Source organism: Saccostrea cucullata, unplaced genomic scaffold, assembly GCF_032062105.1.
Source record: "Saccostrea cucullata isolate Sc308-1 unplaced genomic scaffold, CSIRO_AGI_Scuc_v1 ctg383, whole genome shotgun sequence".
Classification (NCBI taxonomy): domain Eukaryota; kingdom Metazoa; phylum Mollusca; class Bivalvia; order Ostreida; family Ostreidae; genus Saccostrea; species Saccostrea cuccullata.
The window spans coordinates 150,168-222,256 of NW_026933671.1; the positions used below are offsets into that span (position 1 = coordinate 150,168).

Sequence of the window (72,089 nt, forward strand, 5' to 3'; positions counted from 1 at the left end):
GAAAAAATCACATAACTTGCTTACGCGGCAAATTAAAAAAAAAAAATTAAGTCAAGGGCATGAGAAATCTTATTTTTCTTTGTTTGATTGAAGCAAATTCGTATGAATACAAAAATTAACAGTTTCAAAAGTTTGAGCTGTCCATTTCAGGGGTCATGGATACAGGAAACAATGTATTGTTTTATGATGAATTTACTACATCAAGAGAAACATTTCCTACCATTATACTCCCAAAACATAGAAATGTGTTATAAAAATATACCCAGAAATAATCTTCTACATTTCCTTTTGTTCCACTCCTTGATTTATACATATATATGATTTACAAACACAATTTTATATTCCAAAAAAAAAAATCTTGTATAATATTGTAGCAAATAAAATTTATCGCCTTTAAAATAGAGGTTGTGTGCTTGAAAATATCGATAATGTACCTTTTAAACAGAATGAAACAACAAGAGTAGGCGTGAGAAATCATATTCGTAGCTCGACTTGTTCGATTTGTAGGAAAGTTTACTTGGATAATCCTTTAGATGTTGGCAAACATACAAAATGCCAGAAAGAAATCCATGAACTTGCAAATATGCCTTGCATGGAACTAAGAATAGAGTTGTATGGACAGGTATTACTAGTAATTCTTTTTTAGTTCTGTAGGTTTCAGTAAGTTCAGTTTAATTGTTTAATCTTGGTACTCAGACAAGGAAGAATTTATTAAATAGAGAAATCATGACAACGACCCGGAGAAGCTCTTTAATTTCTAAGCATTACGAAAACAAATGTAAACAATGACGAAGAAAACTGAATGAAATCTAATAATCATGTCACAAAACAATATCGAATTTCAGTTGGTCAATATAATTATGCAGCTCTAAGCTCAAAGAACAATATTCAACCCACCCTATGCGTGTCTTGAATATTCTGTGGTTATTAAATTATGACGTTGACTATATCAATGTGTTGTGATCATTGAAGTTGTTTCAATAGGAAGAAATTTGAAAGGTTTTATGTTAATCCTAATATTTGGTATCTTTATCTTACTATGAAAGTGTTTTCTTAATCCCAAATTATCATGCAAATATAAATTACAATCCAAAAAGCTATTTTATCTTGTACTTATAACATTTATATTTTTTAAGTTAAAATTTTAAAATAAATATTCAAGAACCATTACTTTGAATTTTGAGTACAGAAATTGAAGATCGCTAAATTAAGACGGATTTGATCAAGGATACAGGTATCATTCAATAATTCAAAGACATCTTAAACACATAAAATTAGTAGGTGTTTCTTTTCTTTTAAGAGATAATTATACACATGTATCATGTACAAATGAAACGTATCTATTCAATTGCACTGTGTTAAGATTGAAATTATTTTGGAGCCTGAAAGAGATTTTAGCCCACACAAATGAAAAAAGAATTCAGGATCACACATTACTAAAAATATATCTTTTTTCAAAAACAGTTTTTTAATACGCTAGTCATTAGTGCGATATGTGACATGAATTCTTATGCCGCTGCTATATGAAATTCTATGGATATATGTTATCACGAGCTGTGTAAAATGAGAGCTGTACTTCTATGTGTCTGGTTAACAAATTGGTTTGGAATTATATTTTAGTCAAGACATTAACAAGTATTAAACCCTAAGGCATAATGTTTAAGAGAATGAGACATTTTTAGCTTCTAAAACGAAACATTCAAACATCAGTATGACGAAGGATTTAACCGACATACTAGGAATTTGAAAACAAATACATTTTTACCTGGCAACATATTATCTACTTAACACTTAGAGGTACGAGGGGGTATCAAAAAGTTCGTGGACTAGCGTTATAAAATTAAAACCGTTTTAGATACATCAATGTATTTTAAAATATCTAGTTAGCATCATCTTTTCTATCTATAGAATAAACCACAAATCATTATTATTATTTTCTAATAAATTACTAATGTTTTTGTAAGCAATGGTATGTCCAGGCGGCGCAACCTCGAACACGACGTTTTTCCGACCTAAGTGTAACTGAGAAAAATTCTTTTGGTATGAAGATTTGACATCCAAAAAATCCCGTAAATTCAGATATGTGTTGGAACGCAATTGTTCCTTAAAATATTAAATTTTTAGCTTATTTTGGAAGTTTTATAAAAATTGATCGTAAATTTCACTTGGAGTGTCCAAACAAATAAGGCCTTGAAAATGACGTCAAATAGGGAGAGTGGTTTTCTTTTCCAACATTCTATAAAGTTTTGCCCCTGAAAAAACTAAAAAAGCCCTAGGGAAACTGGGATATGTTTAAACTGGATACAGTGAAATAAAATGCATCCATAGCTCTTTTTTTTAGATGTCAAAAGATTCAGAGAGAATTAAATTGATGCAAAGTTAATGTCGATATGTACTCAAGGTGTGAAAAATAAATCACGTCAAAAATGACGTTGATCATGTGTTGTACATATTAAATTCCACAAAGCAAAATATGTTGGCAAAATCAAGCGAGGATCCCTCCAAATGTATAAATCCTTTTGCAATATTATATGTATTGAAAGCCACTGTTCCTGACATTGTAAAGTCATATAAACAAGATACTTACTCTGCTCCAGGGAATCTTATCAAAATAAGTGTATGAGGTAGAAGAAGCGGACATAGTAAACAATGACGTACGTTATCGGACGTCACGAAACTAAACGGCGACGGCGCCAGGTGACCATATAATGCCGTTTTTATTTTATAATAATTTGGCAAATAATGAACGTATCAAGCTAGAATTTTTAACATATCTTTATTTTTTGTCGTTTTATGTTCCTTATAAATGTTGAAAGCACAGATCCGCGACTACATAGTACTTATTTTATAGCCTCAGTCCACTTTTTGATAACCCCTCGTACTTTCTTCACTTTCATGTCTCAGCAATCCTTTTTGTGTACTCTGTATACTTTGCCCGAACTTTGGTCGTTTATCCTTATGATATGAAATCCAAGGGCGTATGCACTCATGACCTGGGAATGACCATTTTTGAATAATCGAGACATAGAAAACACTGTCAGAGACAGGGAAATTTTGAAGATATCGGACCCTTTATGCTTTATTTATGCATATATATTTTATGTTTTACACGGCAGTTATCTAAAAGGTGATGTTTATTGTTATAAATATACCAAATTCAAAAAGTAAATCCACTGATGCAGAGTGTAATGTTTTTCTTTCAGTCAACATTTTTGCATTGTATTCCATCATAGTTAAAAAAGTACTTAACACCGAAAACAATCATTTGCGATTGCAAAACATATATTAAAAATATTTGTGAAACTATGATTAACAAGCCCGTTAATGCTATGTTTCCCACTATCGTTAATACTATACTAATAGACAGTGATTCCTTATGTAGATTTAGACTTTAAAAATGTAGATATGGACATTTACATTCCGGCAGAATTATCAAGAAATAAACTCCGACAACTTTCAAAGAGTTATCACAGAGAACAAAATTAGAAATGGAAATATTTAATTTCATTTTGCATAGAGAATAAAGAACATTTGAGTGATATAAATTGAATTAAATTGAATAATTGAAAACCACACAGCTTTAAACGAATGTGGAAGTGACGAATGTTGGTCAAGTAAGTTAAATTTAAAGAAGTATTTCAACTTGAGAGCGGAGTAAATCTGACACGTGTACACACATCAGAGACAGGATCGGGTGGCATGAACGAGAAAGCGTCCCCTGTCGACTGGTCAAACCCGCAGTGATTATTCTATCTCTATCAGGCAAAATGGAGCAGTCTGTGTACAAATCATCGTGGAAGCAATGACATTACAATTTTAATTGAAAATGTCAGGTAAAAATTCAACGCAATGAATTGACCATAGAATTTGCAATTGTTTTGTAGAATATTGATAACCATATAACATCCACATAATTGACAGTAACCTGTATTGTACAAAATTGATAATACATGTATTAGTACATGTATGTAGAATTATAATCATAGTATATGAAAATCTTTCAAAATTGCATTTATATTTTTTTTTATAGTTTACTTCTTTAAAATGTTTCTTTTTTTTTTGTTCTAGTGTGTTTGTGTATTAAGGATATGGATCTAACGAACAGTATTCAATATCAATGTCCATAAAACAATACAAAATAGGAGCAGAGCAAACGCAGACCTCTAAAACAGAGGCAGGATCAGGTGCCATCGATGAGTGAGCATCCACTGCTGACCGGTCACACCCGCTGTGTGCTCCTTGTCATGATCGGGAAATATCGGAAGGATCCGTTATGAATAAAATCATAGACGTAAAAAAATCTTAATGTTATCTCCTCAAGCTTACAAGTACAATAAAATTTACAAAGCATTTCTTTGAAATCAAATGAACATGCAAAAGTATGATTCTAAATTGCGAAACAAATAATAAGCATAACAGAAACTATTGTACACTTGTTTAATATGGATGCTTATTATTTTCCCATCGTTTTATTGGCTTGTATCTTGCGGATTCCCTATTGCTATAGGATTGATCGCGTCATCAGGGGGCGTTCATTTGGGGGCGCGTCATTATAAAGTTACTCCACGGTACAAGATTACAAGACTTCACATTCGGAGAGTTGTAATTAGGGAACTCACAGCCCCAAACTACCAAATTTATCCCCAGGAATTGGACTCTGTTACTATGGATCTCAGTCCTTCCGCTGTTGTGTTCAAATTATTTTCAACTTTATTTTTCGTTTTAATTGTTGCAGAAGTTCATGCACAGCCTCAGAATTTTAACTCCGAAGTCCAACAGGTGAGTGGCATATATTTATAAGAAAGATTTTAAACTTGCATTTTTAATATAAATCAGATGAGGTTACATTTTTTTATGAACCATCTTGAATTGTACTGGATATGTAGATATACAAATAACTGAGGAGTTTCATTTTATTTTTCCCACCTACCAATCCTATCAAATGTTAACATGGACTAGTGATTTTTAATCAAGTATTTTTAACTAATGTATATTGAACACCATTCTACTCCTCCCGCGATAAAATGTAATTAATCACCTTTTTGAGCCTATAAGTGATAGAGACCAGATTGCAGGGTTTCGAGGTCTTGATTAACTGCATAACCCGTAATTCAGATTTGTACGGCTCATTAATGAAATACAATTATACACAATCCTCTGGGATGAAAATCTTACTTTTCTATCAATATTTGCCGATAAAAAGGGACATGACGGTGTCTTTTCACGCTATTTCCTTTCATAGAAAACTTGCAGGAGATCAAATAAAATATTGTTTCATCATCTATAGTCTCTTCTTTTTCCAATATTTAATGAAAAAGTTTTCTTTGATCTATCTTAATCTGTAACAAAAAGGAATATTTATTCAACTTTGGTCAAAACAATAACACTTTAATCCTTTGCATTTTTTTTTTTTTTTTTTTTTTTTTTTGTAAGTTGAGTTCTTTATCATTAAACACCTAAAATAGTTTCAAATTAATTCAGGGAATTTCATCATCATTTCTATATTGATTTTTATTCTGATGCTCCTTTCGTATGTATATACAAACGATAAACTATAATATATAAATACATTTTTAAATGCCAGTGTTGCATCTATCATGAAGAATCATGAAGAAGATACGGAGAAATCTATACATATAGAAGAGAATTGAAATATAAAATGTTAAAATAGATGTATTAAACAAAAATTCTCCTACAATTTAATTATGAACTATTGACTTAGACGTCAAAGCAATGAATACAGCGAGGAAGTTATTCAAATAGTCATAATGCAAAATTTTCACTAAGTCATAATACATGTACTATATTTTCTTTTTAAATAAATATTTCTGTGAAAACAAAATAAAGAGTAATGTGATTTTGTTATTTACTTTTTAATGTTTTATGTCTAAATTGCTTAAATATTCTGTAGATATATATATTTTGTTCGAGTCGAGAAAATTTTATGATTTCTAGACTTGCTGCCTTTTTGTGGGTAAAAATAGTAAGAATATTCTTTGATATTCATATATTGTTTTAAAAAGCAAAAATAACGAACATTTATCGATAAAAAAAATCTATATACAATACAATTCTTTGATTAGGACATAAAACACAAACCCAAGGAACTTCCAGAGATGGGATCAGGTGCCTATAAGACTTTAAGCATCCCACTGATTGGACACACCTGCCATGAGCCCTATATATTGATCAGGTTTTCAGAACAATCCATAATTAAATTCAGTATAGTAATAAAAGCTTAACAATACAGCTGTAGGTCTGAAACAAATCAGCGTAACGACGAGCTTATTGCTAACTAATTTAATATACAGACCATATAGAATTTACGAATGCCGACTTTAAAAGAAGTTGATGAAATCCTAGTAACATCAACTTATTATTGAAAAGTATGCTCCGTTTTAAAAATCGATCGTACTCATAGCAAGCTCTGGAGTAGTGAAAAAAAAGTTTGAAGGCATAGCAGGTGAAATAGCTACATGAATTAGGAAAGTTTACAATGAAAAGTTCGAAAAAAATCTGCTTCATAAGATTATAAAACAAGTCAGCTAATAAAGGGGCACAATAAGTACCCATCGGAATTACAACACTAATAATTTCAAGTTCACGGGAATAGTCCATATTTTGTGTTGATAAATATATTATATTAATTGATAAAATGTCCTTAATATATCAGAATGAATTTCAAATAAATGGTATTCCTTATGTAAAAGTTTGAATAAATTCTGCTTCATAAGATTATAAAACAAGTCAACTAATAAAGGGGCACAATAAGTACCCATCGGAATTACAACACTAATAATTTCAACTCCGGTTCCAATTTATTACAATATACCCGGATACCATATAAAAGTACTATATATATGTTAAAAGATCTTTTTTTACTGGTTTAGGGATATTCTGCTAGTATGTCAGAGATGATGTATGTAGATATTGGGTTATTTTGCCTGACCCCACTTCTGGTTTTTCCAGGGGTTCATGTTTTATGTTTTATTTTAGAATTGATTTGGAGATATTTGCACTACGTCAGGGGTATATCTGGAATGTTTTGTCACGCAGGATATGGATAGATACATATACATGTTTTGAATTTTTTTGTTTAAAGATGCTCTGTTACTATTTTATGACGACTGTTGAGATATAGGGTTATTTTGTCAAATTGATGTTTATGGATGTTGGGTCTTCCGATGTGGTATGGTTGTTAGCTGCGTTAAAATGTTATAAATACTGTTTTAAACGTACTGTCACTAAACAGACATGGTGATAGTAGAATGCCCTCTTTCATAGTTTTCTGGTAACAATGCAAAGATTAAGGAAGCCGACTTGGGTTTTATTGTGTGAAAACTACACTAGAGAAACTCTTTATTTTTATACCATATATAACTTACATTGACTTCAGTGTACTAAACAAGTTTGGGGGAAATCGACCATCTAGGTATTTTCAAGGGACCGTTTCAAAATACAGGTACATTTACTATAGAATTATTTAGGAAAGTGTCAATTTTTTACACTTTAAAGCAAATAATACAAATACTACAACATACTTTTTGTTCAAACTATAATATATGATGAGTAATAGTACATTGTACATTATATGTAAGAAACAAAAAAATCTACCGTCTTGTTTCCAGATGGGGGCATCTCAAAATACCAAAATTTAACTAATTTTCTAGAGCACTATATAAAATATGATGGATATGATTTAAACATATTTTTTAAACAGTTATGCCAACTTAGAATTCCTCTCCAACACAAACAAAACTAGAGGTAACATAATCAATCCCCGCCTCCCATATGGTTATAACTGATGACAAAGTCCATGTTTTGCTGTGGCCGGGAAACCCAAAATATGTGTCGGATCAAAAAGTAAAATACATGTAAGAGGTGCACAATGTCAATATGTTATGAAAGTTTCATTAAATTTCACTCAGGAGTTGTTAGAATGTAACAGACTCTCCACAGTATACCCTGCCACTTTTTAACAAAAAAGCAAATTTATATATGGATGGATACAAAGGATTTATACAGATAATAATTAAATATTGGAGAGATTCTCAAATTTCTATGTTTTAACTTTAAAGAGCATATATTTATATTGAAAAGTATTACTGTAATTGGTATTCTTTTATACAATTTTTATTCCGCAACTCCTCTTATACCACTGAGTGAAATTTAATGAAACTTTCACAGAATCTTTATTACATATGTTTCTATTTTACTTTTTGATCTCACACATATTTTGGGTTTCCCGGCCACAGCAAAACACGGGCTTTGTCATCAGTTATAACCATGTGGGGGACGGGGGTATCATTTAGTGAGCTCATTGTTCACAGTACCTCTAGTTATTACTAATTCTTTAATACAGTTTTTATTACCCCTTCTTTAAGAGCTTCATATTCTCATAACGTCAAAAACACACTTTTCCGACGTCAATTAAATTTCTTTGATGCGCGAGTTATTACGAAATGGAAACCCCAGTCGGCCCCCTTAAGAAGTTTTCATATTACATTAAAGTTTTTGGCGCCGTTTGATTTAAACGTATAAAATATGTTTTAAAAATTGTAGTTTTTTCATTAATTTTAAAGTTGTAAAGAGAGAATTTCATTTTTTTAAGTTTGGTTAAAATGAAATTTGATTTGAAACAAATAAAATATTTCTTATTTATCGCCCTCCAGTCCACTGTATGAGCTGAAGAGAAAGGGGGTGAGACTTCAAGGAAGAAAAAAGAACATGCTTCAATACCCCTGTTCAGATCAAGAAAACTATCAAATAACAAATGTTGACTCAATTATAAACCGTTGCAATCGGAAGCTATAAGATATTACCCCAAGCAAAATTATGTATCTGAAGCTTGTTTTTGTGTAAGTCAAAGTGTGAATTTGGCAAAATACTTCAGTCATAAAAAGGATCAGAACATTTCACTCATCTGTCTGGATTTTCGCCGTGTTTGGATAATCCAAGAAAGAATTAAGAGCCTACAGTAACATCATGAAAATATTACAAATGAGAAAATGATGGGGCTTTCAAACTTTTGCTGAATTTATTCAGGACTGTTTATGTTCAGTATGTGACACAAAACTATTCAAAAAATTATTTTTTTATTGCTTTTACTTTTGAAAATTATTGATCAAAGACATAAAGTTTAAATAAAAGCAATCGAACTGGAATCACTTTTAACTTCCGAGCAAATAAATCTCAAATAATTCACACATATGCAGTCATGCAGATGTGTCTATTGTAGGGTACTGGAGCCAATGATACTTAATGAAAGATCACAAGAGAAACATTGATTTTATTGATTTTAAATTTTCATAAGAATAGAGTATTAATAAATACTATTTGAATAAAGTGTTTGATCGACCACTACAATGAGATTAATTTTAATAAATCAATTAATCAGAGCCCTTAAAACAAAGTTTAAAGTTGTTAGCACAATTTTGCAGGCTTTTCGCTTGTAAAAAAAATATATCCATTCAATGTTTTTTTAAACATTTTCAGCAGATTAACACACATAAAAAAGACAGAAAAAAACAGGGAAATATTTGTGCTGTGTTTTTTTTCCTTAGAGTATTTTCTTAATTACATTTTGGATTTCTTTCGACCTTTTCAACTGTAGAACGTGATTTAGCGGCGTTGTTTGATTTGGAATACCATTCTATTATTAAAGTTGGTTTTGATGTAAATAGCATTGTTAAAATTCTGACTCTCATATAAAAGAACAAACATTGAATTTTGTGGTACGTTTCGGTTTCCAGGCAACCATTCTCTTGCTAAATTATATCGGGTATATTTGATTAACTTTGCAATAGTCATGAAAAAAGTCCTTTTACAGCGCGAATACTTCTCATATAACAGAACTATTTCATTTACTTAATAAGCAAGTATTGACAAATGGAACAAATCTGAATAGACAAACACAGGAATCAGATCAAACGCGTGTGTTCTAATCATATCGTAATTTCAAGCTCTGTATCTTGTGAATTGCTAAGCACTCTCTGTAGGTTTTTCTGATAACTATATTTTTCTCATAATTATTGAAATCATAATTTTATATGAATATCTACTAGTAAAAGGGTAACGCACGTGTATGAGCAGAGGAAAAACACTTAATAAATAACATTTTAGAAATGTTAACAAGTAGAAGCAATGCCCTCTCAAATCAATTACAGTCTTTTATTCCAAGTGTTTAGACGAAATTACCTTTATCTAAATAAAAACCTCGATGTCCTTATTCATTGAAAAATGTTTTAAGATTGGCGTATTTATTTCATTTGGCAACAAACGTCAATTCTTACGATGTACATTTTCTTTTAAAAAGTAATATACACTTTTTTTTATTTTTGATACAGTTAAATTATTAAAGTAATTTAATGTGACAATGCACAATACAAACCATTCTTATGTCTAATAGATATATTCAAAATGTCTTGAAATAAAAGATATCACAGAGTCCGTCACATCTGTAACATATCTGCGGATTTTCTAGGAAAACAGATCTTTAATGATAACCTACAAGCAAAACTTTAAAATAACCATGTCTTTAGCTTTTCTATCGTCAAACTCCCTTCGTTATGTAGAAATATACCCATATCACCTGCATTTGAAGTTTACGTCTCCCAGTTGATTACTTAAAATCATATTCTACGTACGAAGAATTTTTGAAACAAAGCAAGAAACTGACAAACTAGTTGAGGAAACAAGGTTATAAACAGTTTTGTTAAAGTTATCATTTTGTAAGTTTTGTGATTGATACAATGACCTGTCAACATTTATTTAAATTTGAATGCTGATTGATACAAAAACCTTGTCAGTTAAACAAACTTATATTGAGTTGAATGCTGATTCACGTTATTGATAAGCCATTTATTACACCATCAAATTGTTTAAAAACTTTTGCTTACTGATCCATGACACCTGATCCTACCTCTGACATTTTACAATTAGAGGTACTTGTTTGCTCTTATCCCTATTTTTACTATTTTAATGTGTAAATTATTGAATAGCACTAAGAAAAATGTATATTGTATCATTTATTATCTTCATCTGAAATTTCTCGGTCATTGAATTAATAAAATTTTCTCTCATCAATTAGTTATAATTGAAGCAGGTGTTTTATATCACTTTTTATTTATAACATTTTTTTTTACAAATGAAAGTGAATGGGATAGGGTAGCAGGCAAAGCCTATTTTAGCCCTATTCTTTTTATTTATTTTATTTAGAGAGAATTCCATGAGGTTGGACAAAAGATGCTTAAAAAACCGATGTTTGTAAAACAGTTTGCAAATGCTTTAACATTATTAAAACCCACATAATTATAGCATGTGTTTTATATACTTTTTATTATATTAGTTTTCATTTTTTTACAAATAAAAGTCATACTCTCTAGCCCTATTCCTATTATTTATATTATCTCTCCATGAGGTTGGACCTAAAAAATCGATGTTTGTAAAACAAAAAAAAAAAAATCTGAATTTAAACATATTGCAAGATGATTTGAATGTTAGAATAGAATACTTTAAGCTATGATAAATATCCATTTTTTCGGAATTTTTGTTTTCAATCTTGTGATATTTATATTTGTATTTGATGTCGGTTGTATCATTAGAGATAGACAACAAAATTAATATATTTTTATTATATCACAAAAAATTTATCACAAAACATATACTCTTCCCTTCTTCCTTGCTAGTAGCAACAACTCTTAAGAGGTATATTTGCCAGTGCTTTGACAAGATGTTTTTTTATCATTACATTGTTCTTAAAGGTATTTACAGATATCATCTGACATAAAACTGCACCATCAGGCTATATGGAGTATAGATACTTCATTAAGTAACAAAATGGTACTTTTTTAAAGACAATCTTACATTTGTACTATTTATGAATAAAAATATTTTTGATCTCGTAAGGAATGTAAGCTTAATTAGATACGAACTAACTTGTGTAATTAAAATTATTCATTTATTCCTTCTTTCAAGAATCAGCCACCTTAGCATGCATTGAGACCAGGAAGAAATATCATGTATTCTCTGTAATTTATAAAAATATTCCTGATAAGACTTGAATAACAGTTTCATTAATGTCGATTTCCGTCTTCAATATTCTCACAACGGTAGTTGGAAGTACCATAGGAGAATCTGATCTAACCTGATGTTCAGTTTCATCATAATCACAGATCATTTTCCCTCGATTATGCCAGATGGATATAGAATGTCATAACCAATTGGCGTTTCCCACGAATGTCCTCTTTAAGAAGAAATTAAAGTCGAACACGTCCGTAATTTTCTACCGTCCGTGTTGGACTTGGAAGCCTCTGACCGGCTTCACAGTGTATTATTTTACCATAACCGTATCCTTCACATCAACACTCACGGTCTCTTAAGGAGGCTAGCCAATCAATATCACGTACAGAGGATATCACGTCTTAATTCAAGTGTAATGAGAAGTCATGTTAGGAGGTCAGCAAAAGATGGATTCCGGACGATATTATCATTAACAGATCTTCCTGGATTTTAGACATATTCAAAAGGAAAATTTAAGAAATGAGCTTATTTGTGTAAAGGGAACATAGGGAATATAAAAACAACTATATTCAGAAGACATGATCACTTCCCTCTTCTGTATTCATATTTTTGACTATACATATTTATAATATCATTAAAAAAAAAAGAAACCTGCAATGCTTTTCAAATCAAGATAGAGGCAAATACATGGGCCACCTTTCACCTGAGAGAATAAAATAGTAAATTCTGTATTTTCAAAACGTATGTCAAGCCATACTAGAGCTACAATATACATGTAGTTAAGATATATTTCTCCGAAACCTTATGGTCGCTGTTCTGAGATATCAATATGGAGGACAGGGTGCGGAATTGCTAACTTTCTTTGACGTTTTACGGTCTTACTTTATAAAATCTTACAGTGAGTGACTAAGATATTTTTTGTGTATTATGGAATTATTTAATTTTAAGTTTAAAGGTTAAAAAGTTATGTCAACAGCAATTAGAATAACAGATTTTGTTGATTGAACAGCCTTTTTGAAAGAGATTTCTAAAGACGAAATTTCTTTTAAACATATTACATAAGAAGGATCTGATTAAAAAAATTAAAAATTAAATAAAAATGAAAACAACTCTCATAAAATTTATAAAGTATGTACACTTTTTAAAAGAAATCAAACATAAACCTGTTTTTTCCCTACAATTTTCTTAATATTTTTTAACGCACAAATTCGAGTGAACGCGCATAGCATCTTTATACCGAGTCATGTAGCAAAGAGTTGTTGAATGACAACCTTATATTTCATTCATACCAGACATTATTACTTTCAACAGTTGTATGTATTGTGTGAATGTAATTCCTTGAATCTTGAGTTGTCTGTGTCTCAAGATTTCACTTTAATGAGCATAAGTTCTATTTAATTACATTATCAAATGCAAACAACTGAAAAAAATCATTGAAAAGATGATGAATAAGCAATAAATTGAATATAATAATTGCCTATTGCTGGATGCAGGTGATTAAATCCCATTAAATAACTGTCTCGTTTAGAACAAAAGACGATTGTTCTACAAGGTTTCCTTAGAATGGCACTACTAAGAATGGGAGCTTCAGGTTTTTATTATCGGCCTTTACTTGGTTTAAGTTTCTTTCTTTTGTTTATCTCGACATTTATATACCCAGACCAGACGTTTTATACACGGATTGAAAGCCAAGCTGTAGGAGTGAATCCCTTGAAAAGCATTATTTCACTTCCAAGAGGTGCTCCAGAGATATTTTATTTCTACGTTTTTATATGGAAATTCTGTACATAAATATATATATTTTTTATTTTGATGATTAATTTAACATTGTAACTTTTAAGACCTTTTATCTTTTTTTAGGACTTCAGACGAGGTCAATCTATTTGGCTCTGTACATAAGGATATAAAAGGAAATTGTGATTTACTGACCCCTTATAAACAGCAATGATTTCTAATTGAAATTGTACAAAGAAAAACCAGTAAAGTTAAAACCATTAACTGGCCATTTATTAATTGAAGTTATCTAGTTTTAAAAATCTTCAATTGATAGTGTATCAAATTTTAAAATTTGAATGTTTGTATGATGAAGCATTCTGTTTATATCAATGAAATTATTTTTTATTTATTTTGTATTTAATAAATAATGACCTTACATGTACAATTATTATGAAAAACGTCAGTCAGCAATTTTCTTAATTATAGATTTTATTTGCCGACAAGTTCATTGTATCGACCATAATTTTTTTTAGAAATCATGACTTTAAACCAAACTGTGATATTCTTGTTTAATCAACTTGTTTGTCAATAACTTACCTCGTTTTAGAAATTCTTTATACGCAGAGCATGCTCTTGCATATCGAAATATGATTTTAAAATATCTTAGTCAAAAAGAAAATTGAAGAAGTTAAAAACCGCCCTGACAGGTAGCAGAGGCATTTTTTTGGCATAGTTACGTCATTGTGACATAAACGGCAAAGGGACTTTTGATGACTAAGCATAGTTTTGAGATCAAGAACAACTGTGGGTAAAAATACTGTGGGTAAAAATTAATTTATCTGCAATAATAAAATATACTAAAATGTGTTTGAAGTATAACAGATTTAACCGATAAGAATTATATGAGAAGTATACTTATTCCAAGCAAATTAGTTTGCTCCTTGAATCATAGAATCAATACCTTTAGATGAAAATACACGCTTATCAAAATCTGTCATTTTCATGAAAAACTCAGATTTATTAGAATGCTTGTCTTTCAAAAAGAAATATCCTTGCCTAGATGTAAAGAAATACACCGTCTCATGGGACCCTAGGTATTTATTTAGTGCACCTTATCTGACGCTCCCTCAGTGCCTTATATAGTATTGATTTCTTCCTTGAAAAGATAGTCAGCTGCTCGTTACACTTAATATTATAAAACGACTTAATCTTAGTCTTTTATTTAAATTTACTAGTTTTAAGTCTCAGATTTTATAAGACCAGCGTAAGTCAATATAGAAAAAGTGTTAGCCACAGCAATGTTTACTCTAACACTGGCCATTGTATGGCATAAGCGAAAGCTTGGCTCAGTGCGTCGTGTTTGAAATATAAATAACGCCCTCAAATATTAAGAGATGCCGACCTCTTTAAGATACAATTTTCGAATAGTCATATATAATTATCATATCGATCGAAAATGAAAGTTAACAAAATGACTTATTTTTTGAAAGATTTTTATTTAGCAAGAAAGTCAAATTCTTTTCAGTATCAAGTTCTGTATGTACTTTCAGACTGGTGACGATAGCTCTTCTTCAGAATTAAATCTGTTCAAGATGGCATTAAGAGAAGCCTATAATAGAGAGCTGGAGTTCTACGAGAGACAGGAAGCGCAGATAATGAAGCAGATAGCGGGACTGGAGAACGAGAGAACGCAGGTTAGGGACCGGAAGAGGAGTCACATCCAGTGCCTTGTCAACGTCATAGCGTGCTACCGCAAAAAGTGATAGTGCGCAACTACAGGAAGTGATAGCATCGATTTTAATTGAGGTCACAGTAAAGAGTGCTAACATAAAAACTGAAATACATTTTTGTAACTTCTTTCATAAGACTTAAAGGAAGGAACTGAATTTTTTTAACGGTCTTAATTTTATTTGACGGCTCGGATGCCTTCTAAAAGCTTTTCATGCTAGGACTCTTTTTTGACATCTTTGATTTCAAAGTCTTAAAGAAATCAGAGTTGTTAATTTTGATTTGACTGTTGTTTGAATGAAATGCTATTTTTGTATATGTAAGAAAAATTTAATTTCGATGTGGGAAATATAATATTTTAAGAACAATAAAGTGTCAAATTACGCCACTAAATAAGTTCTATTCTAGATTGTCGATGGGTAACACTTTTTGACAATGCAAAAGCTTAATACTCTTTAAAATGACGTTACTTCTTTCTTAAGTGAATATCGATAGTGGTGATATCGATTTCAAAATAACAGCTGATCTTCAAGACGGTTTCTGTGTCAACTTGATGAAAGTAAATTCATATAAAAAATTTTGATTAATCAATACGAAATGTCATAAAAATGGTGCAAAACATTTTGATCGCCGTATAAATGAAATACCCATAAGAAATTGTAGAACAGTATTCAAGCTCAAAAGTCCATTAAACGATACAAAATAGGAGCACAGCAAACACGGACCTCTAAAAATCAGAGGTGGGATCAAGTGCCAGGGAGGAGTGAGAATCCCTTGCCTACCGGTAACGCCCGCCGTTTTCTCTTTGTCATGATCTGGAAATAATAGAAAAATCCGTCGACAATTCAGTGTTTATATAATAGCCTAACAATTTGTGTGAAAAAAAATCAGTCAGCAATTGACTTAATGATAAAAAGTATTTTCTGACAAGGTCACTGTATCGAGCATAGAACTTAGAAAAGATGACTTTATACAAGACAGCTGATATTCTTGTTACAGCAAAGTGTTTGTCAATAATTTACATGTACCTCTTTTAGAAGTTGTTTTTCTTCTGTGTACAATCAGATTTTATTTTTAAGTTAATTTTCAAATGACCAATAACGAAGTAAGTAAATTTACGAGTTCCAATTTTTATTTAAAAATTAAAAGGCAGCTATCAATTATGCCAGATAGCCTCGACTTTAATTTATCTGGGGAATGGTTGTATGTAAACTTAAATAGGCGTTAGATTTCATGCTGCTGATTTTGGTAAAATTTTGTGGTTTCATGCAAAAAAAAAAAACAAAAAAAAAAAAAAAAAACAATCAATCAACTTAATGTGTTGCTTATCATCTCACCAAATCCCATGAATAGACAGTGGACAGCCCGTTAGATAAAAAATCGTAGTGTATCAAACGACATAACATAGAAAGCTTGACTGTATGTCATGTGAAACAAACAGTCTGAGGGTATAACATAAGCAATACTAGTCTCCTAATGGCAAGTATGATTTTGTTTCAATTAAAAGTTCCTGCAATAAGATATATGCCCCTCCCCCCGCAAAAAAAAAAATTAAAAAAAAAACCGAAGCGGTGTGAATTTCCAACCTGGAGTCCGTTTTGTGAAAGAAATTACGACTAAAACCAAAATGTCATTCTGCTGATTAAGTTTTTTTTATCTATATTTAATACGAAATGAATTTAATCATTTTTAAAGCTATGCAGAAATATACTTATAAGCTTGTACTTTTTAACTAAATCATTAATTTTGCAACATTTTACACTAAACTGAAGTTTTAGTCTCAGTCGTAATTTCTTTTGTAAAACGAACCCCGATCTGTTACTTATTAAAATACAATTACATTCCAAAATTCAGCCAAATATTTGCAAGTATTGAGGGGAAACAAGTGGAAAACCGTTAAAAATTTACAAGGCAATATTTCCCAGAAAATTCATTGAAGCGGAACAAAATTTAAAGAAGACCTTCTACTCATCAAGATACATTCACATACCAAAAATCAGCTGAATTTCTGCAAGCGTATAGAAAAACTTGTGGAACACCAAGACAGACTGACATACAGCTAGACGGACAGACAGACAGACAGATGCAGAGGAAACCTAAATAAATGCCTCTTCGGTTTGAACAGTAGGAGGCAAATTATAAGAGAGAAATTGATTAAAATAATAATATCATTGGGAAGGAGTTTTAAACAGTTTGAAGAATGAAAAAACTGCGAAAAAACGGTTTCTAATAGTTCTAACTGTATCTAATAAACCAGAAATCATTTTGTACTTGGATATTTTACTTGAAAAAGATATCAATGGTAATCTAACAACCAAGCTCTATGATAAAAGTGATGACTCTAACTTTTCTATCGTCAACTTCGCATACTTGTGCAGCAATATACCTAATTCATCACCTGCATACGGAGTTTATATATCTCAGTGGATTCGATACGCAAGAGCATGCTCAACGTTTGAACAATTTCTAAAACGAGGTAAATTATTGACAAAAAAGTTGATGAAACAAGGATATCAGCAGTCTCGTTTAAAGTCATCATTTCGTAAGTTCTGTGGTCGATTCAATGACCTTGTCAGCAAATATAATTTATCATTAAGTCAAATGCTGACTGACGTTTTCCAAGCTAATTGTTTTTTTGTTATTTAACGATCATGACAAGGAGCACACGGCGGGTGTAACTGATCGGCAGGGGATGCTCATTCGTCCATGGCACATATGATCCCTCCATTGATGTTTTGGTGGTCCGTGTTTGCTCTGCTCCTATTTTGTTTTGTTTAATGGACTTTGATTTATTGAATACTGTTCGTTATCTCCATATCCTTCATTGTAAGTGATCATGATCGATGTACTTTACGGCCAGCTCTTTTGTAAATCAAACTTAACAGTGATTTTATGACGTGTAAAGCAGATGATGAAATCTTTCTCGTCATTAACAGCTATTCAGAATTGATAAATTTTAAGACAGGATACTCACTTTCTGACATGAACCAATCATTAGTTTATTTCATTGATATATGTGCGTTATCTCGACAACTCTTAATAGCAATTTAAAGCAATGGATACTACATCGTAACTATAACTTCCTACATGCAAAACTACCAGTAAACATGAATGATGTTTCAGCATTGTAGATCGAGACTCGGACGCCCCATATCTATTTGACCGAATCCTTATCGTTCACGAAAATATAAAAATAGAAGCTTCATCCAAATTGCTGTTAAGATAACTTTTTCGCTTCCTTGTGAAATTACACTGTAAAAAATAAAACTATGACGGCTTTGAACCTTTAATACCTTTAGAATATCTAGAGTATCATTTTAAAAACTGACTTTTCTTGTAAAATCTATAGAGCAATATTTATAGATATATAAATATAATCATTTTCCAACCATGCTTTAGTACACAATCACGCATTAAATACTTGTGAACCTATTATACTCCACTCTAAGAACAATTCTTTGCTCTTCCTAGATATATATTAATTACTATTGTTTCAGATATTTTTTGTTTTCTAGAAAACTATTGGAAAGGGATGTTTTTTTACATCTGGAAATAACATGAGTTAGGTTCAGAATTGTACACTTGATCCCTCCTGATGACATCATTTGACGTCAAAGGATTGTCTAATATCCAAATCGAATCTCTCCAACTGGTAAAGAAGATGGAAAACAGAACTACAATCTTTAATTAAGTTTTGTTACATCAGTTTGATTAACTCTTTGCACGACACTTATGCCTAAAAAGATATATGATATATACAATTTAACATAGAAAAGCAATTATAACCTTAAAAGTCAAGTCATTTTCAAAAGTAGTTACGTCTATTTTTTTTACAATTTTTTTTTCAAAAAGTTTACAAATAGGTTTCAAATTAACATTTAATAAGATGGCGCTTTATCAAAGAGTATCTTACTTTCTGCTTTGTAAGTATGCTTTTCTAAAATGCAGTGCGAATGTGCTATATAAAACTAGCTCAAATGACGATTCTTAAGCTTTTTAACTGGGTTTGTTTAGGAGTAGTTCAAATTTGCAAATCATCTTTCGAATATTTTTACTGTACGTTTACGGTTTAAATCTATTAATAAAAATAGCCACTTTAAATTACACGATAAATTAAACGTAAGTGCACAAAATCCTAACTTTACATAAATCATGTAATTCTCTGTTTTGTAGTCAGTGCCTTTGACTTATTTTGGCAATAAATGAAAACTCTCTCTGGATGTGTGTTGAGTCAAAGAACAATAAAGCAAACATTTCTCTTCCACGCAAATGACCAAGTAGTTTACATGTACTAAGTATATGAATTCCCTCAGTCACAGAATAATTGCAATTCTTTTTCATACATGTATTTTAAATTATAAAATTTATTAATACAAATTACATATTACACTTGAAATGTATCTGATATTGCTCACAATTGTATTAATTCTTTGAATTCCAGTCAACCATATGGAGTTCGATCTTCCCTAACTACACTGTATATTGGACTCCGAATCGTCATAAAAATCCTTAAAAAGAAATATACCAGTTACATTGAAGGGTCCAGCAATTTCTCTACCAAGCCGCTGGTAATAAATACATTACGTGATTTAAAAAGGTAATACTTCCCACATACTTTACAACAGTATATTTCAGAAGTAGTATAAATCAGAAGTTGATTCTCATAAACTTGAACATTTAGAAAATATTCAATAACTTTTTCAAAGGTTAATATCATCATTTTATACTGCGTTTCTTTATGTTATAAGTCAACCATTCCTTCACCTTCCCCTATCCTTTGACTTCCGTGGATGTCGTCGGAGTACCTTGGAAGACTTATCCACTGTGTCATCCATAATTCTCTGTTTTCTGTCGCTCTCTGGGATTCTGCGAGGCTCAGTCCAGTCCCCTAAAGAATATTTATTTTCCCACCTCTTCTTTTGCCTTCCCGCCTTCGTCCGCCTTTCACTGTGCCATGCAGGATAGTCTTTATGGCCACTTGAGCCTGAAACCTGGCCGTACCATCTTAGTTTCCGCTTCTTGACGACAGTGAGAAGGTCATCGTGAGGACCTATAGCTTCTGTGACTGTCTTGCGGACCTCTTCATCGGTCACATGATCAGTGTAATGGATGCATTATATCTTTCTATAGCATTTCTTTTTTATCTCTGCAGTGAGATTCAAGGTTTCACGGGCAAATAGGAAGACCGACATGGCAAGGAAGGGCATTAGCTGGATCTGCGAGCGCAAGGTCTTCCTATGTTTTGTAATTTTGCTAATGCTGCAGTTGTTTGTGCAATGCTTTCAATAATTTGTGGTTTTGAACCTTCGTCTGATATGATGGAACCGAGGTCCCTAAATGTCTTCACTGTTTTCAGACATGTTACGCTAACCTTGACTTTAAAGGTGATGCGTTGAGCGTTGTTGGTCATCAGCTGCTGACCAACAACTTTCATTGCGGAAAATCAAAACCTAGACTTTTTGATATCATATAAAAATGTTTCGTCGATAAAATATAATATTGTTTACATCTTACAATACAAAAATAATTTAAGCAAAATTGCATCGTTAAAAACCACTGATTCTATACACACAAGATGTTAAAAGGATGCCGGTGTTCCTAATTGGAAGTTTTTTCTGTGTTCTTCGGGTACAAATTCTTCCATTAAAAACTGTTGAACGTCCTTTAAACATTTGTCTTCCTTTAAATGTCAATTTGTTTTAATATCAATATAAAGCAAAATTTATTCAAAAACGTTTACATAAAAGGAAAATTAGAGGCCCATGTGCCACATCAATCACCTGAAAACATTGACTATGAAAAAGCACAAATCAGTTCAGTATTGAAAAGTTTACTTGAGGTGGAGGGGTTGGCAAACATGAATTTTACACTATCTGAGGATGCCTTCATATCAGTGTAACTAACGGCTTTGCTGTTCTTGAACATGGATTTTGGAGATTTTTTTTAGATTTTGCATTGTATATGTTGACATTTGAGATTTTAGTTGTTGTTTTTTTAATTTAGATATTCGCAGCACAATAAAGTGTTATGTGAACTTTGTTCTTTTGCAAATTTTTAATGACAGTTAGTATTTAAAAAGTCTCTGAAATCTTCACACTTAAATTTCGTGCAGTCATTGTTCAGGTTCTCAGTACACAGATACATGTATATTCCTTATTTCAGACAGAAATGGATGTTTATTTTTAAAAGAAAATCGCCACGGTGCTTAAAATTGAAATAAACAAAAATGTTTCTTGCGTTTCATGAAATTAAAAACACATTTAATTTATCATGCTCCTTTCAAAGTCCAATACATTTTTTTATCTATTACTTGTTGTAAAAATAACTATTTTAAATTTCACTTTTTAAGATTTTCAACAAAACTACTGAACACCATCTTTTAAGAGTCTCTTGACTTTTATTAAATAATAAATTAAAGTTTAAAAACAATTACACTGTAAGTTTAATAAAAAAATAATAACAACAAATATATATATATAATAATATAATATATCCATTATCCACATATCTTTTTTCTAAGAGTTAGTGTAATACAAACTCATTTAACTTCTAATCAACATTTAATTTGTCGAAAATAACTGGCACTTAAAATGGAATATTTAGTTCAACATTTAATTTAACGAAAATAACTGGCTGAAATAAAACACTTATGAATTTTCTTTTTAAAAAACTCAGACAACCACCCTACCCTAAACTTCCACCCTCCACATGTTAGTTCACCAAACTGTTAATGCACCAAACATCATACCTAGGAGCACTTGAAATGTGTTCTTATCTATTGTTAATTCCGTACCTTCGTACATGATACAGATTAAAATGTCAAAGTAAACCGAAAACTTTAAAAGTCAGTGCTTCTCGCAAAAGGCCAATATGATCTATGACATCGACAGTACAACAACATAATTTATACAATTATCTCATACATTCCATGTTGAACTTATTCAAGTAGTTTAGAAACACATAATGGTACAATGAAACTTGGTTATAGCTCTTTTGTATCTACGATTTTACTTTTAATGTCTTAATATATGCGTACTGGATATAAAAATTATCAAAATACAAAGAGAGAATTTACTGGTTTCACTACCAAATTCTATTACACTATTTGTTTAAAGTATTGAATATAAAACTTTATCTTAAGGTTGAACTTGGTTTTCAGGTGAATAAAATTTTCAATAAAAATGATTTCAATAAACATGCCAACGAGATATTTTAAAAATTGAGTTCGTTGTAATTTTCTCTTGAAATATTAAAAATTTTGTTGTTTTTCCGCGCCCCGGGAAACATAAAAGAACATGCTATGTTTGGAATTTCACTGAATTAGAATTTGTATTAAATGTAAATGCTGCTTCAGATTTGTAGCTTTTTGGCTCAGAAAACCAGGACAGACAGACAGACCAGGAAGCTACAAATCAAAACTTTGTATTAACCTTCGATTTATGCCGCCATTTTTGGCTCTTCTGGTTTTATTTTGTACACTGCATATTCTCCAGTTTAAGTCATGATTTTTATTTCAGCATGCCATACATTTTACACCTACCCCTGATACTTTAATAGTTACCTTTCAGTAGTGTTCAAGGTGTGTTATTTTTGCTAGATCCCATCAACGACCTCGGAGTTCAAATTTTCAATGTTTGAAACCATTAGAACATAAACAACGTAAGGAATAGAAGTTAAATAAAGAGCTAATTAAGCTAAAAACCGTTTATAAAGAAAAAATAAAAATAACCATGTTACCCTGATTAAAATTAACTTATATAACAAATGCACGTATGAATTTAAGGAAGCTCTAAACAATAACAAAAAGTGTTTATGGACTAAGAAAAAAATATATCATATAAAGGTGTGCTCTCTAACAGGTCTGTCTTATTTCCACAGCAAAAATATTCAAAGAACTAGTTTTGCAGATTAATTCATAAAATGATAAATATCTTATACACAATATCATGTCCCCCTGATTAAAATTGACTTAATATAACAAATTTCCACGTATGGATTTAAGGGCATAAAATTTACGAACTTGATATCAATAGTTTCAATCTATACTTTTACTGCATTAGGCACTGTAAATGGATAATAATTTTCTTTAAATGGGTTCAACCTTATTCAGTTGTTCAGTTTATAGAAATACATTTTATATATGTTCTGGATTTTTTTAACCTATGACCATTACATACATCTCAATATAGAAAGAGTTCCATGTGATTTAATTCCATATCATTATTCAAGAATATTATTGTTCACACATGCTTGCAGCCTAAACCAATTTCACATCCCCAAGGGGGATTACTCCAATATCATTTAGGAGAATCAGAAAAAAATAACACAGACAAAAAATTAACAAACATCAACAATTAAAACATATTATACAAAAGACGAGATTCAGATGATAAAGTTTTTCTCTAGAGAGGGATATGTAGGACACTCTCACTCTGTATCCATCATCCCCCGCCTCCTCCGCCTTTTCCATCGTGCTCATGCTTTAATTTGTCCTAAAAATAGCATTAAATTGTGCGCATACAAGAATAAAAACACTGAATGTTGATTTAAATATTTCTTTGAGAATTAATTAACAATATGAACATTAAAAATATAAAATAATTTAAATCAAAAATAACAAGCTCCTAAAATTTAATGCCGAATTTATCCGTTCAATAATTTCGATCTTTGGAAGTATTTAAGATAAACTGGTGATTTTTATAGGAGTTTATTTATATTCAAATTAAGGGGAAAAGACAAATGTAACATAGGAAGGTTTTGCTCAAATTGATGTTTTGAATACATTAGAAATTTGATTTGAGTCATGAACGAAACAACTGCGGCGTATTCCAAGGAGTATGGATGAAGGAGAAAGTTTGAATGTAACAACTTAACTTACCACCAGGAATATGGCACCAAGGAGAAGAATCTTGTGTGTAATGATCATGTCTTTGGGAACTGACAAAACAAATTTGGAAGAAAGTTTTAATTACGATATTCATCTTAATCAACAAATTGAATCGAATCTAAGATTAAATGTAGACTGAAAAAAATACACTGGGTCCCTTCTTGTCAGTAGTTTTAGAACAGTGCAATTACATGTATTCTAAAATTAATGTCTTTAATTACTAAATATTTGTGATTAGGTAATGGCAAATTGAAATATATGGTAGCTCTTAATATAAGAGTCAAATTTCCCCAATTTTTACAAACGAAAACCATTTCATTTTAATTTTTCAGACTACACTACTAAAATAAAAGTATCACAGTTCTGCCAGAAATAACCAAGTTTCCACGGCATCTAAGTTTGAAATTATCTTAGCAGTATGCTACATGTATTTATTGCTATAGCCTTTTTGTTCTACAAGGAGCAAAATCACACTTTAAACAAATACGTTATTGTAAACAAAAAAAACAAGTATACTTATCTAACTCACATGTTAATCCAAAATTGTCTGCATCTGAGAACGATTCTTGATACGTTCCTGCCCACCTTTTATAGACGTTAGCAATGTTATTTCCATCCATGTCCGTTATCTGTTAAACATTCAACAAAAACATGATTTCGTGATATGTAAAAGAAAAAGATTTTCGATCAATTTTTACGTTTAGCGTTATCCTGGTTTGGAAAATAAATTAAGGACCAAAACTTTGTATGAAATGAGTAAAAATTATATGGTATGGTATGTGCAATGATGGGTTTGAATACTTATAATGCCTACTAATGCCCTGTTCATACAGAGAGTTTAATTCGAATTAAACGCGAAGTTACTGCGAATTAGCTTCGCTTAGCATTCAAATGATGAATTTAATGCGAATTAGTTTAATTCGAATTAATTTTCTTCGCATAGATTACTTCGCATTAGCTCCGTGTGAACGCTAAGCGAAGCTAATTCGAATTAAATTTTGAGGCATGCGTAATGGCAAAATTAGGTCAAATGCCACATGTCGGTGGCCAGCTTTAAGTACTTGTGCGATAATTGTTGAGTGAAAAACTAAGGGAAATTGTGTTAATCACGAAAATGTGTGTACAGACACAATAACTTTATGTCAAATGCATCTTCTTCTGCATAAGGTGGCGTTATTTGCAAATGACGTCTTAACAGCCTTACTGACGCCTGGCCGTAGAAGTAGAATTTTAATTCGCATTAGTTTACTTCGCATTAGCTGTCGTGTGAACACAATTCAATTCGCATTAGTTTGATTCGCTTTAGTTTGCTTCGCATTAATTTACTGCGAATTAAACTCTCCGTGTAAACAGGGCATAAGATCATATTCTGCATCAATTTTTTTTTAAATATGCATTCTATGCCTACATAGTAATTTTAATGTTTAACCTGATAGGAACACGTTTTTGTCAACCTACTATGAACTAGACTTATTGTATATAGATGAATATTCCTGCTTTCATAAGATAGCAAATGGTTACCCTGCCAAAATGCATTATTATATATTATCTATAAGTTTATAAAACATTTGATATGTATTCTTATGTGTGTGTATAGCAAGTGTTGTTACCTGCTTTGTCAGCAATACATACTTGTCGTGTTATCTAAGTTCTTTTTTTCACTTCTGAATTTTTTAACTTAGTGGGATAGGCGTGCATTTGCTGTGGCATTTTTTTTTTTAGATATATTGCAAGAACATGCTCTTGGTATAAACAATTTCTTACAGGAGGCAAGCAAGCTGATAAAACAAAGATATAAAGAGTCTGGTTAATAGTTTCCATTCTTTGGTGGATACCATGAAGAAAAATCTATCATTAAGTCGAATACTGACCGACGTTTTAAATACTAGGTGTTGAACCAGTATTGTCTACGCCCGATCATGACAGGAGCAAAGTAACCGATCAACAGGGAATATTTCATCCTCCAAGGTATGTAATCCCATCTCTAAAATTTTTGTTTGCTCTGCTCTTTAATTTGCACGTTCTTTTCGATGGATTTTAATTTGAGCATGAATGCCGTTCATGTCTATTTTAATCAAAATATATTCTACACAAATGTATTTCTATATTTTAACATTGTTATTATGTGTATTATATGTAATCGAATGGCGGGAATATTATATTATAAAAAAGTCATTATGTGTATTATATGTAATCGAATGGCGGGAATTTTAAATTTATCTGTATTATATATTATCTGGATTCTTTGAATATTTGTATCCGCATTTGTTTATTGCAGAGGTATAAACTTACATATAAGTTTATATTCTGGATGTTAGGAATGACAAGAACATCTTTATTCCATTGATTTTGAAGACTTACAGGATATTCCAGATCTCTGGGACAACATGGACCTATACAAGTACAGTCCTCACCGGTCATTCTGTACAGAACTTCTCTTTTAGCATCCAGAATTGCTGTTCTGAATCCGGGACCGTCATGCCTGAAAAAGCACCTTCTAAAAATCAATCTACGTAAAACTTTTACAGAATACTTGATTTAAAGTAAAGGATAAGGAAATTTGAGATGGTTAGACTTTATTCCCAGGGATTCTGATTAAAATGCAGCAATGACTCGAACAAAACAAGGATCAAAAGTTAGTTTTTCGGAAATTCTTTTGATAAAAAGGAATACATGCCATTCTCTTGCAAAGCCCACAAGATTACCAGGTGGCGCCTCAATCACAAGTTCAAACCCCCAGTCGGGGCCTGATTTACAGTATGGCCATTCACATCCCTGACACGTTTCATGACTCATTCGGATCACTTCCTGTAACCATGTAAAATATTCATTCTCCATTATGTTTTTTTTTATTTTAAAAATAATTATGATCAGCCTAATTGAAACTGGATAAATGGTTTACAGTTTTGCATGATTTTTTAATCGGCATTTTCGTCTCTTCACAATCTGCTTTTTATTTTGTAGAGTTCTACCTAACTGGGGCTTTTTTTTTTAGATAAGGTTCGAAACCTTGAATTTTATAAATGTATACAAAATTGTCAAAATAAAACTACTAAATGATCCAAGCTTGTCAAGTTAAATAACGTTACGTCAGATGGCGGGACAGTCGCACAGTCCTCTTCAAAGTCTTTTACCGTTAAGATTCCAAGCGACCAGACGGGCTGATCTGTTCGGTTTGTTCCCGTTTTGCACACATTTGAATTACAGGTAATTAAAAAATGTGTGACTTTACACACGGGTATTCTGATTAAAATGCAGCAGGTGAGAAAATTACAAGGATCAAATTGCTATAGTCTATACCATACTTAGTAAGTATGTAATAGGTGAACTTATAGTGAAAAAAATAAACACAAAGTTAATGTATTTGATTATCTGATGATCTTATTATAACATCTTCATGGCTTGGGCATTATTTTCAAATTACTTCTTATTATTTTTATGTTTCTTTATTATATGTTATATCTTTAACTGGTTAACATTGAGGAATTTTCCGTCTCTTCAAAATCTGCTTTTTACTTTGTGTAAGAAATTGGAAATAATAAACCTGGCTTTTAAACATGCATATAAAATTTATTAAATAAAATCAAATATTTTCAAATAAATATCTGATATATAGACCCTCTTTTAATAAAATGCAATGAAATTGTATTAAACCTCTTAAGGTGTCATTAAGCTAAATCAGTGTATTTGTATATATGTATATGTGGTGTAAATTCAAACTTATAAATCAGACTATAATTGCTATCAAAACACACTTCACATGTTTTGTTCTCTACATGTATTTATTTAAATATGTGCAATACAAAAACACACCGGTGCTGGCCCGGGTCGACTCCCTGCTTTGCTGCTGTCCACGTCTGATCTGCTCGGCATCCACTGTAGAAGATCTCAGTGTTTCTATCCAGCCATCTGACGTAATCTCGTCAGCAAGTCGTTCCAAGGGACAGTCGCACTAAACTACTCTTAAAAATGATGCTGTGTTAAACATCAGAAAAAATCAAACTTGTTCATCCTCAAATATCCTTCACGAAATTGTTAACATAAGAACAGTAAAGTGAGGACAATAAGCTACTTTTCAGTACACCTGAGTAGAGATATTCTGTGAACTTGAGTAACTGATACCATGAATATTATATAACATAGTTGTTGTTATTACTTTCAACAGAGAATGTAGACATCAAAGAACAATTCATTATACCTGTCCACTGATGTCGCGGATGGGATATATGAAACCTCTGCATTGTCCATAACATATCCTCTCAAATTCCTCGGAATCTGTTAAAATGAATACTTATGTAGTCAACTGATTTGATTGCATGTATATTGTCAATAAATAAGACTTAAAGCTTATAAACATACAACTTTTATGGAAATGTTTTGTAATCTGAAGCTAGTTAAATACGACATAAAAGGGAAGGAACAATCAGCAAAATATAGGTTGAAAATATCTAGATATAATTACTCCTCAGAATTAAAAATAATTGAAAACATAGCGCTTTGGCACAATCTCGCAAAATCTTTTCTAACATACCAACAGTTATTAAGATCGTGTCATGTCACGGCTGTCTGTCTATAAGTCTATCTGTCTGTCTGTAAGTCTCGTTTTCTAGACGATTGCAGATTATGAACATTGGTGATATTATTCTACTTTAATGGTTTTAGACGAAATACCCCATAAACTTATCACCTGGTTCGGGTGTCCATTCACAAAAATTCAATTATGTCCGAATTTCAAAGGACAACTAGATTACAAATACAGGGAAGGGGATGATTTATGCATTTGTGATGTACTCAGTACTTGCTCTTTTCGTTTTTTTAATGAATAAATATAAAGAGCTTTAAATTTTCATATAAAGCCTATAGGTGTGTATGTAATTCAGTTACTTGCAAAAGGATGTATGCGTTTATATAAATATTGAAAAAATAGGAATTTAAAGTATCGATTGCACTTACTTTCTTTTATCTTATACAACTGTTCCCCCAGTTTGTTGATGATATCATACTGATTCCGCCCTTCACCGCAACCACTCACTTGAAAATATATAATTATATGTGCAGGAGAAAACTCTATAATTATATTTTTAAATTTTTTTTACTAATTTTAGAAATTATCTAGAGGTTGAAGTTGTGTTAATTCAAGATCGTAAATTTATATTTACTGTTTTCTTTTCCTTTTACTTAACTGCTTCTTAAGACCTTCACCTGACAAGGGCTTGAATGCTAATAAAATTTATCTAGCTTTGATTAAAAGAAACTACTTTGTTCAGTATTAGTGTTCGTTTTTCTTAGCTCCACACAAAGAGAGCATGATTGGTTGTATTTTTTTTTAAATACTTTCAGAAAACTCCATGAGTTGTTTGACGTTGATTTGATCTAACTCTACAAGAAGCTCCAGCCCCGGGGGTACGCCCTCGATAGGACCGGGGTTCTCCATCCATTTCCTCTGTTCTGTAATAATAAAAGGGGATATCATAATGAAGCAACAATCTCTCAATGATTGATTGATTATTGCTGTTTTACGCAGAGTCGGTAATATTTCAGCCATATTTCGGCGGTAACCTTCAAAATAAAGTTATATTAAAGTTATATATTATTTTTTTCTGAAAAGAGAATGAAAATGGTTTGACTGTTATATTTGTTTTCAATATTTATGAAACCATCAAAATAACAATTTAGTGGCAATGCTTTGCTAGAAATCTAGACTCAATCGTCACTAACGAAAAAAGTGAGTATACAAATCAGTTCTTTATGGATGAAATTAAATCATTGAAGTGAAACTTGTCATATATACGTATATATATTTCCTTAATATTTCTAATTTAGCACAGCTCAAATTCAAATTTTTTTTTATTGATTGTACAGAGCTCGCCATTAATTTTCAAAGCATTAATATTTGGAACAAACTTCTTTAAGATGTGCTCTCTCTCTCCCTAACAGCCTAACCCTAATGGGCAGCGGAAAGGGCAAAAATTACCATAATGAGAAAACAAACAATTATTTTAATTTCAATGATCATAAAAACTTAACAATGCATAATCAACAGACCTTTTCGCAGAACAAGTATACATTAAAGCATAACAAACGAACAAGTACGTAACAAACATACATAAATGCAAAACCAACGATCATCGTTGCAGTACAAACGTACATAAAAACACGACAAACGAAAAAAACAACCAACGTGCACGCGGTAGATCTAGTCTTCCCGACTCCCGGCTCCCGACGTTATCGGATTTTTTTTTTAGATTTCTGTTTTGTCGGTGCACAAAAACTCTTCAAACTTCTCAGGCACAGTTTCTTTGTAAATGAATTCAATAATATGTAAAAACTTAAACAAATTTGCGTAATTATTACTGAATCAGCAGTATCACCTTCCCAAAAGCGGTAAATGTAGTACTCCGTTATAAATATGAAAACCAAAAACGGACATCGATACAGAGAGACGTAATGTGTCGTAGATAGTAAAGGTGCATGGACACAGATTTGAAGTTAATATTTTCTGTATAATATTACGACTTATATATTTTAATACCATATCACACAAAAATATATTAAAAATTTTATTTCATCTAAAAGTTATTGAAATTTCAAATTTTTGGATGGGTAAGATTGACACATCCTTGCACTCTCACAAATTTTAATTTTATTCTTAATACTTAAGAAAAGTGACAATCTTGTTTCAATAACTTTAAGACGAAATAAATTAACTTCAAATCTGTGTCCATGTATCTTTAAAGATATTTAAGGTATTTATATTGAGAAGATATTTCTTCTCAAAAAGATTGATTTAGTACAATATGTAATATTGTATATTAATGTGCTTTTGTTCACTTGCGTCATTTATCTAGTTAATAAATGACATGTTTTCACTCAACTCATTTCTCATGTTTTCTCTAGTGGGTAAAGCAACAAGAACAAGCTGCGGAAAGGCATTTCATATTATGGGATTTATTATTATTAGTGGAAAAGTTGTGAATATAAAAATAGCTAAATCTAACATTAAACTTATGGTAAAATAATGCAAAATGAAAGTACTGCACTGTTATACATTGACGTAGCATCGTTTTTAAAAGGAGGGGGTAACCAAAGAAAAAATTTAATCTAGCTTAAAAAAAAAAGATTTTAAAAACTTAACAAGCCAAAACAAAAAGGAAATTTAAATGATATAGCCCAAACTCGAAAACCCCGTGTGTGTGAGTGCTTGTGTGTGTGTGTGTATGGGGGGGGGGGGGGGGGGGGGGGGGGTTAGGTTCAACTTCTTTCAGTGCCAATTTTTTTCCCTAATATACATGTACTACATAACCCTTTTTTGGCCTTACTCTTAAAATTGGAATAGTTGCTACGTACCGGTCATATGATATGCCACTGTAATGTAAAGTTATCATAATAGATTCTTGTAATATTTAAAGAATTGGGGAAAACCAACTTATGTAACAAGAACAACAAAAATTGACGAAACGGCCGTCAGGAGAATGAGATATTTTTCTACATTTTATGTAAATTCTTTACTTTCATTTTAAATTTTTAAGATGAATTAACCCCCCAAAAAAGGAAAAAATTTAAGGGGGATCCGAGGTAGAACCACGTCCATGTTGTATAGCCTGGGAACATAAACATAATGTGGCAGAGAGTTCTATACAAAAAAAAATGTGTGGGGGAATTTCTGTGCATACAAGTTATCTAGCATGTAAATGAGGGTTTTCATTTATTAAAAAATATAAACTGTACCTCAGTTTGTTTTTTTTAATCGCGATTCTACGAAAACATTTGTGTCCTTTTTTCAGTGGTTTTCGCATTTATAGCTGAGTACTAGATTTGCCGCTTTTGGCAGATAATACTGCTGATTCAGTAATAAATACGCAAATTTGTTAAAGTTTTTATATATTAATGAATTTTTTTAAACCTAGAAATTTGCCTGAGAAGTGTGAAGACTTTCTGTGCGCCTACAAAAAAGAAATCGGCAAGAAAAAAAAGAAAGAAAACGTGACCGTCGGGAGCTGGGAGTCGGGAAGACTAGATTTACCGCGTGCACGTTGGTTAAGTTTTTTTCGTTTGTCGTGTTTTTATGTACATTTGTACTGCAAAGATGGTCGTTGGTTTGCATTTATGTATGTTTGTTACGTACTTGTTCGTTGGTTTTGCTTTAGTGTATATTTGTTCTGTGAAAAGGTCTGTTGATTATGCATTGTATATCATTTGTTAAGTTTTTATGGTCATTGAAATAAAATAATTGTTTGTTTTCTTATTATTGTAATTTTTGCCCTTTCCGCTGTAAAATTCTCAGTCCTGTATCTACTTTGTAAATCAGCAAATGATGTTAAAATTTTTGCTGATCATCAGAATTGCCTGGGTTGGGAATTGTAAAAATTAAAATTGGTTAAAAAAATCATTGAAAATGTGTCCATGTCCCTTTAAAAATAGAAAATGACAATTGCGTGAGGAAACTTAATTTTTCGGCAATAAAAGGGACTGAATTGTAACCTTTTTCTGTTTAAAAAATGCAAATTTGTCAACAATATTGACAAACATGCAAACTCATTAAACTGAATTGTCACTGATTTTCTCGTAAAATATTACTTATTATAGCTCCTTGAATAGGCTGGCGCTGGATTACGGCCCCTTGCATGGGCTGACGTTGAATCACAGCCCCTTGCATTGGTCGCTTTATTATCGCCCCCTCCATTGGTGGTTGTCGTCTGATTTCCGTCATTTTGTTTTCTTTACACAAAGCAGATACCTTTACATAAAGAGATGGATTAATCAATACATTTCACTTGTCTAGCTATAACGTTAAGCTTTCAACTGAAAACGAGATAGATTAAAAATATGTATACGCTCTTCAAAACATTAAATATAACAGTATTAACAGAGAAATCATCTCAGTTTTCGAATTCTCATCGCTATTCAAAAAGCTGCAGGTCTGCCTATAGGAGCTTGCTGGTGTGGAAATAAAATGAATGAACGACTCCTCTGATCCTCCATCCATTATTTTTAATTCAGTGACCTGTAGATCTGCAGGAATATTAATAATTTTTACCAAAAGTAAGTTTCCATAAATATTGAAATTTTAATTTACAAAGACACATTGACGTAAATATGTCCCAAACTGCACGCACTACACAGAATTATCGGAAATAAAAGGTTGAATAAGGTCAACCATTTTTAAAAACAGAGTGCAATTTCATACGAAATGTATTTTGTAAACATTCAGTTTCATTGAAGTCGTTTAGTATAAAGTAGTTGTGAAATCCACAATTTATATTATAAGTAGTAAAAAAAAAATCGATCACCCAGCCAATATCAGTCACGGAAAGACATCATACAATATATACATCAAATCATTACATGTACATTTGTGTCAATTTTATATTTACATGAATTAAAACTTACAAATAGCTGTGACTACATATTCCTGCCTGCTGTCTCCTCTGACATCCTTATTGTCTGCAGATCGCCGACCTGCTTGCTACTACTAACTGAACAGTGAATATCGGGCACACGATTTTGCAATCCACCCAGTATCGTCGACACCCATTTAAGGAACGGATCCAATAACAAATATGTCGCTTTTTTAAAACATCGTGGGTGGTTTAATGCTTTGTATGCAGTGGATCAAGCACATTCATCCTATCGTTTAAAAATGATTATTTTGATTTAAATGCGATCGACTGTTAATTCACAATTCATTAAGGTATTTAATGGTGGTGTCAGATTAATTATAAAGGGAAAGGAAGGAGTGATTGTTATTAAAAAAAAAAGCAACTGTATAATTTAGGACTTGATTATATCTGGAATGAAAAGAATAGCTTGAATAGTCGAATTTGTCTTCATGTCATACATGAGAGATTGAAAGATAATTTTGTACAGAATTTATTATGTGATATGGCTAAAGAATCAAAGTGTAGGTTATAAACACTTGATTAGTAATTTCTGTCTACAATATTACTTGGTGAAGCATATTCCAAAAATGTTTAAGAGATGTATTTCTAAAATTCGTTTGTCCGCACACAACTTATCAGTTGAAACTGGCAGGCACAAAAATATCCCAGGAGACCAAAGATTTTGTTCAATTTGTAAATCAAGTAAAGATATAGAGAATGAATATCATTTTATACTCATATGTCCTATATACTTAGACTTGAGAAAAAAATTCATTAAGAAATATTATTGGAGTAACCCCTCTGAGTTTAAATTTATACAGCTCATTAGTGCTAATAATGTCACGAAGAACTCTGTAATCTTGCAAAATATATTTTAAAAGCTTTTGAAATAAGGAACTGTCAATAATTAGTCTGTGTTATATCATATGTAAACTTTACATGCATATTGTATTTGTACTATTTTTAAATCTGTAGAGGTATTATTATTGTTGTATAATCCCTGTCATACAATATTATTATTACTTTTTTCTTTCATATGTACAACCGTTTATTTCCTATGTAAATATTATTGTACAATTTGTAATATGTCATTGGATGTTTATCCTGAGCAATAAATAAATTAGAATAATGGATTGGAAGCAGGGGAGGGGAAAGGCAGATGGGGGATTGGTCTCTTGAGGGAGGGAACAAGGACTTGAGATTAGATTTAGAAAATAAATAATGTTATTGTGTTTAAGAGTCGCTTCTTCTGTGCTTAAATAATCTGAAAATCTTTATTTATCAAATTTTTATTTTAAAAGAAATTGAAAAAAATAATGTGAATCTATTTCTCAAAAGGGAAAAGTCTTCTAAAGTAACTTATGAGAGATAAAAATGCCTGTATTGTATGCGATGCCTATTATTGTTTAACGTCCCTCTCGAGAATTTTTTTACTCAGTAATTAATTTTACTTAAAAATATGAAATTATGATATCAGTATTGAGTAATGTTACATGTATGTAAAATAAAATTTTATCTTATCAGATTAATGATTTGCGTAAAATGTTACAACACACAGATAAAGATTAAACTAGTTTATTAGAATTTGATTAGCCTTTCTGAAGATGTCGTATATATCTGAGTGTCCAGTTACAGAAAGTGCGTGGAATCAGAGGTCAGTGGTCAAAGCCTGTTCACCACCAGGTAACTATCACTGTGTCAGGACCCAGGATGGTGGAATACGTGAACTATGTACACACCCTATCTGGATGCAAGCAGGTATATCAATACAGTCTACGTGTATGTCCTACAGTAAAGTTAAAGCATTTTAATTATATTTTTTTTCATGCATTTAAAATTTAAAGATTTGATATAAACTTGGATGATGGGTTTTAAAAGTCCTTCGTTTCTTTTGGGCATCACTAAAGTGAGTATGCGGATCTAAGTTTTCTGGGCAGGGGTACAAAGGCATAAGTAAAATTTAAAAGGAGATACGTCGAGTGTCTGAAAGAATTGCATGAGAACTGCTTTACGTGCTTTTTTAGTCGACCTTTTGCATGATATATCGAACGATTCTAAAAAAAAAAATCTTTTGAATTCAAACATTTTGAAGAAAGTGAGGAACAGTTAGATGGTTTGCTAAAAGATTCATGTAACATTTTTTTTCTCGATAGGTTCCCCATGCGTTTTATTGTTTTGGTTAACATTGTAGGAAAATGTCCCTATTATAACAAAGCCGGTAGACTGGATTCTAGTAACTGTCGACGGAGGAGAACGTTGAAGTGCCCTACAGCCGTGTACATATCAAACCAGGTCTTCAAGTGTAAGTACAGGCTTCTACTTGCTAAAAATATGTATATTTTATCTCTGAAGCAATAAACTGTGATCATAGATAAAAAGATAACCTAGCATAAATGCTGTGCTTAAAAATTCCTTCTCCTCTGCTTTCGTGTCTAACACCGTAGATTAGACTGAACATTGTTTTAAACTACAATGTCGTTTACTGGTCCATGTAAGAGATTTGTCCAGTCAAATCGTTGCAATGCTTTTTTTTTTCTAAATACCAAGATGTGTTTGTGAAACACTGATGCCCCCAGTATGGCAACATAGCGAAGGTTAAACTTTCTCAGATGCAAATTAAATATGTTGGTAGCCAAAGTAAAGTCTTTTCACAGGAAATATAGTAGTAAAATATATGAATGCCCTAGCACCACCTGTTCAAAAGTTATGCTTAAGGTGAAAGTATTTTTTAAAAGTAGGTCAAACTCCTAGATCAAGGTAAAAGGGCCAAAGTTGTTGGTTTTTAAAGAAAGGTCTTGTCTCAAGAATTACAAATTTGAAGGATGAGAGTCCTGACTTTAACCGTTAAAACGTTATGGCCAAGGTTAAAGTTTTCTAAAATTTGGTCAAACTCCAAGGTCAAAGAGTCAAAGTAATTGGTTTCTTAAGAAAGGTCTTGTCCCGAGGATTGCATATGTGAAGTATGAAAGACTAGCCCTTAATGTTAAAAAGTTATGAATGAGATTAAAGGTTTTTTTTTTAAAGTAGGTCATCCTCCTAGGTAAAGGTCAAAGGGTCAAAACTATTGAAATGCAATAACAGGGCTTGCCACAGAGAATACATATGATAAGTTCTAGCACCAACCGTTTAAATGTTATAGAGAAGTTAAAGTGTGGTACATTTTGTAAAAGTAGGTCAAACTCCAAGGTCAAAAGATCAATTTCGGTGGTACCGAAAGAAAGGTCTTGACATAAGAAATACACCTCTTAAATATGAAAGCCACGAACGCAAAAGTTATGGCAAGGTTAAAGTTATTGCTGACAAACAGACAGCCAAACAAACAGACGGACGGACAGACAGACGGACGGACAGGGCGAAAACTATAATTTATTATGTCCCCGAAACTTCCTTTACGGGGGGGGGGGGGCATAATAAAATAATGCGTGCAGGTAGCTGAGATATTCAGCAAATGTTTATTTGTCATATTTAATTCATTTTATTAAATTTAGATATGAACTATAATCAGGCAACAAGATTTTATCATGCTGTAATGTGTATGGGATATAAAATTTAAATTTTGTTTCCATTTCAATTTATTTAAATGTCCAAAGTTTAAGGCGATGTTCAAATCCTTTGAACAGTTTTTCATTCTAATTGTCACTCAATTATTTATATGTACTGAATTGACGACGTATTTTTCCGTTACTTCCCGATCCTGACAAGGAACACACGGCGGGTGTGACCGGTTAGCAGGGGATGCTCACTCCTCCATGGCACCTCTGATGTTTCGGAGGTCCATGTTTGCTCTGCTCCTATTTTGTTCTGTTTTATGGACTTTTCATCTTGAATGCTGTTCGTTATTTCCGTGGCCATGTGTTTCATTCTTTACATAAATCGCCTAAGAATGTATATCAAAGATATGATTTTTATTTGTGGAAAGAATAGTCTTTGATTAGAATCTGTAAATACACAAAAATAAATCAAAGACAAAGCTGTCGGCAACATACATGTGTCCGAAAATGTAAAATTTACACTAAAAGACATTCATTGTCACAAAATTTCATCATCACAACATTTCATGGAATTCTGAAGAGAAGATTTTTAAATTCATGGGATATTACACTTAACAATGATAGTTTACATTTCTTACTTTCAGATCACTTTTTGTTCCCCGCTTTCGCGAAAGCGAGGGGACATTAAATCTCATTCGTGTGTCCGTCTGTCCGTTTAGCTGTCCGTTCGTCACAAAAACTTTAACCTTGCTCATAACTTTTGATTTAGTGGAACTATGACTTTCATATTTCACATGTGTATTCCTTGTGACAAGACTTTTCATTGGGTACCACCAAATTTGACATTTTGACCATGACCTTGGAGTTTGACCCACTTTTACACAAAAATTCCAAACTTTTACTTTGGCCATAACTTTCGAATGGTAGGTACTAGGACTTTCATATTTCACATATGTATTTTTTGTGGCAAGATCTTTCATTGGATGCCAACAACTTTGACCTTTTGACCTTGAACTTGGCGATTTTTGTACTAATTTTCTTATGAAAAGACTCTCACCTTGACGATAACGTTTGAACGGTAAGGAATAAGGCTTCTGTACTAAACATATGTAATTCTTGTGAGAAAACCTTCATTGAATATCAAGAACTTTGACAGTTTTAACTACTTTTTTAAAACTTTAACCTTGGTCACAACTTTTGAATGGTAGTTACTGGGACTTTCATATTTCACATATGTATTCTTTGTAGCAAGACATTTTATTGAATGCCAATAACAATAATAAAGACATTTTGACCTTGACCTTGAGGATTTACGTACTTATGAAAAAAACATTAACCTTGACCATACCTTTGAACGGTAAGGGCTAAGGCTTTCGTACTTCACATATTTAATCCTTGTGAGAAGTCCTTTCATTGGATACCAAGAATTTTGAACCTTTGACCTTGAGTTTTAACTACTTTTTTAAAACTTTAACCTCGGTCACAACTTTTGAACGGTAGATACTAGGACTTTCATCTTTCACTTATGTATTTTTTGTGGCAAGACCTTTCACTGGATGCCAACAGGTTTGACCTTTTGACCTTGAAATGGGAGATTAACATAATTATGAAAAAACGTTAACCTTGACGATAACTTTTGAATGGTAAGGGCTAGGGCTTTTATACTTCAAATATATGTAATCCTTGTGAGAAGACCTTTTATTGGATACCAAAAACTTTAACCCTTTGGCTTTTTACTTTGGAGTTGACCTACTTTTAAAAAACTTTAACCTTGGCCATAACTTTTGAACGGTTAGCGTTAGGGGTTTCAATCTTCACATATGTATTACCTCTGACAAGACCTTTCTTAGGAAACCAACAACTCAGACCCTTTCACCTTGGAATTCGACCTACATTTCAAAGACTTATCCTCGACTATAACTTTTGAACAGGTGGTGCTAGGGATTTTGTATGTATCGATCGTATTTTTTGTGAGAAAAAAAACCTTCTTTGGGTAATAATATATTTATTTGCATTTAAGAAATTTTAATCTTCGTTTTGTTGCCATTCGGGGTCATCAGTGTTTAACAAACACATCTTGTTCCTTATTTTGAGAAGAGATAGGACTTTCATATATGACATGTGCATTACCTGTGACAAGATAATTCCCAACATGCTATGATTTCTTACATGTACCCCTTGACCTTCACGATTGACCTTATATTTCTAAATAAATGACATATCTTAGGGTGTTCATATTAGACACAATATGTCATAAAAATAACATCTCACCCACAAAGGCACCGAAAACGGGGGACCACAATTCTTTGAATTTGCTTCTTTGTATTATTTATAAAACCACCCTAGTATCCTTTGATCATTAAATCGTATTTTCAAACAACAAATTCGACAACATTATTGAAATTGAAATTCCATTTTACTATAAAATTCCTTGAACTCAAATTCTACTCTTCAGGTTGTTATATCTACACACTATTAACCTTTATTGAAAAGTATAATATACAATAAAATATGTTCAAATCATTATTGTAGCAAGACATTTCATTGAATGCCAACGTTTATTTCTTCAATTACTTTTTGTCCTAACCTTTTAAAGAATAAAAAATTAAGTTACTATAGATATTTCGGATTAAATTATTTGGACTTTTTTTTATTTCAGACCCATCATGTTTTCCTGAAAAAAGGTTGGTAAGAAAAAATTCAAAATATATGTGAATAAATATGTAAAAAATAAAAACTTCAAAGGAAATATAGTTGTTTAAGAATTCCAATCTGTGCATTACTAATTGATGTACTTATATTATTAAGTAAACAAACTAATTTTCTGCAACAGAAAAACAATTGATTGACTTTCTAATAAAGGATGGTGTTTTGGTTTGGTTTTTTGACGTAATCACACTGAAAAGGACTTCAAGTAAAAGTTAACAAGTCAAATTAATTTCGAGATTTCTTTCAAATTATGCTGAATAATAACTCATTGCTCATTTAAATAGAAAGAGTAATTTGACTACAATAATAAAATAATAAATAATAAAATATTGTAGCAAATTAAACATACCAGCAAAAGAGTAAACGATTGTTTTTATCATTTAGGCCTAAGTACATTTTCTTTAATTGAAGGGAAGTTACAACAGATCTAGATAAGTCACTACCAACTTCTTTTGTTCAACAAAACATTACATTACCTGTAAACCATGGCCCTGAAGAAAGTGGAGGGGATAATTCAGCACTAGCTGCATTGATACTCTTTGTCCTTCCTTTGGTGTTGGCCATTGTGATATTCTGGAAGAGAAAAGAAATATATATGTGGATCAACAACAGTTATGCATTTTTTATTTTTAAAGAAATTAGATATTCATATGAACATTCTACCAGTGTTATTGTTTTGCGATAACATCACGTTTTTTTAATAGAACAGAAAAGGCGGCAAAAAATGACAAGCAAGAAAGATTCTACGGATCTACCTCTAGGTAAGATCAAAGAAATCAAAAATACCTGACGGTATAAAAGTACAGGGTTTCCCATATATGGTAATATTTAAAATATCCTCCTAATTACAAAACTTGAACAATGCCTTTGGTATATGTTTTGTTTCATAATTAAATCTATTTCAACAACAAAACATTCTCACACATTTTCAAGTGCAATGCTACTGTGGGACGTGGAGACCCGTCCTTCGGATGAGACCGCATAAACCGAGGTCCCGTGTCGAAGTATGTGTTGGTACGAAAATGATCTCTCATTGCTCAATACCCGGAGTATAAGAAAAATTTGCAGCTCTCCACCGGTAAGTGGTGGCGTCTGCATATAGGTGAAAAATTCTCGAGAAGGACGTTAAACAACATACATCAATCAATCAAAGCAGTGTTTTAAAATAACATCAAGCTTTTCACAAAATTGCATTTCAATCTAAATGTATCGATAAAAGCGCGTGTGCTATTATTTTAAAACTGAAATTTTTATCAAGCCCAATCTTAGGCTACTGTTGCTGACATCAATATAAGGTCATCATTAAAAAAACAATAGCATTTTAAAAAAGATTTATTGTTGTTTTTTCATGCTTTAAATATCCATCAAATTTTGTAACCATAATCATGAATATCGTCCATATTATGACCAACCGAGCAAATATAAACAAGCTATCTTTATATGGAGGTATTCCTCTTATTTCGTCTGGTCAACAGAAAATGTAATGTTATGTATTCTCTTAAGATTCCATGATTGCAGATTTTTTTGATTGTTCTGTTCTAATTTTGTGTTATTTTCAAAGGTTAATTTTCAGATTGCAAATAATCATTGTTAGCTATTTTTCATGATAAGTGCCAGATTTGGTTTTTTATTGTTAATCAGGTTTGTCAAGTTGTTTTGTTTATTTAAGTATTATTTTCAGCGCCACCTACGATGCCTTATTGTTATTTCTTTTCGTCCTTTTTTATTTTTGTATTAAACATCTGAGATAAAGTGCTTTGGCATATTGATATACATTGTTATAAAAAATCTCGTTTTTGGACATATCAACTTCATTGTTTTGTTCGTTTTTGAAGGATATGAAGATAACGAACAGAATTCACTATCGAAGCCCACAAAACAACACAAAACAGGAGCATTATTCGCATGAATAACTTTCGTATTGAGCATCTTTGTAAAGAGGAGAACAAACTTATAACCAATTATAAATTGTTTTTCATGAAAATTTTCATTAGACATAGATATATCTATGTCTAATGAAAATTTGTAAGAAAAAAGTATGCAAATAGTGTGCGAGGCTTTAATGACCAGACAACTTTCTGCAAAAAAAAAATACTGGAATTTACGGATATGGGCTCAGTGGTCACTTTTCGTGTTGCGCTAATGTGATTTATAGATACACGTATATAAATTTATCACACTGAGCATCAACATTCGATCTTTTTACTCCTAATTTTGAAGAAACTATATAAATTTCATAGTGAGGATAGTGTCTCTTGCCAAACTGAAGCGTTTATGTGACATGAGTTTCTAGGTCAGATAAAAATGGCTGTAGCATGAAAACACAGGCAACCATCTAGCTGAGTCTTAAACCAAATGAGTCACAGTCTCGCTAAAGACCTTCGGTTAAGTATTATCACTAATTAAAGGCTATAAACTTTTTGGGAGAATGCTGTTATTTCTAATTCTTTTCTCATGAATAAAATCGAAAAATGCAGAAAAAGGCACTTAAACTATTTTTTTTTATTTGAAAGATTAAAAAAAATCCAAGTAAAGTTTCATCGATACGAACAATAAATATTTTAGAAAAACAGTACGACATAATTAACATGATAAACTGTGACTTGTTCAAGATAATCTCTAAGTGATTTCTTTTCCACTGCAGATAAAGAGAGGCACGATTATGATGGTGATATAGAAGAAGGTAACATAGAGAAAAAAACACTGCTAGATAATCCAGAGAAAACTATCAACGAAAATAAAGGTAAGAGTTATCCTTTTTAGTTAACCAGTGTAAACTCAGGCGACCTATTGCTATCTGTTTTCATCCGTCGTTGTGCGTCGTCCGTCGTGTGTTAACATTGGAATATTTTCAGTTTCTTCTCTGCAATTGCTCAACCAATTTTTGCACAAAGCGTCTATGGGTGAAAGGGAACAAAAATTGTGAATTTAATGGTCTCTGTCCCCCCCCCCCCACTCTAGGGCCTGAGGGGTGGGGCCAAAACCACTAAAATTACTGCAATCTTTAAAAATCTTCTTTACTCCTAGACATCAAGCAGTCAAACTGTTGGCATGATTGTAATCACATTGAGTCCTCTTCCTAAATTATGAATTCATGGCCCCAGGGTTGGGGTTCTAGTGCTAGGGTGGGCCAAATATATTGAAAATGCATTACTTCTTTAAAAATCTTCTCTGCTCCTTGGCATTAAATTAACTTAAAAAAAGTACATAGTTACATGTACTAGGATGTTGAATAAGACTGCCTCTTCCAAAATTGTAAATTTTATGCCCCAGGGTCAATGGTTCTAGTGTTAGGGAGGGGCTCTATTATTCTCGATTATATAGTGAAATTGCATAAGTAGGGTGGTACTTAGTCTGAAAATAGATTAATATACTTGGCCCCAGGGTCAGTGGTTTCTGTGGGGAGGGGTACATAACTAGTGGTTATAAAGTAGAAATGCATTTTCTCGTTGTTACTCTGATATACCTCTGGGTATTTTAAGTAACCAAAGTAAGCATGCTAAGTGTATAATAATGACCAACAAGAGACGTATATTGACGCAAGCGTCAAAAATCGGCCGCAAACCAAGTGGTCCTTTCAATGAAGCAAGCAGATACTGGAATGCTTGATGTGTTAAAAATATCTATTTATCTGTTAATTAATATATATCCCTATGACATTGAACATTTGCATGCAACATTACAGGATTTTCTTCCATACATAATGTACATTACTACATGTATAAGCAAACTACTAACTCATAGTCCTCTGCGTCTCCGTGCACAATTTGGTATGAACCAACTCTCGGAAGTTTGATGTTTTTAAAGTAAAGATATATACCGGTTGTTTTATTTTAATAAAAACGCAACAAATATGTGGGGCTTTTCGCTCGCCATCAGAGGATGCTATCCCCCCCCCCCACTCTCTATAGATCCGCCACTACATTTCTCCTATTTTGTGAGATGTGGCGGGAAAAGGCTTGGCATACTGTAAAACGCGCTTAATCCTTGTCTCTTGGAGCAAAATCTCGTAATACCGTATTCTGACTGATAATGAATTGTTATTTAATCATTTGTAAATTTTCTTTCGGAAATGTATATATATTCATGGCATTTTAAAATATATTCAACAAATCCTGTTAAAATAGAGAAGGTAAAATTGTTTACACTTGTATACTGTATAACGCGGTCTTTGCTTTAGACCATGTCCAACACGTGTGCTTATTTTGGTCTCCGCACCTCAGTTATGTTAGATTTTGTCAATCAGGATTGGATAAAACAATTACCCCATATTTACAAAATTGTAATTTTATGATTTTTGTGCGTATTTTGTAAAATATTTAAATACTCTCTTTTAATATTCTATTATATGAATGTTAAAAAATATTTTTTATTTAAACTGTTTTGAGTTTAACTCCGCAGAAACGCACAACGACTTCAAACTTTCATATCATATAACCGACCGCCTCCTGGCGGCCGGTAACAATGGTACCTCTTTCAAAATTGTGAATTTCAATTGCTGGAAAGTTGTTACATAATACTCATGTGACCTACAAGGCCCTTGGGCCTCTTGTTGTATTCATACATGTATGAGACAGAATTTGAAAGTACTTGCTCTGGCCTGCAATTCGACATTTAGATATAACGACAAGGTTCTTATTTGAAAAGAGTTTCCTCCATTCATAAGTTGACACGTTATATCCCAGAGATACATAAGAGCATGCTCTACATAAGAACAGTTTCAGCACAAGATTTTTATATATTTTGTTTTCATGAATATTCTCTTTAGAGACGTGAACATCGTTGGCGAAAGTCTGTCCAATTCTCTACAGACACATTCGTGTATATCTGATAAGGCATCAGGACATGTCTGTAGAGCACAGCTGTTTGACATGTCAATTAAAAGGACAGAAAAAACCTCCCAACAAGTAACTGTTTAGGAGTACTTAGTGTAAGGCATATCAAATTTGTTTATTTTCTGACAGTGTAATTATTTTTTTTCTGTTGAAATTGTTGAGATCAAAAATTCATTGAATGTGATATCCTGAAAGACATTTGGTTCGGTTTTTTTTCTTCATTCCTAAACAGGAGTTTTAAACAAATATGTCAGATTTAGATGTGATGTCATAGATTGATTGATTGTATGTTGTTTAACGTCCCATTCGAGAATTTTTCATTCATGTAAAAACGTCACCATATACCGCTGAAGGGCTTCAAATTTAGACCTTTACTCAGCACTCGGGGCATTAAGCAGTAAGGTATATTTATCGTGCAAACACCTGCCGTGATAACGGACTTTTTGTTTTTAAGGTCTTTTCCGCAGGACCCGCAACTTTCACTTCAAGTGCCGAGCGCAAGACGAAGAAACAGTTGCTGCACATTTTTTATTGACTTAGGTCAGTTGCGGTCAAGATTCAAACTCACGACCTCCCGATCACGGAGCGAGCGCTCTATCGATATCGACTGAGCTACCGTGAAGGTGTGATGTCACAGAACAATCCTGTGAAAATTCAAAGAATTGCGAGGAGATTTTTCGACAGTAAATGTTGATAGACTGTATGTTTTTGAGAATTTTTCACTCAAAAAGAGACGTCACCATAAACCGGTGAAGGGCTTCAAATTTTGATCTTTACTCGGCTCTCATGGTCATTAATTGAGCAATGAGGGTTCTTTAACGTACCAACGCCTGCCGTGACACAGGACCTCGAAGAATCCGCAGCTTGACATCGATTTGCGAAGTAAACACTGAATAATTTGAAAATATTTACTTTTTTCTAAATGAAAAGTGTGATATGCAAATTTTATTAAATTGTCGAACAATATATGAAATATGTGTGGATAGCAAACATGTTTAAGTTCGAAAGTCCATTCAAAAGTACATTCAAACAAAACTGATCATGAGCAGAACAAACACAAAACTCTTAAACATCAGAGATGGGATCAGGCACCATGGAGAAGAGACCATCATCTTTTGACCAATCAAACACGCCGTTTGCTCCTTGTCATGATCGGAAAATAACGGGAACATTCTTTGTCAATTCAGTGTTTAGTATGAAAAACATCAGTCAGTATTTAACTCAATGATAAATTGTATTTGTATTTAAATTATATTTAAGTCATTAATTATGTTTTTGGATTAAAGATTCAGTGTTATCTCCAAACTTCCCATCTTGAAAAAAGAATTCTATTCGGATGCTGTATACGACGAGTTGGATACAGAGATTAGCTACGAAGAAATATGCACAGCAATTAAAAAGTTAAAAACAAATAAAAGTTGTGGAGAAGATTGTATTGTTAACGAACTGTTTATGAAATGCCGCGACGAATTGCTCCCGCTGCTACATAAACTCTTTAATAATATTTTTAACTCTGGTTTTTACCCTGAATCATGGTCAAAATGTTTCATTACTCCATTGTTTAAAAAAGGAGATAAGAATGATGTTAACAATTATCATGGTATATCTATTGTAAGCTGTTTTGGTAAATTATTTACAAGTGTTCTAAACAATAGGATACTGGAATGGGAGCACTCCTATGATATATTGACAGATGCACAATTTGGGTTTCGTAAAGGAATGTCAACAACTGATGCTATTTTTGTTCTGCAATCGCTTATAAATAAGTACCTTTCTATAAAGAAAAGATTATATTGCTGTTTTGTTGACTTTCAAAAAGCATTCGATTCTGTTGATAGGATAAAATTATGGCAAAAATTATTTCATTTAGGCATCCAAGGTAAAATGTTAAAGATAATCAAATCCTTATACAATAATGTTAAAAGTTGTGTTAAATACAATGGTTTCCTCAGTGATTACTTCCACAATGATATAGGTTTAATGCAAGGGGAAACATTATCACCAATATTATTTTCATTATATGTAAATGATTTCGAGGTTGGTTTTATATCAGATAACTGTCCATATATTGATTTACAGATGTTAAATTTATTCATACTTATGTATGCAGACGACATGGTTATTTTTGCTGAATCTCCAGAAGGCTTACAAAAAATGTTAAACACACTGTACAATTATACTGAAGAATGGAGCCTTTCTGTTAATGTAACAAAAACAAAGATTGTTGTCTTTAGAAATGGTGGTAAATTACGCAATAACGAATCCTGGTTCTACAATAATGCTGAATTAGAAATTGTGAATGAATTTAAATATCTAGATATGTTATTTAACTTTAATGGGAAATTTTTAAAAACGCAGAAGCATGCTGCTGAACAAGGAAGAAAAGCTATGTTTGCTATTTCAAGTAAATTAAAGAGGTATGAATTTAATGTAGAAACTCTATGTTCAATTTTTGATACATATGTATGTAGCGTGTTACTTTATGGAACTGAGATATGGGGTTTTCATAGATGTTCTGACGTAGAAAAGGTACATTTAAATTTCTGTAAAAATACTCTAGGTGTGGGGAAGAAAACCTCAATCAGTTTGATTTATTCAGAGCTCGGGCGTTTTCCATTAGCAGTTACAATGAAATTAAGAATTTTCAAATATTGGATCAAACTGAGAACAACTGAAAATTGCATTCTTAAGTCCTGTTATGAAAGCATGGTATTACATAATGACAAATGGATTTTACAAATTAAAAAAGAATTGTCCCTCTTAAGTCTAGGTCAACTTTGGACAGAAGATAATTTAAATGATAGATCTTATCTCATTATAAAACAACGACTGTTAGATGTTTCTAGGCAAGCTATATTAGAAAATATATCAAACTCTTCAAAGTGTAATTTATATCAACATTTATTTGACAATTTCTGTTTGCAATGGTATTTAACAAAACCTATTGACAAAAAATTAAGACAGCTATTAACAAAATTCAGGTTATCCAATCACACGTTGAATATTGAAACAGGTCGACACCATAACGTACCTAAAAATAACAGATTATGTACATGTTGTAATCTCCATGATATAGAAGATGAATTTCATTTTATTTTGAAATGTCCATTGTATATTGATATAAGAAAGAAATTTTTGAAAAAGTATTATTATACTAGGCCTAGTGTCTTTAAATTAATTCAGCTGTTAAGTTCTCACAATATTAAAGATCTCGTAAATTTGGGCAAATTTTTGAACGAAGCAACAATGTTAAGAAAAAATAAAATTGATGTATAGAATTATTCCCATGTATGTGTTCTTTACGTTCACTCTCTCTGTATGTTTTTTCTTTTTGTTATTATCATGTTTGTTGTATAACTCTGATGGGCCAGTTGGCTTAAAGAAATAAAGAAACTGAAACTGAAACCATCATTAATCATTATATTGTGTCACTTACAGGAACAGTGCCTTCTCCTTTAAATGAAAGTCAACAATTGGAAAAGAAACGTATGTACATATATCAAACGAATGGAAAAAAATAAATTCATAAATTTATGAATATTGAATTTTATGAAAATCCTTGTTACACTGAAATTTTATGAAAAAAATGTTATCTTTATGTTAAAATTTAAAGCCTTTGTGTAGTGATTATTTTTAAAGAGGTTAATCCATTGTTTTGTTTAGGAAAGTATATTTCTTTTTTAAATCTATTCGTGCAATGTCTAATATTACAAAACTTGATTAATCCTTCCATGCAAGCATTTCTTTCTTCAAAATTTTCATTACTTTTGATAGATTTTGATTGTTTTTTTATTTCTCATCCAATCAACAAACACGTCATTGATAATTCACAGAAAACCATATGCATTTGGATATTCCAAAGTTGTCTTTCGTAGACAGCATAGCGAAAGAATTGAAAACCAAGGAACTTGTGATCATAACTGGATTGCCAGGAAGTGGGAAGACCGAACTCGCTCACCAAATTGTGCAGGCATTGACGAACATAATTACAACAAAAGAAAAACTGGCAAATTTTCAACATATTCATGATTTGAAAAATCTTGACTTTGTAATAAATGAGGATAAAATGATATTTCTCATTCTTGATCATTGCATTAAAAGCTGGTTCAATAAAACTGTTATTGATGATATGTTCAAGAAACTAAAATCATCGACCAAGAAGACAAAAGGCATGGTACATGCATTGGTGTGTGTCCCAGACATTCTACTTGAGGCTTTTAAATCATCACTTAAATCCAGCTCTTTTAAAAATGTAATCTATGATTTAAAAGATGGTAATATTTATAAAGATGAGGATTGGAAGGTAATATTTGATTCTCATTTGAAGAGTAAGAACGAAATGATGAAGAGCCTAAAATACCAAAAGACTGACATCGATGCATGGAGGCAATCTTTCATCGAAATCCAAGCTGGAGATATTGGAAAACCGACATTGGCAAAGCTTCTCTTTGAGGATGCAAGAAATTTTCAAAATGTTTCGAATTTTCTTCAAAATACTCACGAGTGCATTATGAATAGAATCAGTGCTCTCTCTGAATCGACTTGTGTCTCTGAAAGACGCCACTTTGTTGTTTTAGTCATGCTTATGCTAAATAATGGTAAATTAAATACTGACGAGCTGAACAAGGACGCTTTGGCAGATATATGCAAATCTTTTGATGTTGAAGATGTGAATCTGTTCGAGCAGCTCGAGTATCCGGAAATTGGACAAAATGCTAAAATGGTGACCGTGCATTGCAGAGAAACAGTTCGTGTGACGTTTGATGTTCTTTGGAAGAAAAGAAAAGATTTAGTTTTCAAATACTGTGACGATACGGTATTCCTAGAACTCGTGTCATTAACTGAAGGAATGACAGATCAAGAACTCATCGCCTTGAATGATCGTTTCCAGTCTATTTTCCGGTCTATGAAAGGAAAGTTCCATGTAGAGGATCATAATGTTGCTTCAAAATTATTGAGGAAGTAGAAAAGATAGCAATGCAACAAAATGCAGACCTGAATGAATAAACATATGGTTTCAATAAAAATCAACAAACATAGCAGGTATATCAAAATATTTAAAGAAGGGTGTCTCGCTTCTGGCGATTAACATTTGAAGAAAAATATGTGATTTATCTTATTTTTATCACTTTTGAAAATAAATTGCATAAATACTTCTTGATATGTTTTCTTGTTGGACATAAGGTATTCATAAATGCAATTTATGTGATAAATTATTTTATTACGACGAGTTTCCATGATTTTCATTTCTCACCCTTGGTGAGCCTCATATTTTGTTTAGTCAGTAACCCATATTTAGCCTCTCAACTTTCCTTTGATTTCATTGGCTAAGAGATAGCTGCCTTTCTGTATTAGCCTAAGCCTGGAGGAGAATATTTTTTTTTGGTGAATTTTTAACCAGTTGAACAGCATTTTAGAACATTTTATTTTGCTTTTAAAATTTATTATTATGATTTTGTAACGTAACTTAAACCTCTATGTGATCAATTAGACTAAAATAAAGCAGAAGAAAGACTTCTATAAACAATCCAATATACAGTTTTATATAAGAAATCATTATTTTACAGGATGACAATAATGTAATTTAGATTGCCTAATTTAAATTACATTCTATATTCTTTAGAACATCCAAGTACATGTATGAAACAAATGTAGCAGACTTTGGAAAAAAAATTATTGTCGTACTTTCGACTTGCTAAATACGCTATGAACGTAGGTCTTTCCGTTGACAGTTGACCAGTGAATTAACATGAATTACCCTTTAATCTATAAGTATTAAATTTTGGATGAATAAGATAAGTATATATGATAGATTGATTGATTGAATATAGTTTATGGTCCCATTTTTTTCACTCATACGGAGACATCACCGTATGCCGGTGAATTGCTTCAAATTTAGACATACACTCGGCACTTAGGACGATTGAGCAGTGAGGGTTCTTTATCGTGCCAACGTCTACTGTGACACGGAACCTACGTTTTTAAGGTCAAATCCGAAAAAACCGGTGACATTCACTTCTAGTGCCGAAGGAACAGTCACTACCTATGTTTACCTCTTAGGTTTGACGCGGCCCCGCGAACGAGAATCGAACCCGGGCTTCCCGATCACGAAGCGATAGCTCTACCACTAGGCTACCGTGACCGGTATACGTGATGGATAACTCTTCACAAGTACCATGAACTTTGGTACGCGCAATGGAAGGGACTAAATCGTAAAGACGAAATATATAAACTACAAAATTCAGCTCAAAAGTTATATATTTAACTATTTATTACAGTGTAGTGTAATGGAAATCAGTAATTTATTCTGAAGACGACAAAAGCTTAGAAAATTGATGGAGATTAAGGGGAAAAAACGTGACACGTTTTTAATTTAAAATCTGCAGTTAAGAAATGATTTACAATATATTAAAACAGTTTTATGTGAAAATTGCAGATGTAAAGGTAATTTTATCAGTAATATTTCAACTTTGTAACTGTCAAACATTACAAACTACATACTTCTGGACATTTTAGAAATTGTAAAAGTCGTGCTGATCCAATGTCGTCTCCTCCGATACAGATTTGACATCGTATATCGTTGATCAATCAGTTGAAATATTCTAAATTTAAAAAATTGAAATTTAGCAGAGATATATTTAAGGAACAATGTTCAAGGTATAATAATCTCCCGTGTATCTAATCAGATAAAATTATGTATATAATAAAGCATAACAAGAGATAAAGTGCACCTTATCAAAACATTTAATAAGCCCCATTGAATATGTCGTATATATCTGAGTGTCCAGTTACAGAAAGTGCGTGGAATCAGAGGTCAGTGGTCAAAGCCTGTTCACCACCAGACAACTATCACTGTGTAAGGACCCAGGACGATGGAATACGTGAGCTATGTACACACCCTATCTGGATACATACAGGTATATCTATCATACATTGTTTCTCTTTCTTTAAGTTATACACGCTATATGAACGTCGATTATTGTGTGAAAAAAAAATGATTTAATGATTTGAAACACTTGAAGTTTAATGTAAAAAATCATACTTTCCACACAATTTTACAATAGAAGTCGTTATAACAACACAATTAAGCAATATCTGCAATTAAGAATTCAGTCTTTTCATGAATATTGATGAAGGTAGTGCGTAAACTGTAGGCCTAAATATAAACACGCATTGTTACAAAGCAAAATGTAATAACAACGCGAAATGTAATAAACATGGATTATTACATTTTGCGTTATTACATTTTTCGTCGAAATCAACGCAGAATGTAATAACGCAAAATGTAACAACATACTTTTGAGGAGTATTACATTTCGCGTTATTACATTTTGCGTCGAGATCAACGCAATATGTAATAACACGATTTTTGGATTATTACATTTTGCGTTCTTACATTTTGCGTCGAGATTTAAGCAAAAAGCAAGAACGCAAAATGTAATTACACACTCTTTGGTCAGCCAGATTGAGTACAATATTTTACAATTTAATAGAGTAGTGGCCGATGAAGAAGAAATAAAACAAAAGGGAAAAAAAAGATATAGGTAATTTCTTACAAATAATGAATTTCATAATATATTGATTTCATAAGCTACATGTAATTTAAAATCAGTTTAATAAATTTATTCAAATTATAGGTGTTGCAAATTAGAAACGCGCGTGTGTAGATGAGGTTGTTGGGGGTATTGACCAGTGGTACTTTTGTTTTTTTATAGACAAATATACATCGGAAGGGGTTTATTGAAAATCGTGATACCATACTGTTCCATGCAAATCACCAGCATTGCAGACAAGCAAAAACACACACCCCTCTCTCTCCATCCAATAATAAAATGGATTGTTTCTGCATGTCCATTGTAATACAATGACAAACATACTAAGTAAACACCCCACCCTATCCCTGCCCTTCCACACTTGACACATATATAGATTTCTTTAACCAATGTACACATGCCAAACGTGCATATCAAGAGCTAATAATGAACCTATGATTCATCTTTGGTAATTAAATAAATTATGTGTTATTGGTTAGAAATTACATAAGACTATCAAAAATATGCCAATCAACGTTAAATTAACGCTTTATAATTTAGCACAGTGTATTCAATATAACTAAAGTCAGAGTCAGAAAAACGATAAATTTTGATGTGCTTATGTCTGTAGAAGCCCTAACGTTGGTCTCATTGTTTTAGTTCTGAATAATTTGTACAGCGTGTTTCCCATGTTAGTTATATGCATATTTTGAATCAATTTTATGATCTTTTTTGTTAAACGCAATCAAAAAAAAATTGTATTTTGTTTTATTGTATATTGTTTTATTAAATTTTGCGTTATCTTCAGCGCAAAAATAAAATAACGCAAAATGTAACAACGAAAAAGCACGTTATTACATTTTGCGTTGATCTCGACACAAAATGTAATAATCTAAAAATCGTGTTATTACATTTTGCGTTATTACATGTTGCGTTGATCTCGACGCAAAATGTAATAACGCAAAATATAATAATCCATGTTTATTACATTTCGCGTTGCCATTACATTTCGCGTTGTAACAAGCATGTCAACAGGAAAATCACAGACAACGAGGTATATTGCATTTTGACAACGATTATTAATAAAAGGTTAATATGCGTCATAACAGATTAGATGGTTGATACTGATTACATTAAAAGATAAGTATCATTAAAAGTAAGACGCTTGCCATCCATGTCAAAAGTGAGTTGTATCTCAAACGGCCTACCTCGATTTCTTGACGCCATGTCTGTTTATCAATCTAAAAGTAGCGACGCGTCACATGATAGATTTATTTAAATATAGCAATTTCTCTCCTAGCAGGATTATAAATAATTATAATTTGATAACTTTATAACGCATTTAAATTTAATCGTGTAATTTATAGTATTTTCGTAACTTTTATTGGTAAACAAAATATTTAAATTTCCAACCGTATTTAAAGTGGCGCAAGTTGTAGCGTGTATCACGTTAACTAATGTATTCTTAATGGGTGTCTTTACAATTTTTGTCTTATAATAAGTAGCTCTTCATATTGTAGGCATTAGATTAAGTTATTGGAAGATAGCGAACATGGCCAAAATCAAAATAAAAGTTAAGAAGCATAGTGCGCGATTTTTATATTTACCCTTTTCATTCTTTCTTCTTAGATTCGTTGTTTACTTTATAAAAAAGAAAAAAAATATTACACTCTTGTTTAGATCTCTAAGGTTTACAATAAAATCTATATTTGAAACTGATACGGGTCCTCCATCATTTGATGATCATCTTTATGAGTAGCAAATATTCAAGGTATTACCAGCTAGCATTTTCGCACAAATTGTTATCTACAAAAGTTTGATTCAAATTCAATGATTGTGCTTATAAATTTATGTATACAACATAAGATGATGGATGTCTAACACAATGAATTTGTCTCCAAGATAAAAATACGAACGTACTATGACACAGACGATCTGGTTTGTAGCCCATTCCTAGTATAAACATGACTTAAAATAAAATTAATATGCTGCAATGACAAAAATTAAAAAAAAAAGACAAAAAAAAAAAAAAAAAAAAACACATAACGGATCATAAACTTTGATTGATCAGTATATAAAAATGTAATGTTAAGATCAATTCTTTTAAAAAAAAAGTTTGCTTGCCTTCTACCGATTCAAGATGAAAAACTTTGGTAGGTAGGGAGGTGAGAAAAAATTATCAGAAAATTTAAAATTCAATGCCAATTTTTAAAATCTATCTTTCAGAATACATAAAAAATAATTGCTTCCTGGAGGCTAAATAGGTTTTTATTCGCGCAATATATGGGGCCGGTCAAGAGGGCAACCAAACATCCTTTTGAAGATGGACTTAACCCTGATATTTTAAAATATGATTTATACTTATACCACTACCCCCCTTCTTAAAGAGAAAATTATTATTTAAATGTTCCTAACAGCTAAAATGAATTTAATTTACCATCTATCTTCTAGATTCCTAAACTTTATAAAAATTTTTACAACCAGATATCTAGTGGGATACAATGAATGTTCTTCTGGTGTTCTTCCAAGCCGCTTTTGTTGACTCCCCACTAAAATATTAACAGTAGTGAAGGAGACACTTCAGGAACACTGCAAATATATACTGGAGAAGTGGTGTAATGAAACATATGGAGATAACAAACAGTATTCAAGATCAAAGGTCCATAAAACAATACAAAACACGAGCAGAGCAATAACAAACAGTATTCAAGATCAAAGGTCCATAAAACAATACAAAACACGAGCAGAGCAAACACGGACCTCCGAAAGAGGTGGGATCAGGGGCCATGGAGGGGTGAGCATCCCCTGCTGACCGGTCACACCCGCCGTGTGCTCCTTGTCATGTTCAGTGTATAAATAATCGATTAACAATAAGTATGAAAAACGTCAGTCAGCATTTGACTCAATGATAAATTGTATTTGCTGACAAGGTCATTGCATCGACCATAGAACTTACGAAAGGATGACTTAAAACGAGACAGCTGAATTCTTGTTTCATCAACTTGTTTGTCAATAATTTACCTCGTTTAAGAAATTGTTCATACGCAGACGATGCTCTTGCGTATTGAATCAACTGAGATGTATAAACTCCGTATGCAGGTGATGAAGGTATATTGCTGCATACGTAAGGGAAGTTGATGATAGAAAAGTTTAAGACATCACGTTATCATAGAGCTTGGTTGTTAGATTACCATTAATGTCTTTTTCAGGTAAAATATCCAAATATGAAATAGATGTGTCAGACTCTGTAGAATCTTTTTTCTCAAGCTCACTAGGATATATCGTATCGACATAAGAATGGAAATTACCATTGTTAATTGACACTACGTCGTCGATATATCGAGTTGAAGGCCACAGCAAGTGTTTTCTTCTTTTTGTACAAATTCTGCTTCATAGGAATACAAAAACAGGTCTGCTTATATGGGGGCGCAATTGTTATCCATGGAAATTCCAATAGATTGTTGGAAGATCTGGTCTCCAAAAACGACATAGATATTGTCAATAAGAAACTCAAGCAACTTTTTGATGTCAACTTCAGAGTACTTGTGTGTACAATCAGCATGATTTTAACAAAATAATTTTGCAAATGACCAATGAAAAGGTAAGTAAATTTACGAGTTCCATTTTTGTTGAAAAAAGCAGCTGTCAGTGATATCAAAAAACCTGGACTTTAATTTATCGTTGGGAATGGTTGCGTATAAAGTTGAAAATTCGTAAGTTTTTAAGCTGTTGATTTTGGTGAAGTCTTGTGAATTCAAATTTTCCAAAAGTTCCTTGGAATTTTTAAGCATCCACATCTGATTTACACCACTTCTTGAATATTTTGTTGCACAGTACTAGTGATGTTTCTCTTTCACTACTACTTATATTTTCCTGCATATCTAAGTGTAAATCAGATATGGATACCAAAATATTCCAAGGACTTTTTTGGATGATTTTCAGATCACAAAATTTATGCAAAATCAATAATGATCTTGAAGATTTTTCAACAATATATATAATAAATTTAAACGAAAAATTTAAGCCTAGACTTTTTGACATTAGTGACTTGTGCTTTTTTCTTATCTAAAATGGATCTAAAGATTTTACCTACCTTGTCATTTGTCATTTGCAAAATAATTTTCTTAAAACTTTCTGATTAGTACTTTGATGTTGACATCAAAAAGAAGCTTGAGTTTCTGATTGACACCATCTATATTGTTCTGTAAACCAGATCTCCCAACAATTCAATGGAATTCCAATTGGTACCAATTGCCCCCGTTATTAGCAAACCAATTTTTGTATTCATATGAAGCAGAATTTGTCCAAAATCTAATGCGCGATAAGAAAACACAACTCGACATTTAGATATATCGACAACGTTTTGAAATTTAACAATGGTTATTTACATTCTTATGTCAATTTGATAAATGCTGGTGAACTTGAGATAAATGATACCACAGAATTTGACATATCTGTTTTATATTTGGTTATTTTATTTAGAAAGACGTTAATGCCAATCAAGCTCTATGATAAACGTGATGACAAACTTTTCTACGTAAACTTCCCTTACCTATGCAGCAATATACCTTCATCACCTGCATACGGAGTTAATATATTTTAGTTGATTCAATACGCAAAGGCATGCGTTACGTATGAACAATTTCAAAAATGAGATACAATGACCTTGTCAGCAAATGCAGTTTATCATTGAGTCAAATGCTGACTGACGTTTTTCATACCAATTGTTAGTCCATTATTTATACACTGAATACGGATTTTTCCGTTATTTCCTGATCATGACAAGGAGTACATGGCGGGTGTGACCGGTCGGCAGGTGATGCTCACTCCTCCATGGAACCTGATACCACCTCTGATGTTCTGCAGGTCAGTATTTGATCTGCTCCGATTTTGTATTGTTTCCGGTTGACAATATCTAAACCTACGTAGCATTTGGAGACCAGTTCTTCAAAACATTTTTTTTTGGAATTCCCCTATATCCAAGTTCCGTGCGTCCCGTTATAAGCGGACCTGTTTTGGATTCCTCGGAAGCAGAAATTTTTGAACGAGGAATGTTCATGAGAATCAAGTTGATAAAATAAGAAAATCAACAGTGTTGTTTAAAGTAACGTCTCCCATCAATACAATGTCTTTTTCAGCAAATACGTACAATATTTCATTAAGTCTAATTCTGGTGAGGTATTTCAATATTTTAGGGGAATGTCCTGTTTACAAAGTAGCAGGAACACTGGATTCAAGTATCTGTCAACCCAGGAAATTGCTTTATTGTCCAACAGATGTGTTCTTATCTAACAAGGTTTTCGGGTGTAAGTACATTTATAACTTCTTGTAATATTTCAGTTTTTATCTGAGCCAATATACTCTATGAAAATAACAGAGATTTTTTTAACATATGACCACTTTGTTTGGTTCAGTTAATATACTTGTGCATTTTTAAACCCTATTAGGCTACTATATACACGTCATTACGCAGTTCGTTATTTATTACAATGTCCAACAAATGTCCAATGAAAACAATATGTTTCCTTTAAGTCAAGCTTTTGATTCTTAAGCTAATTTCCTGTTATCTCTGTTTCAATTAGGATCAGTTGTTTTACATGTACACCATGCTTTGCTTACTTGCTTAATTTTTTGTTGGCATTTTAAGGAAAAACTATGATTTTTGTATATATAAGAACAGGATTTAACCCACCAAAAATTTACGCAGTAGTCATTAATCTGAAATTTTACTTACAGATCCAGCATGTTTTCCAGAAAAAAGGTTTGTAAAGACAATCTCATAAAAAAAATTATAACATAGAGATTACAGTTGAGAATTGATTTTATATATCAAATGCATGCTTGAAGAAAATGTATACGGAATTTAGAAGCGAGCTTCATAATATGGATATATTTCTTAGCTTTCATTTTCTGCGCTTGACAAGAACATTTTCAGTCTTCTCCATGCTGTACAGTGTTTTTATCAGCAAGTTTGTTATTTCATTTTAAAGAATACTTTTTAAAAATCTGTATTTTGAGTTTACTGATGTACCGAACACCTCTTTTTGATTGATTGGTTGAATGTTTTTTTTTTTTTATAAAACGTCCCTCTCCATAATTTTTCACTCATATGGAGATTCCACCACTTGCCGGTGGTGAACTGAAAATTTTGTCCTATACTCGACACTCAGGGCCATTGAGCAGGGGGATCTTTTTCGTGTCAGCACCTACTACGACACGGGACTTGGTTTAGACGGTCTCATCCACATCCCACAGAGGGATTTGAACCCGCAACGTAAGGATAAACTCCTTCGCGACTCTAGAACAGACGCTCTAACCATTGCGCCACGCTGGCGACTACTTCTTTTTGAAAGATAAACCTTTGTAACCTGATATTTCTTCGTTTTGAGTTTCTTCCACTTTAATATGGAGAGAAGGTTAAAAATTGCTAGAGATCTCTGATAAAAACTATAAAAGGTCATTAAAAGGCTATTAAAGAGTGTTAGCCCCCTCTCCACTGAGTAAAATAATTCATCGTCCGTATATAGATATTAAAAATGTCTATTAAATGTAAAACTTATTGTGAATGAAGAAGAATTTCCTAAGAAACATTTTTCTTTTCAAATCTAAATTTATTTATCTTAGCTGTCATTCCTACGAAAACAACCATAGAAATTTTGAATAATTTATCATAAACAACAGGGGATGTTTTATACAAGTATGCTAATTCTTTTAAGGAGGTAAATTCTCTTTTATTGTTAAAGATGTTGGATTTGCTGAGAAATAATTGATTTTTAGTTAATCTTCGAATCTGTTTATAAAGTCTGGTACGTAAATAAAATGGTTAAATAAAGTTTTGGATATCTTTAATTTATATCTTGTATTATAAAATCTTTATACTTACAATTTATCTGGCTTTTTGCGTAATTTGTTAAATAACATGTAAAATCAGGCAAGGCATGATCATATTAATTTCTTGTGTAATTACTTTATTGATATTGTCTTTATGCGGTGCTCCTTGATTATTTTGTATTCGAAGGATTGTAACAACAAGCAAGTTTCTACCAACTTCTTTTGTTCCTTTTAACATTACCTTACCTGTAAAACATGTCTATGAGGAAGACGGTGGGAATTATTCAGCGCTAGCTGCCTTGATACTCCTTCTTATTCCTGTTGTGTTGGCCATTGGGATACTTTGGAAGAGGAAACAAATAATAACATGGATCAATCAAAGTAGTGTATTTCTGGCTGTATATTATTACAGTATTATAATCCAAAAATATTTAATTTGTGTAATCTACGTAACTGAGCTATAGTAATTGATCACTTTGTTTGGCGCCTGACCATTGTTTTACATCTTTAATCGTAAGAACAAAAGTTAAAGCGATGATCGATTTGTTATTCTCTTATATATTTCTTTGAACAATGACTTTTATAAAACACAAAGGTAACCATTTTGCGATCTTTTACTTAACCTTGGCCTAATTTTCAAAATACATAGGCGACACGAGCAGTCCTTTGGATACTCTAAGTTAATTCTTTTGTAACATTTTCAGTGTATTTCATTTTTGTTATAATAGAAAATACAAAGCGGCATAGCGAGTCAAGCCTGAAAGATTCCACGGGTCAAACACTAGGTAAAATATCCAGCATAAAACTTTTAGTTTTATGTATCAAAAATAACTTGTATTGTAGAAAAATGGACTCTAAAATTTTAATATCTAAAATGGAAAAACAAATTAGATCAATGACGGCATTTAATTTTAAGTTTTCAGACAGAATTACACAATATTGATGGTGTTGTAAGCATTTGCAAGACAATACATTTTGTCTATAAGAAATGAAAAAGATATTTTACAATGCAATATATATAATTGGGTTGTGCATAAGTAGATAAATTTGTCGATATTTGCCCCCCAAATCACTTAGACGGATAAATATATAATGATGTTCTAAAACAGGAGGATATCTGCACACATTCAAAGCACTGAATATTTTAAAGACGTCATATGCTTGAACAGGTCAAGAAAATTTCTACAGAAAAAAATGTATAATACGTCGATATTTTGTGTAAATATCTGCTACAGCTCAGTATTTTTATATAATTTGTAGAATGATAAATATCAATAAAATATTTCAAATATTGTTGTGGAGCAGGCCTGCGCTCTATTAATTTTTTTAGTAAAACTTGAGTAAATTTTGTCCATTTTTCCTCTTTCTGAAAAAAATACAAAATCCCAATAGTTTTTGACGTCATAAAAACAAAAGAAAAATACCCTGTTTTAAAACTATGCTATTTTTTGTAAATCTAGATTTGTCATACATGTACAATGTATAAAATTCAGCACATTTCAAGAATTTCAAAAACTTTTTCAAAATAATTATGCCTAATACAGCATAGTCTAGAGTCCTTTTTATAACTTCTTTGCTTACAACAGTTATTGAATTTAAAAATAGATAAAAGATGATATTTTTTCATCACTTTAAATAGATACAACTGGACAAACCTTTAGTGATGTTGAACAAGGCAAGGAAGAGAGGAACGCTTTGCTAACAAAAGGTACTTGTTGTATAAAGGTTACTTGTATGCATATATTTTGTTAAAGCGTGAAAAATCATCAATTTTGTACATAAACCTATGTAAAGATCTCTTGAGCTCTTTCAAAAGTCGACTTAACCTAAAGGTATATATTTACATGTGTAAGATAAACTTGACGGAATGTGTACAAGTTCGCATTTTAGGAATCTGCTATGGTTTCAATTATTGCAAATTATAACATTCAACTGACAGTGTTTTGTAATAGATTAATTTTGTGGACCTCTAGTAACCTTTTGCTGAGGCGAACGTTAACAAAACACATGTAGCCATCTAACACAGTAAAATAATGTACAATGTTTGATTGTAATAGTGATACAAAGGCTGAAGAAGAAAATCTTGGAGAATGACATATACCGTTTATTGGAATGACGAAAAAAAATATAAAAAAAATCTGAAAAATGATATTCAAAATTTCACATAAAACAAATTTTAAAAAGATTATGATTTTCTACTTTTCTTAATGGACTTTTACGAGGAACACTGACTTTTACAGTTGACGGCTTATTTTTACACTAGGAAAATGTACGGAGGCTCTTTTACAATATAAATATTTAGCTCAACATTTAATTAAATGAAAATAACGTGTTATTTCAATGTACATGCAAGGTTGTCCTTTTGATTTTTTTTTTCTCTTCCCTAAATCGGCCTTAAAATTTACGTGCGATTCCTAAAAATACCTTGGACTAGAAAGGTTTTCTTATGATATATAATTTGATTGAAATGTGATACAAGATTATATGTCCAAGTAAACCGTCAACTGCTTCTCGTAAAAGTCCATTAATGGACTTTTACGAGAAGCACTGACTTTTACTTGTGACAATTTACTTGGATTTAAACTTGTATCATGTACGGAAGTACAGAATTGATATTGCATAAAGAAACCTTTCTAGTGGCAAAAATATTATTTTGATAATGTAATGTGTTAATATTTAATGATTACATTGTAAATTATTATTCAGAAAAAAATATGTGCATTGGAATAACCCGTAAACTGTAAAAGTCAGCGCTCCTCGTAAAAGTGCAGTAGTAGACTAGTTGTTAACCAACCGAAACACATAAGAATACGAAATTTTTGTTAAAATGTTCCAATTATATATTATTCAATGCAATATGACTAATTTTCTAAATTGTGCATTCTACGTCTATATCCTGATATTGAATTTGTCGTCAATTCTCCGCCGATATTTGTCACAACGTACTTGATTTAAGGAATCACTGTCTAGTTAGTAAAGTATGCCAGGGCATTAACGATAGTGGAAAACGTGGGATAATTTTTGCATAACAGGATTCTTAGCGTCAAACAAAAAGACGCGCACGAGATTTACATGCGTATTAGGCCTAGGCCTCCTTAGCTCGTGACCTCCCGATTTGCTTAATTTATATTCCAATAAAATTATCAAGAAATCAACTCCACTAACTTTCAGCGGGTTATCACAGAGAAAACAAATAGAGATGACAGAATAATAATATTATAATCGCATTTAAGAAAAACTATGGCTATCAAAAAAAATCTCTTTTATCCGTGAACTGAACAATATTGTGCGAAAATATGTAAACCATTTTTAAGGATTTTTTTGGAAAAAATTGAAATCACAATATTAAACCCAAACGATATAACTTTTAAAAGTACATTAAATTTTTAAAAGTTCAGTTGTCTTTTCTCGGCCATATTACAATTCTGTTTGTTGGTTTATTATACCCCCTGCTTGAAAAGTGGGAGGGTATATACTTACGGGATTTAGTCCGTCCGTCCGTGCTGGTAGCACACGTCCTTCCGAGACGTCCGTCTGTTACGCTTTATCTCTTATCCGCAACTCCTCTTTATGACGAGTGAAATTTAATGAAACTTTCACAGAATCTTTATTACATATTGCCATTGTGCACCTTCTATTTAACTTTTTTATTCGACACATATTTTAGGTTTCCCATAGCAAAACATGGACATTGCCATTATATGTTTACCTATGACGTCACATGGAAGCTTCTGGATAACATTTAATAGGACGAGTTATTCCTCTTTAAACATTACCATATAAAACAATATATAGCAACACATGGGCATTATGGGAGGCGGGGGGTATCATGTAGTGAACTCATTGCTCACAGTACCTCTAGTTTGTTTGTTGGTTTTTGGCATTTGTTTAAAAGATTACTACTACTGTTACAAAATACTGTACATGTACATATAATGACAAGTATGTGTTACATGTAAGGAATCGCAATCTTTTAAATGACACTATATATATTTTTATTTTGTTTTGTTTTGTTTTTCGTCAAAGATATGCCAAGAGATGGGCATACTATGAAGGAGATGTTCTTTACACTATCTCAAATGTACACTACGTTTTAAATATCAATTCATACGATCAAAATTCATGTATATATTTACCGTGAAATATTAAACAACGAACAGATATCACACGAAATGATCCAAATACAACACAAATTAGAGTAGACCCTTGAAGTAAGGATATCTTCAAAAACTAAGCATACCTGTCGACCGATCACACACACACGAACATTTTCTTGATTGAGTAACGGATTGATCCCTAGAAATTTTGTAGCATAAAAAGTGATGACTTAGGTTTTTTTATTGTAAACTTTGCTAACATATGCAGTGATTTACCTTCATCACCAATATATTGGTTTAAATCTAAAGCTCTCAGTTGATTCAATACGAAAGATCATGCTCAACGTATGAAAATTTCTGAAACGAGGTAAATATTGACAACAAGTTAAAGAAACAAGAATGTCAGCAATCTCCTTTAAGATCATCATTTCGAAATTAATTTCTTTGGTCGTTAAAATGGCATAATTAATACTAATATACCTCATTTTAGAATTTGTTCATCTGTAGAGCATGGTCTTGCGTTTCGAATCAACTGGGATATATAATCTCCGTAAGCAGATGATGAAGGTATAGTACTGCATAAGTAAAAGGAGTTAACGATTGAAAAGTTAAAGTCATCACGTTTTTAATAGAACTTGGTTGTTAGATTACCATTAACGTCTTTTTCAAGTAAAATATGCAAATATGAAAAAAGATGTGTCAGACTCTATGGTATCTTTTATCTCAAGCTCACCAGGATATATCCTATCGATATGATAATGGAAAATACCACTGTTTGACAGTGCATTGTCGATATATCTAAATGTCATGTATGTTCTTCATTTCACTAATAAGATTTTGCACAAATTATGCTTCATATGAATACAATAATAGGTCTACAAATACCGGGCGCAATAGGTACCCATGGGAATTCCAATATATTGTTGGAATACCTGGTCTCGAAAAACAACATAGATATTGTCACTTAGAAACTCAAGCATCTTCTTGATGTCGACTTCAGAGTACTTGTGTGTACAATTCGAATGTTTTTAATAAATGACCAGTGACAAGGTAAGAAATTTGACGAGTTCCATTTTAATGCAAAAACAGCTGTCAATGATATCTGGACTTTAATATTTCGTGGGGAAAGGTTGTGTATAAAGTTGAAATGTCGTAAGTTTTTAGCCATACTTGTTGATTTTGATAAAATCTTGTGATTTCATATTGTCCAAAAATTCCTTGGAATATTTAAGTATCCAAATCCGATTTACACCACTTCTTGAATATATTTTGCGCAGTAATCTTGACTACTGTTAATATCTTAGTGAGGAGTAAAGAAAGAGACTTGGTTGAACATTTACGTTCACAAGCTATTATTTTCAAATGCTGGCAAACGTTTTCCATACTTATTGTTAGACCATGATTTACACAATATATTGTCGACGGATTTTTTTTCGTTATTTCCCGATCTTGACGGGTGTGACCGGTCGGTAGGAGATGCTTAATTCTCAATTATACCACCACCCCCGAAGCCTGGTTTTTCTGCTCCTAATTTATTTGAAGGTCCTGACAGAGCTAACTACGGAAGCTCAATAGTGCAAACCAAAAATAAATAAAGAAAAACGAATTATTACATTATTAAATAAAGAAAAACGAAATTATTAGATAAAGAAGAACGAAATTAATCTATAAAGAAAACCGAAATTATTAAATAAAGAAAAACGAAATTATTAAATAAATCATTTCGTTTTTCTTTATTTAATAACTTCGTTTTTAGCTCACCTGAGCCGAAGGCTCAAGTGAGCTTTTCTGATCAAAATTTGTCCGTTGTCTGTCGTCGTTGTTGTCGTTGTTGTCGTTGTTGTTGTCGTAAACTTTTCACATTTTCATCTTCTTCTCAAGAACCACTGGGCCAATTTCAACCAAACTTGGCACAAGGTATCCTTGGGTGAAGGGGATTCAAGTTTGTTCAAATGAAGGGCCACGACCTTTTCCAAGGGGAGATAATCATGAATTTGTTAAAATTTAATGGCATTTTTAAAAAATCTTCTTCTCCAGAACCGCTGGGCCAGGAACGATGAAACTCATGTGGAAGCATCCTTAGGTAGTGTAGATTCAAGTTTGTTCAAATCATGACCCCAAAATCAAGGGTTAAAAAATGGCCGACAAGTTTTACATAGGAATATATAGGAAAAGTCTTTAAAAATCTTCTTCTCCAGAACCACTGGGCCAGGAAAGATGAAACTCATGTGGAATCATCCTCAGGTAGTGTAGATTCAAGTTTGTTCAAATCATGACCCCCGGGGCAAGGGTGGGGCCAAAAGAGACCCAAGTTTTGCATAGGAATATATAGGAAAAATCTTTTAAAATCTTCTTCTCCAGAACCACTGGGCCAGGAAAGATGAAACTCATGTGGAATCATCCTCAGGTAGTGTGGATTCAAGTTTATTCAAATCTTGACCCCCGGGGCTAGGGTGGGGCCAAAATGGCTGACCCAAGTTTTACATAGGAATATATAGGAAAAATCGTTAAAAATCTTCTTCTCCAGAACCACTGGGCCAGGAAAGATGAAACTCATGTGGAATCATCCTCAGGTAGTGTAGATTCAAGTTTGTTTAAATCATGACCCCCGGGGCAAGGATGGGGCCAAAAATGGCCGACCCAAGTTTTACGTAGGAATATATAGGAAATATCTTTAAAAATCCTTCTCAAGAACCACTGGGCCGGGAAAGATGAAACTCATGTGGAATCATCCTCAGGTAGTGTAGATTCAAGTTTGTTCCAATCATGACCCCCGGGGCTAGGGTGGGGCCAAAATGACCGACCCAAGTTTTACATAGGGATATATAGGAAATCTTTTAAGATCTTCTTTTCAAGTACTTCAAAGCTATGATTAGTGATATTTATATGGAATCATCCTCAGGTAGTGTACATTCTAGTTTGTTCAAATGATGAATGCCTGGAGGGGGGGGAGTAAATTCAAGCCCGATGTGCTCAGGTGAGCACTGTGGCTCTTGGGCCTCTTGTTATCTGATAATTTTGTTTTCTACTTTTGATAATTTCGTTTTCTTTATTCCATTTTGGTTTGCACTATTGGGCTTCCGTAGCTAACAAACTAGACAGTGATTCAAACAAATAATGCAGAAAAACGTTATTGCTAAATAACACGTGGTGTTTGTGAAATACTGATATCATCGTATGGATGCTAAAAGCGAAGGTAGACAATTTCAAATGTTACGCCATCTCCCAAATCAAGAGTTCAAAAATGACGACTTCAGAAGCTAAATCTTGCCACAGGAAAATTACCTGTGTTGTAAAATGGAGTTGTAACAATAAAGTCGTACTTTTTATTCAATTTTAGTTGGTCTTAACTCCTAGGTCACATTATTCAGGATGTAAATAATGTTGTTATCAGAAGAGAGGTCTTGTCAAAAAAATATAAACATCCTAGCACGCGCTGTTGAAAGGTTATAGATAGTGTTCAATACTTCAAGTTAGGAAGTATGGCCTAGACAAATGCGATACACATATGAATCAAATGAAATATAAAAGCCGTACTTCCTTTGACCGAACATATGGAGAAATGGTGTTAATTCTGCTCATTTTCATATTCGCCATATCATAACGGCAGATACCACAGAGGTTTATATAGAGAACGTACAAAAAAGGACAATTTTTTTTTTTATATACAAACTACTTCCGTTGAAATATTAATAATTTGGATGCCAAAGTGAAAATTGCGACCGCCTTTTTGATTTGAAAATTCGAAGCAAGAATACAATGGTATTGAAGAAAAGAGAACGGTATTAGTGTCTTTATCATTTTTGGTGATAAAATGTAAGAGTTTACAGCAGGAGGGCAGAGTTCTTCTGCTGATTTTTAGGTGAAGACGAATGTCTATTTTATCTAAATATACTGTAGACGTTTTAACATTTTTTGAAGAGTTGTTACCACAGCCTTTTGAATTAAAAAACGGTCATTTCTTGTATCTTTCTGACTTCCTTATTATTAAAACAAACGCTATGATCAATTGCCAACTAACAATCACGCAAAATTCTACCCATGTAGCTATGACGGGCGTTTAAAGAAATAAAAATGAAATAGTCCTGCTTGTTTTAATATTAAGAATTAAAGAAATGGTATACATTTTTAATTTGAATTTTTTCAGGATCTTATGGATATTAATGAGAAGTAAATCACGTGGGGGAAACCTCATGAAAAAAAAAACTGCATGCACATCATTTCTCCATATGAAATAAATTCGATAAATGATTTCAAAAGTATGTCAAACTCCAATTGAAGTTCAAGAAGTCAAATATAATGGACGCTAAAAGGGTTATTTTAAAAAAAAATTAAGGCTATGATTTTTTATTCCAAAATCAATAATATTGGATTGAATGGATTCCTTTTTTAGGAAAACATATTCTTTTTTATCCCTTTGACAGAAATTGGACCATCCATGAAAGACAGACAAGTCATCGGAGGTACTCACATGCAGAGAGATTCAACAAGAAATATCACAGGTTATATGATTTATGTTGTAATTATAATAAAGGTTCCAGACTAGTATTGAAAATCTAAAAAAAATCACCAACATTAGATAGTTTTTGAACGATGTACATAGTTTAAAAATGAATCCGCAAGGATACTAAAAGTGAATAATGATTGTTAATCATTCATTGATTTTATTGATTCAATAGTTATGATATTCAATAATTATATAGTATCATATTGTTGATTGAAACGATTAAATACAAGCGTTGTTCTTGGTTCCTCAACTTCTTTGTCAACAATTAATCTCGTTTTAGAAATTGTTTGTACGTAGAGCATGCTCTTGCATATCGAATCGAACACGGACTTCCAAAACATCAGAGGTATCGGAAAACAACGGAAAAATCCGTCGTCAATTTTGTGTAAAAATAATGGACTTACAAATACTGTAGACGTACTTTTTTCCACGGGGTCATAATTCCGCGGAATCACAATTTCTGTTTAATCTGCGGGTAGAAAATTACGCGGATTTTCTAGACTGTGACTATATGCCTTACATTTATATTAAGTACGCTTGGACAAATTTCCACGGATTATTTGTGACCGCGTACATAGCGTAAATTAATACCACGCGGAAAAAAAGTGCTTCTACAGTAGTATGAAAAACGTCTCTCGCATTTGACTCAATAATAAATTATATTTGCTGACATAGCCATTGTATTGACCATAGAACTTACGAAATGATGACTTTATACAAGACTACTCATATTCTTATTTCTTTAACTTGTTTGTCAATAACTTACCTCGATTTAGAAATTTTTCACACGTAGAGCATGCTCTTGCGTATCGAATGAACTGAAATATATTAACTCCGAATGCAGGTGATGAAGGTATATTACTGCATAATTAAGGAAAGTTGACGATAGGAAAGTTAAAGTCATCACGTTTATCATAGAGCCTGGTTATTAGATTACCATTAATACCTATGTCAAGTAAAATATCCAATTATGAAACAGATGTGTCAGACTCTGTGGTATCTTTTATCTCAAGCTCATCAGGATATTTCGTATCCAAATTAGAATGGAAATTAACATTGTTGATTGAAAATACGTCATCAGTATATCTAAATGTCAAGTTAAAGCCCACAGCAAGTGTTGTCTTCTTTTCACATATATGATTTTGCACAAATGATGCTTCATATGAATACAAAAATCGGTCTGCTAATAACAGCTGGAAGCAATTAGTACCCATGGTAATAACAAAATAACACACAAACAAGTTCGACAGGTAGATAATTGAATAAATTTTCCAATAAGTATATTGTTTTATTAGGGAGACGTTTGAGGACAAGTGTTGAACAAGATCTGTCAATGGTGGAAGGGATGAGTCTCGCATTATCCAGAAAAGATATGCTTATCATAATTGGCTTACAAGGAAGTGGAAAATCTACGTTAGCACAGAAAATTATGGAAGGAGTCTGTTGTTTGTATCCGGAAGGAGCTAATATTCGTTTTATAAAGGATCTTGAAGAATTGAATGAAAGGATGACCGACAAAGAGACGTTTATAAACATAAGTGATTGTATCAAACCGTGGTTCAATGAAAGATACTTTAAATGTGTTTTTGAGGCTATTTCACACATTTTCAATAACGAGAAAAACAAGATTCATCTACTATTGTGTGCTGTTCCAGAAATATGGAATAAATTAAGCAATCCTCTTTTGTTGAGTAATTTTCAATATGAAGTGTTAGATGACATATCATACAAAAACGACGACTGGGATAAAATATTCAACTGGCACTTGCGTAGAAACATTGAGCAGAAAAGGATTCCAGATGAAGAGAATCAGCATGTTAAAAAGTGTAGGGAAGAATATAGAAAGCATAAAGCAAAGGTTGTAGGAAAACCAACACTTGCACACTTGTTATGCAGAAGCATGAAAACCCTTAAAAATCCTAAAACTGTTCTCGGAGATCCAAAAACATTTTTAGAAAGCGAAATTAGTGGACTATTAAACCAGCCATTGTTCGGACAAAACAATCAAAAATCTTTTGTTGTACTCGTATACCTAATGTTGCACAATGGGAAAGCACTGTCAAATAAAGAAGAAACCACAATACTAGAGGAAATAATGGAAACGCAAATAATAAAGGATATATGTTCTGAATATATAATACATGAAAAATATACAGGAGAAGGATATGAAGTGAATTATGATGAAATTGAAATAAGGAAGAATGATATATCAATTAGTTCTGATGTTGTACTTTGTGCGACTTTTGATTTTGTGTGGAAGGATCATAAGGATTTAATAATAAGACACTGTGATGATAATTTGTTTCTTGAACGTATTACCCTAGCTGGATGTACAAAGCAAGAAATTGCTGAAATAGCTAAACGCTTCAAATCAATGATTAATGCAGGAAAACCTAATGTCGAGCATCATTATTTATTGGATGATTCGCATTTGAAATACCTTGTGCAAAAAATAAGAGAAGTTTAAACAATAGTGTATTTTTAATTTCCTTCATAAGATTAGTAGATATATACACCAAATGCAATCTTTGTTTGATGCAAGAAAAAAAAAACAGATTGATTAGTATCCCCATTATATCCCTCATTACAACCCATTGACTTATTATGCATTCATTTGTTGCTGTTCCTTTTATATTATTTTTTTTATAGGTAATGTGAGTTTGCAAAATATTTTTATTTAAACAAAACAACGGCCAAACCCGGCTAAAGTGAACACGCATAAAACTGAATTTACACTTGCAACGAAGTTGTTTTATTCCGCTTGACTTTATTTTATATTTTAAATTTGACGGATATAGCAAAACATCTCATAGACAGGTCATGGCACAACGTTACAGTGTGCCTACGGTATCTATATTTATGTTGTTTAACTTCTTATCTATATAACACCCGCTCAGTAAATTACATGTTTCATTTTGTTTAAAGGATCTTTATGGAGATTACGTGTAAACAGTAATAAAATATCAAAGTCCATAAAACAATATACAATTAATTACCCCTTTTGAGGTCAACAATAGAACTTACGAAATGATAAACTGTTTGCCCGAGGACGTTTGCTAAGGCAAATATTCTTGTTTCATCAACTTGCTTGTCAATAATTTACCTTTTTCATTTTAGAAATCAATTTTTATGTTCTGTCTAACTCCAAACAGATATCATGCCACTCTGTGACGTCCAACATTTCATAGAATCAACTGAGATATATATAGTTTAATACCCGTCAATAAAACAGAAAGCAGGATATGATGAAGGTATCTATATCAAAGCATAAAACATACAAAATAAGGGAAGTTGACGAAACATCAGAAAAGTTAAAGTCATCACGTTTATCGCCGTGTGCTCTTTGTCATGAAATTGGATAACCTGTCGTCAATTCATATATAGTGGAAAACAATCCAAGTATGAAAAACAGTCACCATTTGGTCAATGATAAATTGTATTTGGATTTGGATTTCGACCATAAAACAGGATGAAGACTTTTTATTTTTGTTTCATCAATTTGCTTGTCAATAATTTACTTCGTTTTAGCATATTATCATTAAAGTGATTAAGATATATATTCAAGGTGATGAAGATATATCATAAGTAAAAGTTCGATAGAAAAGTTAAAATATCACGTTTATCATAAAGCTTAGCTGTTAGATTACCATTAACGTTTTTTTTTTTCAAGTAAAATATCCAAGTATGAAACAGATGTGTCAAAAATATCTCAACGTGGATTTTGATTTCAAACAACAGGATAAGATTTATTTTTCAACTGAATACAAATTCAAAGGGTTGAAGATTTCAACTAAGAATTAAAAGTCGAATATCACGTATACTGACATATACACTGTACTTAACCATGCTATCCGAATTATTAGTCTTCTAAATAGTGTTTTTCAAGTAAATAGGAATTCAGTTTCATTTTATATATACATTTGTAGATCATTAATTTTTTTTCTGATAAGAAAAAAGTCTAAGCTCTAAATGTTTAGAAAACACCATTTTCGACAAACTTTTAAAGCAAAATTCAACAAGGGGAAATTTCAAAGAAAAAAATATTAACATTCTGGATATGCAGCTTTTATTTGAAGATACATGTATTTTAAGCAGAAAATGAAAATCCCGCAGAAATCTTTAACATAAGTGTATCAAAGTATGATCTAATATTAAATTTTGATATTTGTTCATTCTCTACTTGGTCAATGTCAACTTAATAATTTTCAGAATAGGAACTCATATAGATGGGTTTTTCTAATAGAAAGACGATCTTCCGATTCGTTCTTCTGTTCCTTTAAGAAATGGACTTTGCGCACTTGACCGAAGCTGAGCACCACATGCATTACTTACGAGATTGAAAATTTGATGATATA

The 72,089-nt window shown here is 32.0% G+C and overlaps 4 protein-coding genes across 4 annotated transcripts; 3 read left to right on the top strand and 1 right to left on the bottom strand.

Annotated features, from left to right (window-relative positions):
- Positions 1-4,572: 4,572 nt before the first annotated feature.
- Positions 4,573-15,843, top strand: LOC134238912 (uncharacterized). The gene is made up of 2 exons (XM_062721030.1): positions 4,573-4,779; positions 15,288-15,843. Exons 1-2 carry the CDS (start codon positions 4,666-4,668, stop codon positions 15,498-15,500), a joined length of 327 nt encoding a protein of 108 aa, XP_062577014.1. The 5' UTR covers positions 4,573-4,665; the 3' UTR covers positions 15,501-15,843.
- Positions 15,844-23,358: 7,515 nt separating this feature from the next.
- On the bottom strand, positions 23,359-33,817 carry LOC134238913 (phospholipid scramblase 1-like). The gene is made up of 10 exons (XM_062721031.1): positions 33,743-33,817; positions 32,930-33,089; positions 29,687-29,800; positions 29,306-29,383; positions 28,551-28,627; positions 27,030-27,160; positions 26,714-26,834; positions 24,882-24,981; positions 24,344-24,402; positions 23,359-23,957 (listed from the first exon to the last, which is right to left on the bottom strand). The coding sequence occupies exons 2-10, from the start codon at positions 33,060-33,062 to the stop codon at positions 23,907-23,909; spliced, it is 864 nt and encodes a 287-aa protein (XP_062577015.1). The 5' UTR covers positions 33,063-33,089; positions 33,743-33,817; the 3' UTR covers positions 23,359-23,906.
- Positions 33,818-35,286: 1,469 nt separating this feature from the next.
- On the top strand, positions 35,287-47,442 carry LOC134238927 (uncharacterized). Its single transcript, XM_062721043.1, has 8 exons — positions 35,287-35,490; positions 35,924-36,034; positions 39,883-39,907; positions 40,344-40,543; positions 40,637-40,693; positions 42,577-42,675; positions 46,878-47,184; positions 47,328-47,442. Exons 1-8 carry the CDS (start codon positions 35,337-35,339, stop codon positions 47,440-47,442), a joined length of 1,068 nt encoding a protein of 355 aa, XP_062577027.1. The 5' UTR covers positions 35,287-35,336.
- Positions 47,443-48,233: 791 nt separating this feature from the next.
- Positions 48,234-49,990, top strand: LOC134238914 (uncharacterized). Its single transcript, XM_062721032.1, has 2 exons — positions 48,234-48,253; positions 48,601-49,990. The coding sequence occupies exon 2, from the start codon at positions 48,609-48,611 to the stop codon at positions 49,731-49,733; it is 1,125 nt and encodes a 374-aa protein (XP_062577016.1). The 5' UTR covers positions 48,234-48,253; positions 48,601-48,608; the 3' UTR covers positions 49,734-49,990.
- Positions 49,991-72,089: the final 22,099 nt, after the last annotated feature.

Coding starts and splice junctions, on each gene's coding strand:
- LOC134238913 (XM_062721031.1), bottom strand. CDS start 33,062: ATGACGGAAATCAGACGACAACCACCAATGGAGGGGGCGATAATAAAG. Junction 29,801..32,929: donor TATTCAAGGAGCTATAATAA/GTAATATTTTAC, acceptor TTATTATTACAG/AACAGAGGAAATGGATGGAG. Junction 24,982..26,713: donor CCAGAGATCTGGAATATCCT/GTAAGTCTTCAA, acceptor AATGTTTAACAG/ATAACGGACATGGATGGAAA.
- LOC134238914 (XM_062721032.1), top strand. CDS start 48,609: ATGCATTTGGATATTCCAAAGTTGTCTTTCGTAGACAGCATAGCGAAA.
- LOC134238912 (XM_062721030.1), top strand. CDS start 4,666: ATGGATCTCAGTCCTTCCGCTGTTGTGTTCAAATTATTTTCAACTTTA. Junction 4,780..15,287: donor TTAACTCCGAAGTCCAACAG/GTGAGTGGCATA, acceptor ATGTACTTTCAG/ACTGGTGACGATAGCTCTTC.
- LOC134238927 (XM_062721043.1), top strand. CDS start 35,337: ATGTCGTATATATCTGAGTGTCCAGTTACAGAAAGTGCGTGGAATCAG. Junction 39,908..40,343: donor TCATGTTTTCCTGAAAAAAG/GTTGGTAAGAAA, acceptor CTTTAATTGAAG/GGAAGTTACAACAGATCTAG. Junction 42,676..46,877: donor AACTATCAACGAAAATAAAG/GTAAGAGTTATC, acceptor TTATGTATGCAG/ACGACATGGTTATTTTTGCT.